Below are 72,089 nucleotides of genomic sequence, written 5' to 3'. Positions count from 1 at the left end.
GTGGGGGATCGGATCATCAGGCAGCATGTGGAGAGGACTGACAGTCCTTTCCCCTGAGTGTGCAGGATCCGCGTTGCCGGCGCGTGATGTCATGACGCATCACGTGCTGGCCCGGCACGGGAACACCCACAATGCACTCTTGGGAACGGGTGCTGGGCAGCGGAGAATGGTGCACCAATGGCTGCTTGACATCGAGCCCGGATCCAGGAGGAGGATTCTGGACATGGAATGCAGCATTGATTGACAGAAGCCAGATGGGTCCAATAAATCAGTACATTCGGTACTGACTTTATTTGCCGGTACAGACCGTTAAAAAACGGTACTGTCCGGATGAATCAGTACTGTTGGGGGTATGAGATCATGTAGAGTGCGAAGAGTAACGTCCATAAAGGTATCTTTTAGTGTTGAACCATATATCCTTGTATCACCATCCACCCACAATGGAAAGATGTAAATAAAGTTTACAGCACAGTATCCTGTGTAACACATATCAAGGTTTCTTTGGGGTGAGCCACAGTTTTTCTGGTTTGTTCTTAAAACTTTTTTGTTTATATTGGCTGTCCTAAAAAAAAAATTGTGTCTCTATGTTATATCTGAGAGCCACTAAAATGCTCTTAGTGTTTTGTAGCAGTCACCAAAATGCTCTCATTTTAATATGGTGGTCACTTAAATGTTCTAAGACATTGCGGTCTTGTAAGCAGGTTATTGTTATTATTTTGTATATGTATATAATTTATTTTATTTAATTTGGTAATAAATCTAAAAATGAATATAATAATACTTAAAGAAGTCAATTATGTATGTTTTTGGCTAGGCATTGGGGTATTAGGGTACAAAATGCCTTTGCCTAGGGTGTCTAAAAAACTTGCAATGGCCCTATCCATACCAGATGAAAAGTTTTTGGGACCCACAAGTGTTCTGCTGTTAAATTTTTACATTCAGGGATTTATTCTAGTTCACTCAAGGAGGCAAATTCCTTCTCAAACAGACAAAACCATGGCCCTTATTCTGATCGGTGCGGATATTCCCGCATTCTTACGGAGCGGTCCGCACGCCACGGTGTTTTGCCGCATGCGGCCATCGTCCGTAGAAACGCCCACGTGTCCTCCGCATTCGGACGGACTCACTCTTTAAGAACAGGGCGTGTTTACGGACGACATACAAACCATGCGTGTGCGGGAGAAACACTCCGATTCTGCACGGTATTACAGAGTATTACAGAGTATGCTCGGGAATACCGCATCCGAACGGGAGCCAAGCGGTGCTACCGCACGTAAGCGGAGTATTTACGCCAAACAACCCACTATTATGTATCTTCTGCAATACATCACATGACCCACTTATTCAATTACCTATCCTCATAAAAAACTTCTTATTTGGAATTGGAATCAATTAGATGCCAATATATCCTTACAAGCATGCCTAACACATGCATTGCACACATTAACCCTTACAGCAATTGAAGTGCAATGGTTTCAATTAAAGCACTGACAAGCGTCCTATTAGTGAGTAATGAGTAAAGGAGTCGATTCTATTGGGTTCAGGTGTTAATGCTTTTAGTCATTAGGCGTACGTTCGCCTACCGCATGAACGAGTGGTGTCCGCAAAGCAATAGTACACTTGTGGACACCGCACATTTCTTCCCTTTTTGATCGCGTGCATTCGGAGTGGTATCCCAATGTACGCCCCCCAACATAAGTGTACTCCCCCGTGTCCGCCCATGTTTCCGCCCCGTTTTGCCCACTTTGAAACTACGCCCATGTGTCATTCCGCATGACGCCCATAATACGCCCATATTTCCCGACTGATTGCGGGGAACAGTTTTGGACGGGATTTGGCCGAACAGGTACGGAGTCAAGGCGTGGCACATGCGCGTTGCGTTCTCCACGCATGCGCAGACGCCGTAAAGACGCGATCCGAAAGTATGCGGTAAAGTCCGCGTCAATCAGAATAAGGGCCCATGTGCAGAGAGAGTTAGATTTGGGTGGGGTTTTTCTTCAAAGTGAGATCTATATTGCAGTGTAAAAATAAAGCAGTCAGTATTTTCCCTGCACAGAAACAAAATAACTCACCCAAATCTAATTCTCTATGCACCTGTTAGATCTTCCCCCTTGCAGTGCACTTGGTTTTGTCCATCTGAGAAGGAATTTGCCTCTAAAAGTGAACTAGAATAAGGCCCTAAGTACCTAGGGCAACATTATTCTGTAAATTTACTTTAATTAATTTTAATTAAAACGGGAATATTGTGACAAACTGGGCACATATATCTTGTCACAACAGAAAATAAAGCAGAAGAAGATTCAGAACCATTTTTGAGTATTAGTGTATTGTTATACTGAGACACAGAAAACCTTCCCCTACAAATAAATTATTATATAGAAAAAGAAACTAATTTCTAAGAACTTTCATATATTTTATTACAGTTTTTGTAACATGAATTAGATTTTAAATAATGAAATAACCTTTTTCAGACATAAATATCTACTGTAGTTACCGCTGAACTTAAAAATTGGTAAATGTTAAAAAACACCTTAGGACAGCAACAGTCCAATCATAAAGTATATACTAGTTTGTCTAATCTAACGCGCCTTGTAGGGATTTCTGCTGATTTGATTCATGCACATAGAACATCCTTCTGGGAATTCACCTTTTGTATATCGTTTGACCCAAACATGACGTGCCCCAGAGAGATGATTAAATTATGTTAGCTCATCAGACATTCTTTACAATATGTACAGTCATTTGCTTGGGGCTGTAACTGTATTAATTACAAAGCATTTAATGCTATTGTCTTGAGCATATTGAAAAGTTACTGCCGCATACAGATATGACATAAATTAAAACTTTACCAAAAGTTTACTTAGAGTATTTTACATTGTTTTATTGTTTACTTTTTTATAGCTAAATATATATCCAAATATATAATACAGATACTGTACTTTGTGATTTATACCACATGACCATTTCATAAAACTGAATGAAAATTTATTAATTTATTAATATGACCATAAATAATATGAATTGATCCTGGTCCAACAACCCAAGGCACCCCTGCAAGTGTCCTGAGGCACCCCAGGGTGTCTAGGCACACAGTTTGGGAACCACTTCTTTATGGGACTTCCTGTTTGTCTCTACTCACTTACCCACATCATGTCTAAATAATGTAATCCATTAGTAGGTGCTGAATATCTTAGAATATGAGGGAGGGAGACTACCACAGTTTTGAGGCATCTCATGGACTCTGCAATACAGGTCAACCTCCCACATCATGACTACTTCCCAATGAAATGGATGTGATGGTGGAGACAGGGCTGCCACTAGAAATTGTGGGGCCAGGTACTGATTTTTAGGCTGGGCCCCCATGTCCCTGCCCCCCCTCCCCACCCCCTCTGCTGATGGCAGGCTATGCAGGACCACCCCTCCCACATACATACATAAACACACACAACACACTCTCCATACATAAATACAGTATTCTCTCTCACACATGCACATAGATATCATACATACACACATATAAACACACACACACACTACATACATACATACATACACAGCATACATAACACACACAAGACGCACTGCATAAATTCATACATACTGTACACAGAACATATAGATATACTGTACACACTTACTGTGTACGATACGGCAGCAGGGAGACCACAGCTGGTGGGATCCGGTGAGAGGCTGGCAGCACCGGGCGAGAGGCTGGCAGCTCCTGGAGACAGAGTGGATACTCCGGGTGATGCAGCTTCCGGCACAGGCCTGTGCGCGATCTTCCAGCTTCATTGCGCACATGACAGGAGCCATGCAGAGGAGGAGGAGGATGGGTGAACCTGGAGTGCCGGACATTACAAAGCGACTTCCGGGAGGGGGGGCTAATCCAGCTCTATCTAGTGAGGGCAGCTCTGTGGGGGTGCGGTGAGCAGGGCCCAGGACAGCTGTGCCCGCAGCACCCCCTCATCAAATCTTATCATCATAGCCCCATCTCCAATATGTGATGTTGAGACGTGTGTGTGTTGGTATTGTGCTGTTGGTGAGGGATGGGATTATAACAACACATACCTTTTTCCCCATTCTGGCCTCCTTCGTTACTCTTTCATGAACTCTACCTGTAGAAGAGACACACAAAGTAGCATTGGCATATCTATAATGGGTGCGCATTTCACATTGACACTGACCTCTAAGTTCAGGGGGCCTACATGGCACACTTTGAACCCCATTCGTTATACTTACGACTTTGTAGTCTTGTGGCAGGCAGCAATCACTGGGAAAATGGTGTGGTGGCCATATTTCCTGTAGATTCCACAAGTGCAATAGAGATATACCCAGGAACAAATCCATATTGCTGGAGACCTGTTCATGCATAGTAGTTCCTTGCACAATGATGTGTCTGTTGTCAAGGAGGAGGTGCAGGAATGTAGTTTCTGTCCTTGGGCCCCCGGTAATGAAAGGAGTGTGACATACTCCTGGAAGTGTTACTTTTAATAAACTTCATAGTGATGATGACCAGCATAGGAGTAAGTCATGTGCCACCCAGTCAGAGTCAGATCCAGGGAGGGGTCACTAAGCAGTAGACTCCTTTGGTCTACAGTACTACTAGATTCATTTTTGGAAGTAGATGCTGCAGGTGATAGGAAAGAGAAGTGTGTTTGTGTTTGGGTGTGTGTGTGTGTGTGTGTGGGGGGGGGTCATGTGGACATTGGGTCTCTTCAAGAAGCCTGCATAATTAGTACACCCCCCCCCCCTCTCTACAAGTCAAACTCTCTCCTATGTAAATCTGCCCCTGAAAAGTAGGTAAGTATGCTATAACAAACCACATCACTGAACACATAGCTATTTCCAACAAGACCAGTACCCTCATCTCCTGAATTTATCTATTCTGTTATAATAAGCAATCTCATACTCTCATACATAGGTGTGCGCACATTGAGTGTTAGGTGTGCACAGGAACACCCTAATGCTGTACACATCCTATTGAACACCTACCTCCTTGCCACTATGATGCTTCTTCTACAGGGCCTCCAGTGGCCCTCGGCCATGTGAAATGTGTGAATCAGAGCTTGCATGTGTGTTTTGCATTATTAAATGTATTAGACCATTGTCATATCACTACATACCTGTGTCATCCATACTGTATATGCTTTTTACTTTTTTGCATGTGCTGTTACACAGAGTAATTAGTCTAAAACTGAAATAGGCAGGAGAATATAGTGTGGCTGAGAGACGTTTTATATTGAAGTGAGTGCCAATAGATGATGGTAGACACGCCTAATTGGCGTTGTTAGACACACCCAATGAGAAGTGCTAGACAAGCTCAATAGGTGGTGCTAGACACACCCCTTTGATGGTGAACCCGGTGGTGCTAGACACACCCCTTTGATGGTGAACCCACTAATAATATGTGCTGCGCATGCCTATGCTCTCATACATGCATGCTATTGACATAGCCCAGTCCACTTTAAAATACAGTCAGAATATGTATATGAAAATAGTGCTGTCATGTGAGTCAATTTAACCATTCTTGATCTATTTCTTCATAAATAGTAAGTGATGTGGATATCAAGAAATATTAAATATAGTAGCAGTGGTTAAAATGTTTCTTTTGCCAAAAATATTGTACCTTTTTGGGCAATCCCAAGATTTCTGCCTAGATAATTGTTATCCAGATGTAATTCTGTACTGAATAGATATATATGGAGCAATAAGCGGGCTAAAATAGCAAAAAAATATTTGATGCTCCCAAAAGATAGAGGTGGGTTAGATTTCCCAAATTTGGAAATATATCAATCGGCTACCCTGATAGATCTGATTAGACAATGGAGAGAACACACAAAAGATAATTGGGGACTGGATCCTGAATATAATTGTGCCGGTGGCATTCCTTTAAGTGATATAATATGGCTCCCCCTTCAAACCTGGGAAAGGAGTAAGTCACAATTAAAATCTATAGTGGTCATTTTGAAAGAATGATATAAACACTTGGATAAACAAGGTTTACTGGGAGCCCCAATAGGGGATCTGACATTAGAGGCTATAACTAAGGTGATACCAAATTTGAATCTAGACAGATGGAGAAACCTAGCAATAAAAACATTAGCAGACCACTATGAAAATAGACAACTGATGTCATTTGAACAGATTGAAAGCAAATATGGGATTTCAAATACAGAATTTCACAAGTACCTTAAAATTAGGCATTGGCTACAATCTAATATCTACGGTACAAGGGAAATGGGTACGCTGCCAAAGGAAATGATGAACCAGATTTCTGGGTTGAGCAGGAAGGGAGGAATCATTTTCTGATACAAGAGCTTGCTACAAGTGAAAGAGGAAGTTAAAACAACGCCGTGGGCACAACTATTTGGGATGGTTCACCAAATGTCTAAATCTACAATACATACTGAAAGATATCTAAAAATCTTTTATCAGATGTTTTATACACCTGTAAAGATCAATATATATTTTTCCTCAACAACTAGACTTATGTTGGAGGTGCCGTGAAGAAAGCGGGGACTTAAAACATATCTTCTGAGCCTGTAGAAAATTATAGGGTTTTTGGCTGGAAATGGAAGATTTCCTTTCTGGGATCTTGGGATTCAGGACACAATTGGTGCAGATGGTGCTACTACATATAGTTCCACTTAGTTTGAATAACTCAAAGAAATATCTGCTAAATTAAATAATTAGTGCAATAATTACTGTGATTGCTCAATTGTGGAAACAAAAACAAGTTCCAACATCCCAGAAAGTAGTAAATAATATACATTTTAATTATACGATGGAAACCCTGGGAAAGAATGGTAATTCCAGGATAGTTAAATTATGGAGGGAGTGGGATGCCTATCGAGAAGGTATCCATAACGATAGAATGAACTAGAACATCGAAAAAGCGATCAAGTAATAAGAAGCGAAAAGTAGGTGACTCTCAGGAAATAGCCTTAACAGCACTTTTGCTCTCGCCCTTATCTATTAATCTATCCACCTATATAAATATAGAAGATTTGATTAAGATGGCAACATGCCTTGTCACTGTTGAGTCATTGTGAGTTTTTGAACTGTATCTTTATCTTTTTTTGTTATTTCTTTGTTTATTATTTGGGTATATTTGCGGAATGTTTTTTATGGGGATTGTCTATTCCCCTGGATTGTCATGTGAAAATTTGATATAATAAAGATCAATTAAAAAAAGAAAATAAATATGAAATATTTCTGCTTTATTTATATAATGTTATTCATGACATTGGGTTTTGTCTAAAACAAATAAGGACATGAAACAGACAAAAGTGTAGCTTTTTTATAGGTACAATATAATGCAAACAAATATAATGAAAATATGATATAAAATGTTCCTACTGTATTATGGACAAATATTGAGACTCGTACAACAGCAACTTAAATGTGTGAAGAGAAGTAGAAGAGTTTACTTAGACCATTTCAGTTTTGGTTGAATTTTTTTTATTTCCTAATGAGTCTGTTGGGTGATCAGATTGTCATATATACAAAATCCCTGGATAACACTATATGAACAGATTAAAATCTGTATGTAGCAAGAAAGATAGAAATTCTTGTAAAAATGCAAGGTTTAGACCTGAGGGAGAATAATCTACTGTAATATTAATCACAGGTGTAACACTAGACAGATGGATACATGATCAAAAGATGCATGCATTGTATTTGCTGAATTCTCATCATTATAGCATATTACCCTTATAAATATCAACTAGGTCATTATTGTGGCTCTGGGCTGCTGCTGAACAAATTAGAATATAGTAACAGTGCCTGTTGATTGCCAATGGAAAATTGGTTGTTATGAAAGATCATGTTTCTTACTTTAACAATGAAAAAAATATTCTTTAGAAACTCTTATACCCCTTTAACATCACAAATGCCAGGTCGCACATGGGATTTGGACACGGGTCCATCTTGGGAGCGACCGGGCACTTGCACAAAGCTTATTGCCGGGCCGCTGACATCATCCAGAGGGCGGATTGGTGTTGCTTTAGGTGGGGACGAGGGAGGAGGCAGCACTGAGGTGACACTGCTGCCTCCTCCATAAGTGTACTTGATGGGTCGCTCAACCCGGGTTACCGGGTTACCGGTCCACACTGCCCAGTAACCCGTTTCCGACCCCTTGTTGAAAAAGTCACATCAACCGTGATGAAACACATAAAGGGCTCCTGATTTCACCCCCACTTCTTCATCAGGTTGAAACGACAAGCAATTGCTATCCTCAAACTAAAGCTGGCCGCACATCTACAGATTGATTGTCAAATCTGGCTGGTTGGAACAAAAACTTGGTAGTATCTTAATAAAAGTTTTTGGCAGTTTTCCAGCATTTCAAAGCAAATGATCAACTGTTATCTGCTCTCATCCATTACCAGGTTTTTGTTCCAACAAGCCAGATTTGACAATACATATGAATATGTATGGCCAGCTTAACCCTGGGCACACGGACTGCAGTACGGACTCCCAACATTCGGAACCACCTATTGTTGCAGAGCCACCCTGTGAGCACAGCAAACACTGGACACTCTCCACACCTGTGCCCGATCACTCAGTACCACACTGCTGGCACCAGATGCTCTGATCAAAAAAACACATCAACACATGGAGATAAACACACTAGTAACTGGAGGGGCAAGGAATGAATACACTCTGCTGGTGATGTTGACGAGAAGCACATAAGGGAGGACATGGTGACATTACTGTATATAGAAGACTCAAGAGAACAAAGGGACACACATGACACTTTGTGGCTCACCTGCTTGCTGTGGCCCTGGATTACTGCTAAAGAGAGAGGTACAGTAGTTACAGCAAAATACTGACTGCTCCCCATCTATCTCCAGTCCCTAGGCTTGTGACAGACAGGCACAGGCACCAGCTCCTCATTTGTCTCACATGGCGTGATGCAATTACATCATAGTGGGGGCTTCCTGTAAGAGACTCCTGACTTCATGGACCAATCCAATGCATGATTGCCATCACCTGTGGTGAAACAACTTTCTTATCAATTAACTAGCTCACCAAAGGTGATGGCAATCATACATTACCAGGGAAGACCAGGAACAAAGTATGTTTTGCCTAAAAGAGAGGGTCAGGTAGGCAACTCTGTAATTACTACTCTAATTTTTTTGTTTATTTCTCTATTGGCTGACAGTGAAAACAAGCACAAGTTTCTTGCCTTGTAGTTTTAGCTAATTGAATCTCCCACCTAATGACATAATCCTCAGAGGACAATGGTTTGTAATAATTGGTAGCTTAAGAAACATGTTGACATTATATAAATTGGTACTCTTTACCTAGAACGGCGCCCGCGATCAGAATCGCGGGCGTCGGGGGTAAAAAATCGCGGTAATCGCGGGCATCGCGGGTAAATCGCGGGTACATCAAAATCGGGTACCCGCGATTACCGCGATTTTCCCATAGGGAACAATGTTAAAAAGTCAGATTGATCGCGATTTTGCATTCAATGCCTCAATGCCCGCGATTTTCCCATAGGAATCAATGTTAAATGGGCTACAGAGCCCAAATAGCCCCAATTAACCCTTAAATGTCCCCCAAATTTTTGTACGCCACCCCACGATCCACGCCAACCCGAAGCGTGGCGAGCGCAGCGAGCCCGCGAGGGGCGGCGGTACGCGTCCTCCGACCTTTTCATGCCCTACTATCCACGTCGGCGTGGAGTTGAGAATAGAATAGTGTGGCGAGCGCAGCGAGCCACCGAGCCCGAAGCGTGGCGAGCGCAGCGAGCCCCGCGAGGGGACGCGGATACCTTCACAGGTAAACGCGTCCCTTCGCGGGCTTCACAGGTGTCGGCGTCGCCACGGACACCTGTGAAGTCCGCGAGGGGACGCGTATAACTGTGAAGGTATCCGCGTCCCCTCGCGGGGCTCGCTGCGCTCGCCACGCTTCGGGCTCGGTGGCTCGCTGCGCTCGCCACACTATTCTATTCTCAACTCCACGCCGACGTGGATAGTAGGGCATGAAAAGGTCGGAGGACGCGTACCGCCGCCCCTCGCGGGCTCGCTGCGCTCGCCACGCTTCGGGTTGGCGTGGATCGTGGGGTGGCGTACAAAAATTTGGGGGACATTTAAGGGTTAATTGGGGCTATTTGGGCTCTGTAGCCCATTTAACATTGATTCCTATGGGAAAATCGCGGGCATTGAGGCATTGAATGCAAAATCGCGATCAATCTGACTTTTTAACATTGTTCCCTATGGGAAAATCGCGGTGATCGCGGGCATCGCGTCGCGGCCGTTTATGTGCTGCCCGCGATGTCGCGATCACCGCGATGGGCGCCGTTCTAGGTAAAGAGTACCTATAAATTTTATGTGGATCCCATAGTTTTGGTTTTAATTCATCATTATTCTTTGGGTTTGGCAAAACCATCTTCAAAGCTAAATATTAACCCCTTCCCGACATTTGACGTGTATATACGTCATGGCCGGGAAGTACTTCCCGACACATGACATATATATATCTCTTGGCTTCAAACTGTCACTGGGTCTAGAGACGCAGTGACAGAGGGACGATGTCTGCTGTCCCTGACAGCAGACATGTCCCTGCGTGCCCAGGGGGGGCTGCGATGCCGCCCCCCGTCGGCGATCGCTGTGATTGGCTGTTCAGTGTGAACAGCCATTCACAGCGTTTTCCTGTGTTACCAGCGAATCAGACGCTCGGTAACACAGGTGTCAATCACCGCCGGGCGTCAGGGGACATGAGGGGGTCATCGGTGACGACGACACCTCACCCCACCTGCCCCCAAGGCTGTGATTGGTCCGTGGGACCCACGGACCAATCACAGCCAAGGCGCGACATTTAAACTAACGGTGACTGCGCTGCAGACGCCATTCCGGTCTGGAATTGCGTGCAGAGCGGTCACCGTGCCTATCTGCCGTGATACTGACCTGATCCTTGCAAATACTTACCTGATCCTTGCAAATACCTTACCTGATCACCTGATCACTGCTTGTAGCGTGCTGGATGCTTCCTGGATCTGACTTCTTGTGACTTCCTGCTGCTGCTGCAGTGTGATAGAGAGATAGAGAGAGATAGAGAGAGAGATAGAGAGAGATAGAGAGAGATAGAGAGAGATAGAGAGATAGTGACAGAGAGTGTTATATTTTGTGTCTGCTACCCCCCCTTTTTGGGGGTGCAGGGTGTTTTTTTTTATATATATATAACTGTCAGTGCTGCTGCTGCAGTGTCATAGAGTGATAGATAGTGATAGATAGTGAGAGATAGAGAGATAGAGAGATAGTGATAGAGAGTGCTATATTTTGTGTCTGCTACCCCCCCTTTTTGGGGCTGCAGGTTTTTTTTTTATATATATATATATAACTGTCAGTGCTGCTGCTGCAGTGTCATAGAGTGATAGATAGTGAGAGATAGAGAGATAGATAGAGAGAGATAGATAGAGAGAGATAGTGACAGAGAGTGATAGAGAGTGCTATATTTTGTGTCTGCTACCCCCCCTTTTGTGCTGATCAGTATATCTGTGCTGATCAGCAAATTTTTGGGGGTGCAGGGTTTTTTTTTTATATATACCTGCCAGTTGCACTGTCAGTTGCACCAAAGGTTGTGCACCTGCTGCCCCTCACTGGTAATCAGTGTCGCATCACTGATCACCTTTTTTTTTTTTTTTGAGGGTGCTGTGGGGTCTTTTTTTAATTTTTTTTGATCAAATTTTTTTGATCAAATTCCTGTTGCCTTTGAGCGCTGTTCAGTGACGGACGTTACTGACCAACATCTGTGCTCAATTTTTGGCGCAGGACCTTTTTTTTTTTTGCACTACATACACACTACACACTACATACTACATTGAAATAAAGTTTGTACCCCCCCTACACTATACACGTGTTGAAACATTTCACTACCAGAAACACAAAAATAAAAATGGCATCCCAAATGTCATCCCAAATGTCATCCCAAATGTCATCCCAGTCATCCAGAAGAATGTATTCAGCGGAGGAGGCATATGCCATGCTTGCTTCTGACTCTGACACAGCCAGTGATGCAAGCGGGGAATTTGAAGGATTCGCCTTAAGCTCCTCTTCCTCCTCTGGTGATGAGGGACACCCTCAAAGACGCCCCCGTAGAGCAGCTGAGACCCCCCCCCCAATAATTGATCTCGTATGGACCCCACCACCAGACAATTTTGAGCCCCAGGTTCCTGAGTTTTTGGCCATGCCAGGAATCCAATTTGATTCCACAGGTCTCAGAGAAATTGACTTTTTCAAATTATTTTTCTCTGATGATTTTATAAATTTAATGGTGGACCAAACTAATTTATATGCCCAGCAGTTTATTGCTCAAAACCCCACGTCATCATTTGCTAGGTGGACCCCTGTAGATGCAGTAGAGATGATGACGTTTTGGGGTCTGGTGTTTCATATGGGCATAGTAAAAAAGCCAGAAATTAGGCAATATTGGAGTACAGATGTTCTGTACAGCACCCCATTTTACCGTATGGCCATGCCCCGGGCTCGATTTGAGACGATCCTTAAATTTTTGCATTACAACGATAATGCACAGTGCCCACCCAGAGATGATCCCACCTTTGACCGGCTATTCAAAGTCAGGCCGGTCATTGATCATTTCAGTGCCAAATTTGAAGAGATGTACATCCCAGATAAATTCATTTGCATAGACGAGTCCCTTATACATTTTAAAGGAAGGGTTAAATTCCGCCAGTACCTTCCCAGTAAGAGGGCAAGGTATGGCATAAAAATGTATAAGCTGTGTGAAAGCACCTCAGGGTACACTCACAGGTTTAGGGTATATGAAGGGAAGGATTCAAGAATTGAACCGCCAGAATGCCCCCCTCCCTCGTAGGTGTTAGTGGAAAAATTGTCTGGGATTTAGTGCACCCCTTCCTGGATAAAGGTTATCACCTCTATGTGGATAACTTTTACACTAGCATCCCCCTGTTTAAGGCCCTTGGTTCAAGAGGTACAGCAGCTTGCGGTACTGTGCGCAAGAACCAAAGAGGCCTCCCAAAAACGCACATTGCCCAAGTAATGAGAAGGGGTGAAAGCAGGGGAATATGCACCGAAAATATGTTGTTGGTCAAATATAAGGACAAGAGGGATGTCCTTATACTGACAACAATTCACGGAGACAGTACCACCTCCGTCCCTGTACGAGGTACCAGTACCCACACCTCAAAACCTAATTGTATCCTTGATTACAATAGGTACATGGGCAGAGTGTATCTTTCAGATCAGGTACTGAAGCCGTACAGTGCCCTGCGGAAAACAAAAATCTGGTACAAGAAGCTGGCCGTGTATATCATCCAGATGGCACTGTATAACGCTTACGTGCTATTCCGTTCTACCGGCCAGAGGGGGACATTTATGCACTTTCAAGAGGAAGTCATAAAGGGCCTAATATTTGGGAACCAGCAGGCAGAGGGCCCCAGTACTTCTAGTACTGGCCCCCGTATTGTACCAGGGCAGCATTTTCCCAACAAAATCCCCTCCACTGCAAGAAAGGGCAGGACACAAAAAAGGTGCAAAGTTTGCTATAAAAAGGGAATAAGAAAGGAAACTATTTTCCACTGTGAAACTTGCCCCGACAAACCCGGCCTATGTATAAAGGAGTGTTTTAAAATATACCACACATCTATGGATTATTAGGTTCATCATTTCACCGTGCTTCGGGGGTCTTGCTAATGCCACATAGCACCCACCAACATTCCACCAGAATCTGAGCTGCAAAATCCAAAAATCACTCCTTCCCTTCTGAGTCCTGCCATGCACCCAACTGGTATTTTTTGGTCACATATGAGGCATTGCCATACTCGGGAGAAATTGGGGCACAGATTTTGGGGTGCTTTTTCTCCTTCATACCTTCTGAAAATGAAAAATTTTAAACTAGAACTGCATTTTTGTGTAAAAAAATGTAATTTTTCATTTTCACTGCCCAGTTGTATCAAAATTGGTGAAACCCCTGGGGGTTTGAAATGTACACTATACCCCTAGATGAATTCCCTGAGGGGTGTAGTTTGCAAAATGGGGTCACTTGTGGGGGGGTTCCACTGTATTGGTGCTTTGGGGGTCTTGCTAATGCGACATAGCACCCACCAACATTCCACCAGAATTTGTGCTGCAAAATCCAAATATCACTCCTTCCCTTCTGAGTCCTGCCACTTTTTGGTCACACATGAGGCATTGCCGTACTCGGGAGAAATTGGGGCACAGATTTTGGGGTGCTTTTTCTCCTTCATACCTTCTGAAAATGAAAAATTTTGAGCCAGAACTGCATTTTTGTGTAAAAAAATGTAATTTTTCATTTTCACTGCCCAGTTGTATCAAAATTGGTGAAACCCCTGGGGGTTTGAAATGTACACTATACCCCTAGATGAATTCCCTGAGGGGTGTAGTTTGCAAAATGGGGTCACTTGTGGGGGGGTTCCACTGTATTGGTGCTTGGGGGGTCTTGGTAATGCGACATAGCACCCACCAAAATTCCACCAGAATCTGAGCTGCAAAATCCAAAAATCACTCCTTCCCTTCTGAGTCCTGCCATGCACCCTATTGGTATTTTTTGGTCACATGTGAGGCATTGCCGTACTCGGGAGAAATTGGGGCACAGATTTTGGGGTGCTTTTTCTCCTTCATACCTTCTGAAAATGAAAAATTTTGAGCCAGAACTGCATTTTTGTGTAAAAAATGTAATTTTTCATGTGCACAGCCCAGTTGTATCAAAATTGGTGAAACCCCTGGGGGTTTGAAATGTACACTATACCCCTAGATGAATTCCCTGAGGGGTGTAGTTTGCAAAATGGGGTCACTTGTGGGGGGTTCCACTGTATTGGTGCTTGGGGGGTCTTGGTAATGCGACATAGCACCCACCAAAATTCCACCAGAATCTGAGCTGCAAAATCCAAAAATCACTCCTTCCCTTCTGAGTCCTGCCATGCACCCAAATGGTATTTTTTGGTCACATGTGAGGCATTGCCGTACTCGGGAGAAATTGGGGCACAGATTTTGGGGTGCTTTGTCTCATTCATTCCTTGTGAAAATGAAAAATTTTGAGCCAGAACTGCATTTTTGTGTAAAAAATGTAATTTTTCAGTTGCACAGCCCAGTTGTATCACAATTGGTGAAACCCCTGGGGGTTTGAAATGTACACTATACCCCTAGATGAATTCCCTGAGGGGTGTAGTTTGCAAAATGGGGTCACTTGTGGGGGGGTTCCACTGTATTGGTGCTTCGGGGGTCTTGCTAATGCGACATAGCACCCACCAACATTCCACCAGAATCTGAGCTGCAAAATCCAAAAATCACTCCATCCCTTCTGAGTCCTGCTATGCACCCAACTGGTATTTTTTGGTCACATGTGAGGCATTGCCGTACTCGGGAGAAATTGGGGCACAGATTTTGGGGTGCTTTTTCTCCTTCATTCCTTGTTAAAATGACACATTTTGAGCCAGAACTGCATTTTTGTGTAAAAAAATGTAATTTTTCATTTTCACTGCCCAGTTGTATCAAAATTGGTGAAACCCCTGGGGGTTTGAAATGTACACTATACCCCTAGATGAATTCCCTGAGGGGTGTAGTTTGCAAAATGGGGTCACTTGTGGGGGGGTTCCACTGTATTGGTGCTTGGGGGGTCTTGCTAATGCGACATAGCACCCACCAACATTCCACCACCAAAAATCACTCCTTCCCTTCTGAGTCCTGCCATGCACCCAACTGGTATTTTTTGGTCACATATGAGGCATTGCCATACTCGGGAGAAATTGGGGCACAGATTTTGGGGTGCTTTTTCTCCTTCATACCTTATGAAAATGAAAAATTTTGAGCCAGAACTGCATTTTTGTGTAAAAAAATGTAATTTTTCATTTTCACTGCCCAGTTGTATCAAAATTGGTGAAACCCCTGGGGGTTTGAAATGTACACTATAGCCCTAGATAAATTCCCTGAGTGGTGTAGTTTGCAAAATGGGGTCACTTGTGGGGGGGTTCCTAACTTTTAGCATCTTATGGTGCCTAGAAACCTACATGGTGCCTAAAAAATAATCTCATAAAAAGGAGGCTCCAAAATCAAGTAGGTGCTCCTTCTATTATGAAGCCTGTGGTTTGGTCAACGTGCACACTAGGGCCACATATAGGATATTTATGAAAACAAAAGAATTGGGGGAATCAATTTTTAGTCACATTTCTCTAGTAAAATGTACTGTGTTCCTTAGAAAAATGTATTAAAATTGAAAATCTGCAAAAAAAATGAAATTTTGAAATTTCACCTACACTTTGTTTTAATTCCTGTGAAACACCTAAAGGGTTAACAAACTTCCAAAATGCTGTTTTGAATACTGTGAGGGGTGCAGTTTTTGAAATGGCATTATTTATGGGGGTGTCTCACATACAAGTCCCTCAAAGTCACATCAGAACTGAACTGGTCCCTAAAAAAATCAGTGTTTGAAATTTTCTTGAAAATTTGAGAATTTGCTATTCATATTGTAAGCCTCCTAGTGTCCAAAAAAATTAAAAGGAAGTTGAAATAATGATGGAAACATAAAGTAGACATATGGTCTATGTTAGTTATTAACTATTTTGAGTGGTATGATTATTTGTCTCACAAGCAGAAAATGTAACATTTTGCAAATTGCTAAATTTTCCATTTTTTTCCGACATTTTGGTATTTTTCACAAAAAAACACAGACTGTATCGACCCAAATTTACCACTAATTTGAAGTACAATGTGTCACGAAAAAACAATCTCATAATCACTGGGATAAGTAAAAGCAAAAAAAAGTTATCCCCACTTAAGTGATACATGTCAGATTTGAAAAAAAGGGCTCTGTCAGGAACGCAAAAACTGGCTCTGTCAGGAAGGGGTTAAAGAAAAAAAAGGACCATAATAAAATTTAAATCATGTGTGTTTTGCAATCCAAACAACCAAAATTTAGATTTCAAATCCAAATTAAAAACCACGTTTAGATTTAAACTAGCTTGGATTGTTTCTCTTCGGCAGATCCGGACAAGGTTTTGGTTCAGTTCAAATCCACAAAATTCATGTGGATTCAGATTTCTGGAGAACTGAACAGCTCTCTATTTGATATATAGAAGTAGCAAGTAATAGCAGAATATAAATAAACTGGGCAAACTTTGGGGTTTATTCTAGTTCATTCTTTCTGACAAAATCCTTCTTAGATGGACAAAACCATGTGCACTGCAGGGGGGCAGATGTAACATGTGCAGAGATAATTAGATTTGGGTGAGTTATTTTGTTTCTGTGCAGGGAAAATACTGACTGCATGATTTTACACTTCAATATAGATCTCACTTTGAAGAAAAACCCCACCCAAATCTAATTCTCTCTGCACAAATTACATCTGCCCCACCCGCAGTGCACATGGTTTTGTCCATCTAAGAAGGATTTTGTCAGAAAGAATGCAATAGAATAACCCCCAATATCTGGGGTCGATCAGTAAAAACATATTTCATATCTGTATTGTTTTGAGAACACTCAAATTTCAGTGTGTCTTTTATTCTAACTGAATTATATTACTGCTTTGTGAGGCATTCACCCTAGACCAACAACTAGCAAACAAAATACATCTATATATATATTTCACCAAAGTAAGGGAGTCATAGAAGTTCACATGCCAAAATAGAATTTACAGGCTACGGTAGCTATGGAGTCACAAGCACTTTAAAAACATAATATAAATATACTGTATTAAGCTACAGTACATTCAACTATAATACACATCCCTCTATTAAATGAAAGCTTCTGTTGTGCTTATTTTATGCTTTCAACTCCCCAGGGTTTAAGAAGACGTTGGGGGAAATTTACTAAGAAGGCCGGTTATGTCCGATCCAGTGTACGAACTGGTATAAACTAAATAAATATTTTTTTTGATTCAAAACTTATTCAGGTGCACATTGTGTTGGTCATTAGAATATATGTGATCTTGCGCAGAGTACACCCCCCCCTCCTTTCTTGTACATTATTAGCCAAGGTATCTTGTAGTATACCTTCTACTCAGCTGCAACCACATATACAGGGATAGCGCAGTCCTCAAAACCCCCCTCTTCCCATAGGTACGAACTGGTATGACTGGGATCGGCCGTAATCGGTGGAAAATACGATGAAGAAAACAGCAAATTTACTAGCTGCTGTATTCTCTGGATTCATGATTTTCGATGGCAAGTAATTTGTATTTGGCTGCCAAGTTTCCTGACAGCCACACACAGAGGAGGCTAAGGCATTGCACGGAGCAGTCAGATCCATGTGATGCTTCTCTGTGTAAAATAATAGAAAAGTAATTAAATAATTTAAAAAAAAATGGTGTGGAGTCCCCTTGCCTAGCTATAACCAGCCCCGGGATCATTGATCCTTTCCTAATTGCAGAAATATATAGTAGAGGGAAAAGTCAAATGGGGTACGCCTTTATTTCTATAACCAGCACCAGCCTCTTGGCCTGGTCCTGGTTTCCAAAATGCAGGGGACAAAGATATTTTGTATACTTGCATGGGCTTCAAAACAGCCAGCGATATCATGCCACAGCCGGAGGACATTTTTTTACATAAGGTTCCCCTGGCAATGTATAATCACTCTGGCCGGGACCCCATTTGATTTCCCCCTTGCATTTCTGTAACCAGAACCAGCTCAACGAGCTTGGGGCTGGTATAAACTGGCAGGGGGACACAGCAGTGTCCAGGAGCAGCCCACATCTTGTGGATGCCAAAAGCTACAGAAATATTACATTTTATTTACTAGAAATTGAAAGTAAAGTTGTGATACAGTAAATGGCTTGCCGTATATAAATACGGCAAATCAGATGAGTTCTGTTGATAGTAAATTAGCTGATGCTAATTTAACAGCCATATTTCATGCATTCGTACTCATTTGATCTTACTTGTAACCTGGGTTTTTAAGTTTGCTTTGAATGCTCTAGTGACTGATGAAGGTTGTAAACTAAACATAATAATATAATTAAAACATAACACTAAATAAAGACATATTGCGTACAGTGACATACAAATTGGTCAGTTTTTATTAAAAATCATCAACTAGTATGGTGCTGAAGAAAGAATGGGCAGCTATCAGTCAAGTCACTTATCACAACTTTACTTTCAATTTCTAATAAATAAAATAAAATATAATAATTCTGTAGTTTTTGGAATCCACAAGATGTTGGTTGCCCCCTTCTTGAACCCCTAGATTGCCTGGTGAGACCTCTGATATCAGCAGCACTGGCCACACTACTCAACCTCTATATTGCTTCAAGGGAAATGAACTTTGTTATGACAAATTATACTTGATAGACTAAAGTTCTGGGTCCCCTTTCTCTCTGGGTCCATCACTGGAGTCCCTGCAGATCCCCCCTCCCCCTTATGGCTGCACTGCCAGCTCCTACACTCTTATAGAAACCAGGGCAGCCATATTTCTGCCACAATTCATAGGGTTATACTCGGAACTGGTCTGCAACCCCCTTGTTATGCCACTGGTAAGTATCCGACTTGCATTTCAATGACACATCCCCAATCCACTCAGCAAGGTCGTGAGACTGATCTTAGTAGGGTGAACTCATCCCAAACCCTATATTGATGGGGAATGCATCTCCATGAAATACACCCAGATAAATAAATCCAAAATGACCAATTGGAGGGGTGATGAAAAACTCAGTAATAAAGAAACCAGTAAAATGCTTAAAATCTACAAGCCACATCCAAGACTCTAGACACTGTATTTAATCCTATAGGACAAAATCAAAATCTTATATGAACGATCAAACAAAGGGGCACTATCACTAACTACAGTAAAACTAACATTAAATTCAAAATGTGCCCTACAATTGGGGTTTAAAGCCATCAGACTTATTTTCAACAGTAGTATGTGGTCTGTTTCAACTATTGATCAGCAACCATAAATACTGGAACTCTCATTTCTTATCTCAATTTATGAGTAGTATTGTAAATTACTGTTAACCTATTCAAACCCATAATCTGAAAGGTTATATTTCTAAATATTTATTGAAACACTTACTCCGACAAACGGAATCGGGACATCTGTCAGAATGAACTTAGGTCTACAGTCATTAGGTCGACCCCACTAGGTCGACTGGCAGGAAGGTCGACCTGACTTAAGGTCGACATGGGCCAAGGTCGACATGACTAAAGGTCGAATTTGCATAAAGGTCGACATGAGGAAGGTCGACTGGTCATAAGTTCGACATGGGTTTTTCACTGTTTTTTTATCCGAATGTCGACATGGACACAGTTGGCAATGAGAATCGGACCCTTGCATCGCTCGCTTCGCTCGCAATGCTTCGGGCACGGTGCCTCGCTGCGCTCGGCACACTATTTTATTCTCCCACCACGCCCTAGTGGATGGTAGGGCATGAAATACCGCCTGTCGGCACATGTCGGCTCAAAAAAAAGTGAAAAACCCATGTCGACCTTATGACCAGTCGACCTTCCTCATGTCGACCTTTATGCAAATTCGACCTTAAGTCATGTCGACCTTGGCCCATGTCGACCTTAAGTCAGGTCAACCTTCCTGACAGTCGACCTAGTGGGGTCGACCTAATGACTGTAGACCTAAGTGCATTCTAATAGATGACCGCATCCCCGACAAACATACTAAACATGAGTTTGCCAAATTTGGTTTTACAGATCTTGCCCCAGTTAAAAAATACATAGGTGTCCAAAGTACAGTATATTGGGTCTATATGAATACATATGTATGAATATCATTTTATGCATTCTCTCCCCTATTCACTTTTAATTATTTCCATGTATCTCACTCACTGTCTCTCTCAATGTCTGTGATAAGGCTCAGAGCATTTCATACAGAGTTCTCTGTCACACATGTTGTGGTAGGTTTGCCCTTTGGGCTATATACACAACAAAGTTGTTTGCCAGTTTGATTTTTTTTTGGTATATGTGCCTAATGTTGTCAAGCCCAAGATCACTTTTTCTTTGACTGTGGCCCCATTTGTGGCCTAGGGGTAACACATGTTATTTGATTTGTGGCTTCCTTAACAATGTGACACTGGCTAGAAGTAAACAAGCGAGCATCAATATTGTTTTTTTCTTTGTTACAATCATAAAAGATTAGCGATGCATGTGGAATGATAACCATTGACATTTTATTCAAAGAGCACAAAGCAATACACTTTAAGTTATGCATAATTACATGCCCTTTTAATAGTACAATGGGTTTTAATAGGTTAATGTAATTTGATTTTACACAGGCTCCTGGTGTGTGTCATCTTTTAGCCAGTTTTGACCCATCCAATTTTAAGAGATACTGTAAAAGAAGTATATTGGTGCTATAAGTTATTTGGCAGTCTCTAAAGCTTTTTGTATATTAGAGCACTTCAGGCTTTTTTGAGTAAGGATCAAAAATTAACACTCCTTGTTCTATTTTCTTTGACTCCTTGTTTATTATGCACCTAAAATACCATATTCTATTTGGATTTTGTCATAATTGCTTTCAAGCTGTTTCATTACATTAAGTCCAGTCATTGCTTATCCCCACACCACCATATAGATGTTTTTTTTTTTCTTTCACAATTGGGCATCTATTATTAAGAAACATCCCTAAAATTCATCCCTCCACACTTGGAATTTCAACCATTTTGCTCAACTTACTCTACAAAGAACAATGCTTTGTTAATGAGCCCCTTACTCAGAGGTGGAACTACTATTGGTGCAACAAGGGTAGTGCACTGTGCCCCTTTGAAATAAGGGACCTACTGCTGGCCCTGTCACCCTTTTCCTGATGCCCACTCTTTCTCCCTGTCACACTCTGTCTCTCCCAGTACTTTCTGCCTCTCCTGTGTTGTATATTGTGAACTTGTGTTGGGGTGGAGGAGGTGGGCCCAAATTTTTGCATCTGAGCTCCCCACCCACAAATTCCACCAGTGCCCTTACTGCTTATTGTTCCATAATGTTTGTATTCATAATCTTCCATAATCTGTACGGTGTGTTCTATAGAAGAATTGTAATCTTACAACATTTAATTATTAGTACAAAATAATTACAGGACTTGTTTTAATGGTTACAAATACCCCAATGTGGTCAGGATGATAAATACCCCAATGTGGTCAGGATGATATCTATATTCACTTCACTTGTCCAAGTGCACTGTGCACACTAAAAAGAACAGTCCAGACATTTATTGACATTATTTTACCCTTTTGTGGCCATGGTTTGTCTTTACTGATCACTTTTATTACATTTGTGACTTGATAATAGGCTATAATTATTCTAGTGGCACTAATATGTCTGGTGTCATATTACTGGGTAGTGAACCTACTGGTGACCTATTATACTCAGTACTAGCATTGCTATTCTGGCATTTTTATGGGCAGAAATATTAGTGGTGTCATTTTGTTAAGCATTATGACTATAACATACATATTTCTTGACTTCCATGTTAGTAAATAAGCCCCTAGCTCTACTTATATCAGTGGTTCCCAAACTGTGTGCAGTGACACACCTGGAATGCCTCAGAAACCTTGCAGTGGTGCCTTGGGTTGGTGGTCCTGGACCAATTCAAATTAATTATTGTCAATGTAATATGCAAAACCAGTGCTTGTAGCTGCCGATCAAGAATTATGTTGACAAACAAATCTTCTCCCTCACTACATAAATAAGCCTAAATATGTCATTGTTCAGTCTCTCACTAAGCAGCTTGGCAAATTCGAAACTTACAGCATAACCCTCCTTTACTTTTCAATAATCGATCTTGATACAATGTCTGAAGAACGTTATTTATTATTCAGTAAAGGGATCATGTATATATATGTGATTATTGATTAGATGGTGTAATAAGCATAACATTGATATATTGCAACTTGTACAAGAAGTTTGAAAGAAGTATATGTAATATATTAACATATTATATGTCATGCCTGTACTATATGAATATATATATATATATATATATATATATATATAGATATAGATATATCTATATATATATATATATCTATATCTATATATATATATATATATAGTCTGGGGTGCATCCACACCTGCTGCGGCGTGGAAAGTCAGGCACTCGCCTAATAATAAAGTCCAATGGTCAGATAAAAGTCCAAAGTTAGTGCAGTTTAATTTCAACTATTACATATAGTCATGGTTTTTTTCATACTGTGCCCCGACGTTTCGGTCCAAATGGACCTTTTTCAAGGAGCCTATAACATTTATAATAAAGCATTTCAGTAAACAATATAGAACAGCACTAATTAACAAAAAATCAAATGGAAACATATGGTCAAAAAATCGTCTTACTTTGTAATGAAAAGAGACTGGCTATCAGCGAAGGGTAGAAAAACGCCCATGGTGCCTGGAGCTGCTGCTGAATAGCACTGCCCGGGCCCGGCTATTTATCCCCCCTGAGTTTGAATTAATCAGAGCGTGGGAGTCGCATCCACGCTCTGACAGCGCAGCTTCCGGTATTACCGGAAGTTCGGCGCCGGAAGAAGCGTCTATTTGACACGCAGGTGGAACGCAGGGCACTAGCCCTGCGTGCGCATCTCTACTGGAGACACGGAGCTGCGCATAGCAGGTTCCGTGTATTCTATGTGCACATCCTAGATGCTCAAGCGGTAATTTCGCTATTGAAAGGAGGGGAAGCCGGGGTTTCAGTATTAACGGCCAGTAGCATCTAACAATATCTGAAAAGGTCTACTGAATGCAACCTGGGTGCGTACGCAATGCTGCGATGTGTTTAATATATTAATATTTTAATGTATTAATGTATACGGTATAGTTACTTATTGGCTGGCCGTTAATTAGTTATGGATCTCAAAGTGGGTGAAGAAATAATGCTGAAAAATTGTATAAAGATGCGTGTGCATGCTAATCATTATACCAATTTATAAAGGAATTCATAGAAAATAAGATGAAAAAAGGATGAAAATTTTTTTTTTTTTTTTTTTTTTTAAATGGTCGACATTTGTGTCGACTTTTATCAGCAATAATTTTTTGGGGTTTTTCTTGATTATTTTATACTATTTTTATTATATTTATTATTATTATAGTAAAAGGGAGTGCAATTTATCCCTGGTATTATCCGTGAAAAGAAAAATTAGATAATGAAATAATGAATCGAGGGATGCCTGTATTTTAATGAATGGGAAGTGATCTTTTCAGAGGTTTTTAGGATGAGAGTTACCACATTAATCAAAGGTGCTAGGTATTATGCATATTAGGTGTTATACATATTAGGTATAAGAAAAAAGGGGGCCGATTTGTATATATAAAAATATAAATATAGAAAAAAAATTTTTTATATAGAAAAAATTTTTCATATATATAAACGAATTTTTCAAAACATGGAATATGGAATCCTTCCATATGTTTCCTTTCTAGACAAAGCAATACCCAAGAAGTTATGCAGAATTATCAAACAATTATAGAATATTGCAAGACATCCGGATGGCAGTATATGAATGAGTCCAATTGAATAAAAGTACTTATTTCAAAAAGATATTGTATGGGTTTTTTGGTTTTATTTAGGCCTCTCGGGGCCAAGGTTCCCAATTGGTGAATCCACCTGCTTTCCCTCTTTTTTAATAGAAGTCCCCGGTCTCCTCCCCGTGTGGGTGGGGGGATCCAATCTATCAAGCGGCATCGAAGAGATGACACTTGATGGCCTGCTAGTAGAAAATGGCGAGGAATTGGAAGTTCTGCTTTTCCTGTTTCCAGGGCGACTCTGACCGAGTTTCTGTGGTTTGCCATGCGCTCTCGGAATTTGCGGGAGGTCATCCCTACATAAGCAAGACCGCATGGGCAGACTAATAAATAGATCACATGATCCATCTGGCAGTGGAGCCGGTGTTTTATTTTGATCGCCTTGCCTGAGTGGGGGTGTGGGAAGGTGGACCCTTGGATCAGACCATTAAAAGTTGTGCACCCCGTGCACCGAAAGCAACCTGGTCTCCTGGAGTGCAACCAGGTTGTATTTTGTTCAACGTTTGGTGTTGCCATGGGTCTCATCAGGATTTCTTTCAAATTTGGCCCTTTCTTATATGCCATCATTGGTGGTCCAGTTCTCTGTAGTTTTAATGCATGATCAGAGGCTACAATAGGCCAGTGTCTTTTGATGCTTTTCTGAATTTCGGTTGAAGCATGGTTGAATGTGTTAATATAGATCATCCTTGAAGTTGTTTTTGGCCGTGTCGCTGCAGGAGTGGAACCAGCTTGCTTCCTTGATATGTTACGACGAGCTTTGGATAGACATCTACTAAGGGTGGAGTTCGTATAACCTCTTTGGATGAATCTATCTGTCATTTCGCGCAGTTGGTGTTCCATGGTTGAGGGCAGACTGTTGTTCCTCATTACCCTCATATATTGGGATATGGGGAGATTCTCTTTTAGAGACGGCGGGTGTTGGCTCTCAACCGAGAGTAAGGTGTTATGGTCTGTGACTTTTCGGTATACGCTAGTCTGTAGACTGCCGTTAGAGAGGGTCACTGTAATGTCAAGGAAGTTTATGGACTCCGGCTCTATGACATGTGTGAGTCTGATCGGGCTGGGCAGGTTGTTCAATTCTAGGATCATTTTATTAAATTCATCTGGTGTGCCAGACCAGATAAGAAAAATGTCATCTATGAATCTCTTGTAGTATCTGATGTGCTCTTGATGTTTAGCTAGTATGTTGGTAGATTCATAGTCGCACATGTATAGGCCAGCGTAAGCAGGGGCAAGGTTAGATCCCATTGCAGTCCCAGAAAGCTGCACATAGTATTTATTGTTGTAAAGAAAATGATTACAAGTTAGTATCAAATGTGCCAAATCCGTCAGAAAAGTTGTTGGGGGTGTACATACAGGTCTCTCATTCAGTTTCTCCTCTAGGACCCGAAGGCCGTCGCTGTGAGGGATGACGGTATATAGAGAGCTAACGTCCATAGTAGCCAAATACAATTCACCAGCTAGATCGATTTGTTTGAGCTTCTCTATGAAGTCTTCCGTATCTCGGATGTAGGTTTCACTTGCAGTAATCAGAGGTTGTAGATGATGATCGACAAATTTCGCTAGGGGTTGCAATAGGGAGGCTCTAGCAGAAATAATTGGCCTGCCCGGAGGTTGAATCAATGATTTATGTATTTTGGGTAGGGTGTAGATTATTGGACATACCGGAAAGTTGACTGTTAAAAACTCATGGTTCTCCTTTGATAGCCACCCAGCTGAAAGTCCTCTTTTGAGTAGATTGTCCACTTGTTTCTTAAATTCAGGGATCGGGTTCTGTGTCACTTGTTTATAGGTGTTGGTGTCGGCTAATTGCCGCATAATTTCATCATGGTATTGTTGCCAGTCTTGCAGGACTACGGCACCGCCCTTATCGGCCGGTCTTATAACTAAATTGGTATTCTTTTTCAGTTCATTTAAGGCAATCCGCTCCTCCATGTTGAGGTTAAAGAATCGAGGTTTCTCAGGGAGCCGTTGGGTGTCTAGGTCAACTAGTCTGCTAAAGGTTTTAATGCTCGGATTGGTTGAGCAGGGGTCAAAGGTGGAGGGTGGTCTAAACCTAGATCTATTAGTGGGGGTCTCTGAGTCTCCAAATTGCTCACGCAATCGGAGTTTGCGACTAAATTTGAACATATCTATAGTAGTCTCAAATTTGTCGTGAGTAGAGGTGGGGACGAATGACAGGCCCTTTGATAAAACCGATTCCATTGCAGGCGTTAGCGGAGTAGATGATAAATTATAAATCAGGTCAGAACTGGTTTTCTGATCCTTTTTCCGAGGACCTCCGCGCCGAGGGTGTGGTCTGCGCCCCTTCCTCTTGGGCGTCGGGGTGGTTTTCCCGTATTTCGGTTTCCTTCCTCTAAAAAATCGGATTGATGTTCTGAGAAATCTGTATCGGAGGCTGATGCTGATGTTGAAGAACCTTTATTGGATGAATAATGTTGTTGTTGCTGTCGTCTTTGTCTGTATGGGCGCTGAGTTCTTCTAGTACTGGTGTTAGGGCCTCCCGATAACCATCGGTAAACCGAATGGTTTTGGTAATCCGACGTGACAGTGGCCAATTTACTTCTTTTAAAGGAGATTAAATCACTTTTGTAGGTCTCAAGTTGAGTGCCGATTTTTTCTAACAGGTTATTGGTTTTGTCGTTTCTAATGGTAGGCAGATGTAGGGTGTTAAAGTCTTCAATATCCTTTTTGATCTTTTTTAGCTCGGTCCCTACTTCCTCTACAACCAGTATCATGAGGTCTAATGAACACTTATTAAGCACCCCACACCAGCGGCTGCAGAATGTGGGGTTATTTCTCCCAATTGTGGGAACATTAGCAACTCTGAAACCTCTAGGAATATGTCGTTTCCTATGGTACTCCGATAGGAAATGCCCGTGCATAGATAGGTCTAGCTCCCGTTTCCTAAGTTTTAACAGCCTCTGGTATAGGTCTGTTGCAGATTCCGTTGGTAGTGTCTCGAAATCGGATTGGTCAAAAAGGACCTTATCCGCATCGTCATCGGTTAATGAGATGATTCCCTGTTCTGCCTGAAACAACAGGTTATCGTTGAGAAAGCCCTGCCCGCCAACTGCCATATTTGGTCCGGTCTAGCTACTTAGGTTTGGAGGCTGATGTGTTTTGATCGTCGACAGGGAGAGTTTAGTTGACACGGAGATACTGGGAATGTTTTGTCCCAGATTTTCTTGAAGGATAATACAATAAAATAATACACTTATTTTCTGTAAATGTGGCATCCACTTTAAGATCCTGTATAGGCAGTGCTATTGCAGTGCTGATCCAAAGACCAATGTGGCGGCGTTTCCTTTGGTGTGGGTGTCCGGTCAGAGGAAGATCGGGGATGTATAAATCTCCGTTTCCCAAATGTAGGTACGTGTATGGACCGCACTCGCACTTATTTATTTGTAACTGCGGGGTGCCAGACAGAGGATAAACGGGGTAAGCAGATATCCCAATAATAGTCTGGGGTGCATCCACACCTGCTGCGGCGTGGAAAGTCAGGCACTCGCCTAATAATAAAGTCCAATGGTCAGATAAAAGTCCAAAGTTAGTGCAGTTTAATTTCAACTATTACATATAGTCATGGTTTTTTTCATACTGTGCCCCGACGTTTCGGTCCAAATGGACCTTTTTCAAGGAGCCTATAACATTTATAATAAAGCATTTCAGTAAACAATATAGAACAGCACTAATTAACAAAAAATCAAATGGAAACATATGGTCAAAAAATCGTCTTACTTTGTAATGAAAAGAGACTGGCTATCAGCGAAGATTAGGGTAGAAAAACGCCCATGGTGCCTGGAGCTGCTGCTGAATAGCACTGCCCGGGCCCGGCTATTTATCCCCCCTGAGTTTGAATTAATCAGAGCGTGGGAGTCGCATCCACGCTCTGACAGCGCAGCTTCCGGTATTACCGGAAGTTCGGCGCCGGAAGAAGCGTCTATTTGACACGCAGGTGGAACGCAGGGCACTAGCCCTGCGTGCGCATCTCTACTGGAGACACGGAGCTGCGCATAGCAGGTTCCGTGTATTCTATGTGCACATCCTAGATGCTCAAGCGGTAATTTCGCTATTGAAAGGAGGGGAAGCCGGGGTTTCAGTATTAACGGCCAGTAGCATCTAACAATATCTGAAAAGGTCTACTGAATGCAACCTGGGTGCGTACGCAATGCTGCGATGTGTTTAATATATTAATATTTTAATGTATTAATGTATACGGTATAGTTACTTATTGGCTGGCCGTTAATTAGTTATGGATCTCAAAGTGGGTGAAGAAATAATGCTGAAAAATTGTATAAAGATGCGTGTGCATGCTAATCATTATACCAATTTATAAAGGAATTCATAGAAAATAAGATGAAAAAAGGATGAAAAAAGTTTTTTTCTTAATGGTCGACATTTGTGTCGACTTTTATCAGCAATAATTTTTTGGGGTTTTTCTTGATTATTTTATACTATTTTTATTATATTTATTATTATTATAGTAAAAGGGAGTGCAATTTATCCCTGGTATTATCCGTGAAAAGAAAAATTAGATAATGAAATAATGAATCGAGGGATGCCTGTATTTTAATGAATGGGAAGTGATCTTTTCAGAGGTTTTTAGGATGAGAGTTACCACATTAATCAAAGGTGCTAGGTATTATGCATATTAGGTGTTATACCAATTGGGAACCTTGGCCCCGAGAGGCCTAAATGAAAACAACCCATACAATATCTTTTTGAAATAAGTACTTTTATTCAATTGGACTCATTCATATACTGCCATCCGGATGTCTTGCAATATTCTATAATTGTTTGATAATTCTGCATAACTTCTTGGGTATTGCTTTGTCTAGAAAGGAAACATATGGAAGGATTCCATATTCCATGTTTTGAAAAATTCGTTTATATATATGAAAAAAATTTTCTATATAAAAATTTTTTTTCTATATTTATATTTTTATATATACAAATCGGCCCCCTTTTTTCTTAAACCTAATATGTATAACACCTAATATGCATAATACCTAGCACCTTTGATTAATGTGGTAACTCTCATCCTAAAAACCTCTGAAAAGATCACTTCCCATTCATTAAAATACAGGCATCCCTCGATTCATTATTTCATTATCTAATTTTTCTTTTCACGGATAATACCAGGGATAAATTGCACTCCCTTTTACTATAATAATAATAAATATAATAAAAATAGTATAAAATAATCAAGAAAAACCCCAAAAAATTATTGCTGATAAAAGTCGACACAAATGTCGACCATTAAGAAAAAAACTTTTTTCATCCTTTTTTCATCTTATTTTCTATGAATTCCTTTATAAATTGGTATAATGATTAGCATGCACACGCATCTTTATACAATTTTTCAGCATTATTTCTTCACCCACTTTGAGATCCATAACTAATTAACGGCCAGCCAATAAGTAACTATACCGTATACATTAATACATTAAAATATTAATATATTAAACACATCGCAGCATTGCGTACGCACCCAGGTTGCATTCAGTAGACCTTTTCAGATATTGTTAGATGCTACTGGCCGTTAATACTGAAACCCCGGCTTCCCCTCCTTTCAATAGCGAAATTACTGCTTGAGCATCTAGGATGTGCACATAGAATACACGGAACCTGCTATGCGCAGCTCCGTGTCTCCAGTAGAGATGCGCACGCAGGGCTAGTGCCCTGCGTTCCACCTGCGTGTCAAATAGACGCTTCTTCCGGCGCCGAACTTCCGGTAATACCGGAAGCTGCGCTGTCAGAGCGTGGATGCGACTCCCACGCTCTGATTAATTCAAACTCAGGGGGGATAAATAGCCGGGCCCGGGCAGTGCTATTCAGCAGCAGCTCCAGGCACCATGGGCGTTTTTCTACCCTAATCTTCGCTGATAGCCAGTCTCTTTTCATTACAAAGTAAGACGATTTTTTGACCATATGTTTCCATTTGATTTTTTGTTAATTAGTGCTGTTCTATATTGTTTACTGAAATGCTTTATTATAAATGTTATAGGCTCCTTGAAAAAGGTCCATTTGGACCGAAACGTCGGGGCACAGTATGAAAAAAACCATGACTATATGTAATAGTTGAAATTAAACTGCACTAACTTTGGACTTTTATCTGACCATTGGACTTTATTATTAGGCGAGTGCCTGACTTTCCACGCCGCAGCAGGTGTGGATGCACCCCAGACTATTATTGGGATATCCGCTTACCCCGTTTATCCTCTGTCTGGCACCCCGCAGTTACAAATAAATAAGTGCGAGTGCGGTCCATACACGTACCTATATATATATATATATATATATATATATATATATTTGGCGCTATACCTTCAGACAATTGCATAAATAAATAGTGAAGTTGCATATACAAGTGAATTGGGTAACACTGTAAATAAAACATAAACATGCAATTACAATTTGCACATAGAAAAATGCAAGGCAAACATATGCAATACATGTAACATTGTGCATACAGACATAGCATTAAGAGTAAAGGACATGCTTCTATCTAACTAATACAGCTGGCATGCCTAACTGTCTAATTAGCTGAATGGTAACACGATTTAGAGTGATAAACTCACCATCGAATGCTGTATCAGGCTGGACCATGTGAGCTGCATCCATGTGAAACTTAATATAGCCACGATCATAATCTTTGTCCCAGAATGCATTGCTAGCTAGCTACAGAAGGCTAAGGGGGACAAACTACCTAGTAAAGCTCTGTGCTGACCACAGGAAGGAGTGGATTATGCAAAACAAAGAAACAATTGAACACAACAGAAACTGAAGGCATGACAGTCATATCAACACAATTTATTTAACATCTGCATAATAACCTTTTGGCCCAGGCATGCTGTGGATATAATTCTGATACTATTGGGTGCCGTGATTCTAAAAAGTTTGGGAACCACTGACTTCTATAACTTTTAATAATGGTGGAATACTTGATACTACTACCAGAAATTATTGATATTACTAGCATATACTATACCTGTAAGGACAAAAGTCATTTATGTAATGGAATTGCCTGCCTACGTCCTCAAAGCCCAGATGGGGCATCTGCAGCACTACCTGTGTACTCTAGATTACAGCAGGATCAAAGTGTGACCTCTGCAATTCCAAAGGTGATGTACTGCACAACTTCTTCTGTTCCAGGAGCCCTGTTAACACCTGCAATAGGGTGCAGGATGGCTCTGGCCGTCTACACTAACAATCAGTCTCTTAAAAAACCTGGCAACTGCTGATACATTAAAGCTAAATGAAGATGTGCTTGTTTCCTGGTTTAGAGCTCAACTAACAAAATTGTATGCCTTTTTAAGGCAAGACAATCACCAACAAAACTCTTGAATTAGCACGAAGGGAGCAGCTGTCACAGGTTTTGGATTAATTCGTTTATCTGGGGTGCATGAGAAAGCTATGATCACAGAATGGTTAATTAAAAATGAACCCAAATAATGGTTAATAATCTTAATACAGTTACTTTCACAAAGGAGCAACAAGAAGCAACATACTGGAAAAAAGTGACATTGCAGATGGAATCATCTTCTGTTAATGAAGTAACTGGCTTTTATCTAGGGAATATTACAATATTTTTCTATCTCTGTCCTCACTGCACTAGTCTATTGACAAATTGAACTATAGTGTATCTACTACAGAGGATGCATCATCCAATGTAGCCTGAAAGAGATTTCATGGTCAAGTAACTATCATAGAAAAGCTATCATTATTAATTTCAAGCGTACAATAAATGCATTCTCTCTAATGATAGTTTGATGATTATTTGTATTGGCATAATAAATCACCAACATAAAACAATATTAAGTAATCCTTTCCACAAGGGGTTGTCATTGGCAAGGGCTTTTCAACTGATATATTACTGCTATTCTGTGTGGCGCATTCAGGGTAACTGTCTTTAAAAATCTACTTTTAAATCAACTACTGAGAATAATTTGTTTTTAGAAGGTTTTTTGTTATTCTTCCATTGAGTTATAAACCATATTTTTTTTTCACTGATCATGATTGTACACAATATTATTAGCATTCTACACTGATCTGGTCAACAGTCATGACATTTATTAGCCATACAGATGAAGTAGATTTTATTGCAGTGTAATACACAAAACATTGCACAGATTTTTCTCAAATATGCAAATACATAACAGCAGTTCCATAATTGGAGCCACCCATACTCAAAACAGGGACAATGCATGCTGATGATGCGCATAAAAAATGTAGGGCATGGCTTTGTGGGGAAGGGGCATGGCCACATAATAGTACAAATTCACATTACACCACACAGTTGTGTTCATTATACACATTATACCACACAGTAGTGTCACTTGCGCACATTGCGCAAGCTACAGCCCCTTAGACACACTGCACAAGGAGTATGCCCCTCTTAATGCCCATTACACATTGTTACGTATCCACATCTCCTCGCGGGGCTCGCTGTGCTCGCCACACTTTATAAACTCAACTCCACACCGATGTGGATACTGAGGGTAGGACGTGGATATTGGGGGCACTACGTAAACTTCGTAACTACCACTGTGAAACTAAACAAGTACCTAAAAAAGTTTTATCAAAACAATGTCCAATCTAAGATATATATGGAAGCATCAGTTACCTATAACTGATTACCAAATACACGGTTTACAATTTGTATCTCTTTTACACCGCAAATGCTGAGTGGCACCCGGGATTTCGACACGGGTCCATCCCGCAAGCTGCCTGGCTTATTGCCTCATGATGGGGGTGAAACGGTGGTGCATCAATGGGGGTGGGGGAAGAGGCAGCGCATGGAGCTGCAGTAGTCTCCATAGTGTGGACTGAACATGGGTCACTCGACCCAGGTTATCCGTTCACACTGACACAGGATCAACCCTTCTATTAACCGGGTTGAAATGCCCAGTGCTGGACCCAGAAAATTTGAATAGCCCTTTCACATCGTACAGAGACTCAGGTCAACCCAGAAAAAAAAAAGAAATCGACCCAGGTTATTTTTAAGATGTGAGAGGGGTATAAGTGGTCTGATGTCAACAAGGGTGTAGTGAATATACCCTCATCTAGCAATTTATGATATGCAAAATAGGGTAGCCCTCATACTGGAGGTTATTCTGATCGGAGCGGCCAAACGTGCGTACGTTCACTATTAGCGTACGCGGCCGTTGGGGTTAAGTCCACCCACAAGTCAGCCGCATACGTACGGCCAGAAACAACGTCAAAGGGGAGTGGCGTACAATTGAGCGTACGCCAACGTACACGGACGGCCCAGCCCTTACACTCCGACAACTGGCGTACAACAGAGCGTCCGCCACCGTTTACGGACGTCTCTCGTCCGTCTTCCCACCGACTTCTTGCGAAAATCTGAGCGTACGCCAGCTTGCACGGACGGGTCCCTATTGTTTTCAATAGAAAACTCAGCTTATGTCACCGCTCGTGAGAGTGAGCGTACGTCCGTGCACGCTGGCATACCCTTCACATATATGGACCTACAAATCTTGCCTTTCAACTACAAATCAGACAATTAATTAATTATTCTAATTGTTATTCAATTATTGTTTTCTATTAACTCAATTGTCTACCTTAATAAAGACCCTAATAAAACAACATTTTAACCCTCATTACATGTATATTTGTTATGTTCTAATGTGGCATTTTAATCACTATCTATGTGTCCCCATATTGCTGTTACTTTTAAATCAAGTTATGTTGGTGTTTCTGTATATGTACTAAATTATGTCCATAATTAGTTTGTCCAAAATGTGTAACATGTATACCTACCCTGATGTTATGTGTGATGTTTTAATCTAACAACATTAAACATTCATGCATTTTCACTATGTGTTATTTTACTCAAAAACACGCACATTCACACATCAATCATTACCCCTCACCTCAAATTACAATTATAACTTACATTACACATCTGTATGTACCTACCCTTACAAGCCCTCTAACATATTTATTATTAAAAACACAGGCAACTTCTAACTGAACATAAACTTTTATTAAGAACAAACATAATAAGGGGGGGGGGGGGGATAAAAATAAATTAAATGAGGGCCTCCAAACGTAAAAAAAAGAAGATTTAAATAAAAAAGGGTAAGGAATATCTCCCGCAAGATGTTGTCCACCTCCTCCTGGTGCTGTTCAGTGTCTGTAGTGAAGGGATACAAAAAATAAAATAATATATGACATACACAAATGTTTGTTGTATTTGTACATAATAAAAAGTTGTGAGTTATGTGTGAAGGCCACATACATTTTTAAACTACATTGAAGATGGGTCTGCTGTAAACATAGTACTAAAAAATAATATGTTAACACACACATACTGTACATAGTAAATAACATTAATTAAATTACTCCTTCTTGGATGAATGTATGCTGTATCCCAATTGGTAGTTTGGTTTTGGGGAACTCTCCTCTAACCTCACAATTAGGCTGTGCTATTTAAGGGTTATGACATTGTTGCGGCTTAAGCACTCCTTACTATTTGAAATTTAGGACATTGCTGTACAAATTATAGGCCTAAAGCTATGTTTGTAAAGCATGCATCCGCATGGCCTCACACACTATGAACAAAACAATCTATAAATTTATGTTGCACATCATGCTGGGAAGTGGAGTTACCCAACACCTGGACCCACATAACTACAACACCACTAATGTCGGATATCTCATTGGATGTACTGTTATGTCAATTATTCAAGTGGTGAGGCATGGCCACACTCCAAAAAACCACCAAGGGGACCCTTTTTTCTGGAGAAGGACAGGCCTCACCTCATGGTCGCCCTGCAGTGATATGTTGCAACTAATGTTGATGTTGGATACACATATGTGGTTGTTGTGATTGTTTATGTGTAGAAATGTGTAGGTAAACATGAGACACATTATTTACTTAAGGCTAGTTGAGCCATCCTGCTCGCCGCTGGTTGGGTGTGCGGTGGTTGGGGGGGTCAGGAGCAAGGGGGATGGGATAGGACTTGGGATACGGGTAGTGGGTTGGAGTGGGGATTGGAGAGGTTTGGGGGTGGGTGGTGGAGAGGTGTAGGGGGGTTGGAAATGGGGTGGGGAGGGGGTGGGGGTAGGGGTGTGGGTGGGAGTTGGGGAGGGGGTGGGGGTTGGGGAGGGGGTGGGGGTAGGGGTGTGGGTGGGGGTTGGGGAGGGGGTGGGGGTAGGGGTGTGGGTGGGGGTAGGGGTGTGGGTGGGGGTTGGGGAGGGGGTGGGGGTTGGGGAGTGGCTGGTGGAAGGGGATGGTGAAATTTGGTGGGCCCCAGCTTGACCCATTGTCTCCTCCTCTTCCTCCTCCTCTTCCTCCTCCTCTTCCTCCTCCTCTTCCTCCTCCTCGTCTGGCTGCTCCTGGGCTGCCTGCTCCTGGGCTGCCTGCTCCCGGGCTGCCTGCTCCCGGGCTTCTATGCGTGCTCTTGCCGTGCTGAAATGTTCATGTTGATGGCATAGAAATCAAAGATTGGGTTTCATAAAAAAGGGGGAAAGAAAAATTCACATTAGTCATGCTCATAACCTTCCAAATTATCATTGCTGTTATATTTCAGACATTTATCATGCAAACTAATTGATATGCTACACCCAAAAACTGAGCAACTACTTAACCCCCCCCCTATACACCCCCTATACACCCCCTATACACCCCCTATACACCCCATATACACCCCCTATACACCCCCTATACCCCCATATACACCCATATACACCCCATATACACCCCCTATACACCCATATACACCCCATATACACCCCATATACACCCCCTATACCCCCATATACACCCATATACACCCCCTATACACCCCCTATACACCCCCTATACACCCCATATACCCCCCATATACACCCATATACACCCCATATACACCCCATATACACCCCCTATACCCCCCATATACACCCATATACACCCCATATACACCCCCTATACACCCCTATACACCCCATATACACCCCATATACACCCACATACTCAGGAACATATTTATAAAAAGTACAGAAAACATTGCAAAAAAACGCAGACATACTAGTAAATAAAAACTTACATTGGGCAATATGGCGGCGAAGTGTAGAAAGCAACACTGGCTGCCGCTGGCGCAGGTCAGACCAGCGCCGCTCAACTTGGGCCAGGCTTCTGCGGACGCCGGTCTGGGCGTAGATTAGCCGGCGGGCAGCATTATACGCCCGCCGCTTGTCCATGTTGGACACATATGGGCCCCTGGGCCCCAGGCGCCGGTCCATGACCTCAACCAAGGCCAACAGCTCCTGGGTAGAAAACGCCCTAGCCCTGGTTGAAGTCATAGTGGCAATGGCGCAGTTATTAATTGCAGGTACATATATCACTTTTGGTGCTTGCTGATTGGTGTAAAAAATTGTTTGTTTAGTATTAACTTTATTAATCCTTCTTACATGAACAAACTGGATGCGAATAGAAACTTACGCGGACCGTTCCGATATACACACACCATAACCAACAGCATGCATTCAATGTATAGAGAGGAACTGTATATACAGTGTGCGTAAAAGAATACACGCAACCGTCTACTAATAAATACGCTGCTAAAAGGGGCACAATGCAACATGTTGGTGTATGACAATTTCATACTCATTACATATGTAAGGAAAGCATTATAACTTGATGTTTTGAAATGTGACTCACAAAGCATACACGAACTCCAACAGATACCAGCTGACAACACTCATCATTGGAATGACAGGTGCACACATTTCACGATGTAGCACACAATGCTCCACAACCTGTGTATGTGCATATACAGGTGATTGATCAGGTGCGTTGAGACCTGCGTAATTTAAGCGGCAATTATCGGCGGGAAATATCGGCATAAATTAGCAACTACATTGCGGGGAAAAATATACGCCCCCTTGTTTATGGCGGGAGATTAACATATAAATATTCAGTCAGATGCAGGCCAGAATTGCTGCAAACATGTCTAACTCAGATGATTCCGCAGCTGAGGACGCTCTACAGAGAGCTACAGCAGAATCCCTGCTTGAAGCTTTACAGAAGAGGGAACAGGAGCGGAGAAGGAGGGCTCAAGAGAGAAGTAGCCTGCAAGACCAAGCGGGCCCCTCACTAACAGGCCCTGTTCAACCTCCACCAGCTCCACAAGGGCCAAGCAACCAGCCAGAACAAGAGGTTGCATCTCTCCAAACAGGTGTGACCCAGCAGGTGCATGGTGAGACGAAAACGAGCTGCAACATCTAGGGTGAGGACTGAGCAGGATACCACCACCAAAAAGAGAAACCCTGCATTTGTAGAGGCAGAATTAAGAATTTTAGTGCCCAGAGCACGCGAATGGATCGAATTGCCAACCAGGAAGCCGGGTGCCAGTGCAAGGAGAAACCTTTGGGACAAGATCACAGAGGAAGTGAACCAGGTGTCACCAGTGGTCAGAGATTGGCTAGCGGTGAAGAAAAGGCAAGTGTGTTTGTCCCCCTGATAATGTCATATATGTGTACATATGTTACATGTATGTTTGGAGAATAATAGAAAGGTGTGTTTGTAGATAGTGCTACACTTCAATGTCACATGTGAACACAACCATGTCTAATAACCCACATTGATATATGAAACATGCACCATTGGTGTGATGTGAGGTTATGGGCACAGTTCTGCTCATGTGAAGTATGTGAAGTATGTGATGGGACAAGAGAAAGTGTGTTTTTGAAAGAGTTGTTGTAACATGTTCCATATGATGCTACTGAAACAAGAATGACCAAACTGTGCACATGTAGCTGGTGAGAAACTACACATCCCAGTATGCCATCCCATAGTTAAATTACTCCATAATAACCACACTGTCAAGCTATGGTGGAATGTGTAGTTTCACAACAGGTGGAGGTGCATAATTTGGCCATGGATGATGTCATTTCTGCATAGTGATCTATGTATGTGCATTTAGTGGCCTAATGAATGAGATGAGACACTGAAATGCCTCCTAATGGAGACATTAATGTGTGTGTGGGACACATATGGCTAAAAAACATAAGATCACCCACACTAGGAAATGTCACGTAGCACAGTGGTGCACATATCTCATGGTGATATTTGTATTTTTAAACTTGTAGGTGGACAGACTTCAAAACGACACTGAAGAGGAAGATGACTGACCGGTACAACCACAGCATGTCCACCGGGAGAGGTCCTATGCCTGATAATTTGGAGTATACCCCCCTGGAGCAGGACGCCTTGGACGTCATTGATGTGGCCGAGGTCAGGGGGATATCCAATATGGATAGTGAGCTCCCGGCGGAGGTCTTTGCTGCTGCTTTTGCTGGTAAGTCACAGTAATGCATTGTATTTTGAAAGATATTTTTTTGTGCGTATGTGATGGTGACATTGTTTTCAATTATAATCCTAGAAGAAGCAGAAACCCAGGATGAACCGGCAGCATCTTCCTCTGCAGAGCCACAGGTGGAGCAAGTGGTCCAGCCTCCACCAAGACGACACCCCCAGCCCCAGCCACAGGAGACATGGGATGAGAGCGTGATGGTGATGCTGGAGAGGATCGAGCAGCAAGGGGTGGATGCTGCGATCCGTCAGCAGCAGGTTGGGGAATTTCTGGTGGAGTGGAAGGCCACAAACAGGCAGCAGTGTGAGGCCTTCAACCGCATGAATGACACTCTGGCGGCTGGCATGCAAAGCATTGGCCAACACCTCAGCCGCCAGAATGATATTCTTGCGGAGCTGCTGACCACCGCCAGGTCCCTAAGGGACAATCCCCCATCTGCTGGCCCACCCCAAGCTGCTCCCCAACCTTCCACCTCTGCTGACCCTCCTGTGTCCACTAGGGGAAGACGCCGCAAGCCATCTGAGCCAAAGGCCCCTGTCCCCAAGGCCCCATCTAAAAGGGGGAAAAAAGGGCCCAAATAATGAGACCTGGTTCACTTCCTCTGTGGTTGGACCCCAAATGTTTAAATTGCACTGGACATCCACTTCCTGAGTTGGCCATCGATCCATTTTCGTGCCATGGGCATTAAAGTTCTTATTTTGACCTCTACAAATGCAGGATAAATTTTTGGTGGTGTGTATCTTGCTTAGTATTCACCCTGGTTGTTGCAGTACGTATTCTGGTGTCCCCATTTCTTTCACCATTGCATTTGCAGGGTAACACATGTTTGGAGATATGCAACCTCTTGTTCTGGCTGTTTTTTTTATTTTTGTGTCTATTTTATTTGTTTATTTGATTTATGACATTAAAGTGTCAAATAAGCTGTGATGCTGAACAGCAAATAAATTTATTTTACCAATTAAAACAAAATTGTTGTATGTGTAATTTCTTGTGTGAAACAAATACTACATTTATGTGTACTTACTGACCAGGGTATTTTTGAACATTTGTTGAAGTGTGGTAGAAGTTTCCCATGTGTAACCCTCTCCACGGCCATTCCCATGTTCCTATCCAACTTTTCCCTGCTAATTAGTTTGTGTCAGCACATGTGCAGAGCAACTTAATAGGTGAGAAAGCAGTTTGTGTGCAGGTGAGGTAGCTCCTACAGTAGTAGGTAAAAGCAGGTCCAGAACAATGCTTTCCTCATGGAGTGGGTGAGGCAGACAAACAAGGGTCAAAAGGTACATTTGTGTAGGAATGCATATGTGTCCTCCCTAAAAAAAGATGTGTGAATCGGCCAAACATGAGAAAATTGCTTGTGAACAAACATGTATAACTTTTTAAATATATATGATTTTACAGTGTCATAAGCAGATGTAGGAATCCTTTGTTAGAGAGATGTGAGTGCAATAATGTGATTGGTGGCATCTTACATCCAGAGTGTAGTAAAATCCAATTCATAGCAGATCAGATAGTGGTACAGTTCTGTATTTTGGGTACTATACAAAGATTGTGTGCAAAATAGTGGGCATGGGCTTAAAACATTGCTGAAACATCCTTTGTAGGTGTTAGATGTGGTTTATGTTATTGTATCATAAATACAAAACCTATGTTTGTATTAGAGTGAACACGTTGACACATGTCGACTTGTGTAGATTGAGTGTGCTACTGTGTAAAGTCTATGAAAGCACGTAGTGAATGTGTCTAACTGTTTAACAAATACCTACCTTAGCATATATAAGCAGGTCTTAAAAAGATTCTTACCTTAAATTAAACAAACCTTTAAATGTAGAGAAGTATAGAAAGATAAGCTTCCAATGTGTTTGAGTGCTGTGTGTGGCTTGCAGGTAGTGAAATCATGGTTTGGACTTAATAGACTGCAGCATTGCTTATTACATTCAGGTGTATGTGTTTGAGTAGTAATCAGCGTAAATTAGCAAACCCAGGCGCACGCAGGCATGCGGTATCTGTAGGTGTGGTCTGAGCTGGCGGTTGGCGGCCGCCTGTTTTGTGTCCGAAATGAACGGTGCTTTAGGCGATCGTGCGGTAGTAGCACCGCTCATTTTTGGTGCACACCCCCGTGTACGCCCATATTTACGCCCATTTTCCCTCATTATTTCGGCCGCTCCCCTCAACACGCCCCTATGCCGCCCCCAATGCCCGTACACTCGCGTACAGGTTTTTTCGCACGTAGAGACCCGTCCGTAAGCATTGTGGAGTGTTCGCGCCTGCGCATTAGCGAATGTACGCATGCGCAGATCATTGAAAACCCCGGCACGTACGCGTACGGCCCGGCCGCACCAACCAGAATAAGGCCCTCTGTGCCAGCTCCTAAGAGAAAGATTAAAAGATTCTTCATGTTTTAGTTTCCAAAGACTTGACATTGTAGTTTGTGAATTTTGTAAAAGATGTATACACCATGCTGCGCACCTCAGAACACATGGCGCTGTGTTAAGTATTGAGCTAGTTCATTAATTACACAACAAACCAAGACATAGTTATTCATTTTATTATTTCAGGCCATGTTATTAAGCAGAGACATGATTATTATTTTGTTGCAAAAATATTTTTGTATCACATGAAATAATCTTATCAACAATGTTTTTGCTTTTGATCTGTGTAAGGACATATGCACAGTACACAGATGGAGTTATATTTTATAATTAGTATCCTTTAAGGTAGACTTTTCTTCAGACTGTTTTATGTTTCACCAGTTTATTATCTGGCCGGCTAGCTGAAAGAAAGTTCAAGCCCCAACGAATCATTGTTCTTTCTGCTACTCTTTGAAAATGGTTTTTAAAAAAGATAATGTTATATGGTCTAAATTTAATGATATGATATTTCTTTGAATTGTGATTATTCTGTATGTATTTTCCTTTCCTTTCTGTGGTAGTGAGTGTTCAGAGACAAGTGACCTCATGTCAGAACCACTTTGTGAAATGTATTTCATTCTATCCCTGCCTTACATTCTGTTTTTGTTTCTGTGCTACATCTTTCTTTTCGGTTATGTTTTGTTTTTACTGGAAGTACACTATAATTTCAGTAAATGATCATACTAATTAACCATGATGCTAGATTGATGTACACTGCATTGTTTGGCTCTGTTGAATTTCTTTGAAATGTGTAACTTATATTTATATGTTAGCAAAACATAAATAAAATAATAAAATTATTGAGATATATATATATATATATATATATATATATATATATGTATATATATATATATATATATATAAATAAATAAATATATATATACACTTTATCTTACAATAAACAAAGTAAAGTGCCAAAGACTGCAATATAAACATGCCTTTAATCATCTACCAATCAAATCAGGATACGGATACATATCTTTGCCAGGGGTATCATTTACCCCAATGACATCTGGTGTGGTGGTGTACAAACTATGTGAACTTTGTAGGCATGTGCGGTGAGAGGGGTGTGTGGCTTCATTAAAAGGGTGTGGCTTCGTGGATAAGTGTGGCTTTGCATCCCATAGAAAAACCATAGAGTACTGTATACCCCATATACAACACAATAGCAGACTTACTTATACTTGGCCCTTACACATGGAATGAGCCAAAATTCACATTCTGCCACATGGAATAAGCTAAAATTTACACGGATTGAGCCAAATTTCACATGGAATGAGTCAAAATTGACATTATGACACACATAGAATAAGCCAAAATTCACACGGATTGAACCAAAATTCACAGCTATTGCTTCAGACATAATTCAGGGACAGAGAAAAGGACAGTGGAGACAGAGATTGCGGCGATTCAGGAGCAGAAGGGGTGGGAATGCAGGGGCAGAAGGGGCGGGAACGCAGGGGCAGAGAGGGTGGTGGTGCAGTGGCATAGAGGGCCGAATGCACTTCAGTCTCAGAGGAGATGGCAGCCGGATGCACTGGCAAAGCAAAAGTGGCGTCCTATCAGTGCAGCAGGCTGGCCACTGACCCCGCCTCCTGCTGCACAAAACAGCATTGCCTCTGCGCACTTTTATGCAATTGAAAAAACCATCAGTGGGAAAGGAGTGCAGGGAATGCCATACCACTGCATAGCGGCCCACTTCAATCACTGCTGTGTATATAATATCACCCATGTTCCTTTCTATATGGTATCCCCCCATGTCACAGTGTATATATTTTTCCGCCATGTCACTTCGCAACCAGAATGCATTCTCAGGGGGGCCAATGGTGGCACTGTGCGCATGCACATTCCTGCACATGTGCATATGCAGGATGCGTGCACCCACGGCAAACAGACTGTTTGCTGAGTGCACGCACCCAGGACAACAGGAGGGGGCTGAGAGGGGCGCGGGGCAGGGGGCGGCACCATTAGCATATGGGAACGCCAAGCATTTCATGGGCATTCCAATGCTGGGCGTTCTCATGCTAATGAGGCCATGATGCGGATTCGGGGGACGGGCAGCTGACATCATTGGATGTCAGCTGCCTGCCCCTTTCCTTGAAAGTCACTTTAATATGTGTGCACCTTCCACATGGTAGGCAACCATCAAAAAATATGGGAGGTTCCCCCTGCCCTGCGAATGGATGTTACTGTGTAACATCCATTTGCAAGCCCATGCAAGCGAGTAACCAACCCAAGGGGGGGTTTGGTGAAGGCAATGTAACAAAGGTAGGCAATGTAACAAAGCAATGAAGAAGGCAAGTCAGATGCTTGGTTGCATAGGGAGAGGTATCAGCAGTAGAAAGAAAGAAGTAATAATTCCACTGTATAGATCATTGGTACGACCTCACCTAGAGTATTGTGTTCAGTTCTGGAGGCCATATCTCCAGAAGGATATCAATACATTAGAGACTGTACAAAGAAGGGCAACTAAAATGGTGCGTGACCTACATCACAAAACGTACCAGGAAAGACCAAAATATCTTAATATGTATACTTTAGAGCAGAGAAGGGAAAGGGGGGATATGATAGAAACTTTCAAATATATCAAGGGTTTTAACAAGGTACAGGTGGTAGACATTCTTCCCAGGAAGAGGAGCAACGGAACACGAGGACATGCACTAAAACTAGAGGGAGGAAGATTCAGGGGAAATGTGAGGAAGAATTACTTCACAGAAAGAGTAGTAGATAAGTGGAATAGCCTACCATCAGAGGTGGTAGACGCAAATACAGTAGTACAGTTTAACATGCTTGGGATAAGCATATTGATATCCTTACAAAAAAATAAGGATCAAATATGGTTTGAGGTAACATGTTTAAAAAAAGGGGCCGACTAGATCGGCCAAGTGGTTCTTATCTGCCGTCAAATTCTATAACCAGAATAACCTGCGAATCAACCAGAATAACCCACTTTGTTTGAGGCCAAAACTAAGATTTCTGTCACCCAGGTCAAGGCAGTAAACCATGTCACTATATAGCTAGGGCTACAGTGGGTTGCTTTCTATTTGTGAAGTTGACGGCTGCTCCTGCCTGTGAAAGCAAATATTCCATGTATAAACAAAGGTCATCCTCATCTGATCCAGGTCAGTATCACAGAAAAATTTAAATGCAGAATTAACAACTTTAAAAACTTTGACTGTAAGTAAATTGAAACTTTAAGTACTTCAGGATTCTCCTAACTAGCATCCAGTGTTGCTTCCCAGCGTTAATTTCAAATTGGTTCACACTGATCACAGCATATGAGATATCTGGGGATTTCCTCTACTTGCATACATTAAACCTACATTAAAGGGCTTAATTCAGGTTGGCTCACAACAGGGACGTGTGGTGAGGTAAATAGCGAAGGAGTCCCTGACAAGTACCAGAGCCAGATTTGCAAAAAATATACAGTATGAGCCATGGGGTACATGCCAGCATTATACACATGTGCAGCAGTATACACTGCGGGTGATTCGCTGAGTTTTGATGAGATGTGCAGAAAAGGTACCCAGGTGAGGCACTGCCTCCCCTGCCATAGACTTTTTATTCCAAAGTTTTGACTATAAGAAAGATAAGATTTTTTAATATATATTCTTTGTATTTTTGACATACTTTATGAATACAAGACTCCAGCATACACCTTAGTATGACAGGAAAGGCTGTGCCTCACCTGCCCTACCCCACCGCACCTCACACCACTGGCTAACAAAATCTCTTTCTAATGGGAAAAACCATGGGGACATTATATACATTAGTGCTGTGAACACAGTCACACCAGGGTGCAAGTGTTGGTGACAATTATTATAGACTATTATAGACTATTCTATTCTATATACTGTAAGTACCACATTTCATATAGAGGAGAATGTGTTAGCTCATATCATGGCTTTTGTAATGCAACTCCAACTTATTTATTCGATCTAGTTGATCTATTTACTGTCAACCTAGTTTGCTTCACCCTATCTGGATACCGTATGAAGCGGCACACTGAAGCAGTACATAGAGTAGTAGTGGTGTATTCTGAAGAACACATTCAAGTGAAGTTGCAGGTCAAGACTTGGGATAAGTTGGAAATAGTTTATTTAAAAGCTGAATTCTGGTCTTGAGGAGAGATATTATTGAGAACCAAAACTGCTACAGTGGCCAGATGGAATGCTGAAGCCATGTTAAAAACTCATGGTGACAGGATGAGGAGGGACTTCAGCAGTGCAAGGTCTGCATTACATATCGAAACACTAGACCAGAGATGCCAATATACTTAGATTCCATTGGATACCCTCAACGTGGTGTACAGTCTGTAATGCTTGAGCTTATTAAAGCTGAATTATTAGATGCTTCTTTTGAGTGTATTGCCATCATACTATAAATACATATACAGGTTGAGTATCCCTTATCCAAAATGCTAGGGACCAGAAGAATTTTGGATAACAGATTATTATGTATTTTGGAATATTTTTATATTGGTATCTTGAGGCATCTTGCATTTATGCTGTATAAGCACATGAAACACACATAAAAAATATATATAAAATAATAATATTTTAGTTGGACATGAAACAAGGTTTTAAAACATAAAACAAGTTTACTTAAAATCAGACACTGAATTTGAATGCCAAGCAATCATGTCCTTGCACATATTTAGTGCCAGTTACGTTATTTCCCCATTAGTGCCAGTTACAGATGTAGCCAGTAGGTTTTTTTTTTTTTTTTTTTAATAAACAATTTTATTGATTTTCAATAAAAGTAATACAATAAGTAGTACAATGAATTGTAGTACAATAAATTGGTAGTGAAGAATGAATTAATTCCTTAAGTCATACACGGTGGGGGTTCACTAAATACAACCAATGGAAAGTGTGAGGACTGTTCAGGTCATGAACCTTCGGATGTGTTTGGGAATGTTCCTGGAAAAAGAAGAGCTCACTCCTAGAGCTAGATTCCGGAGGGCTATCATGACCATTTCTTCGTGATTTTAACATTTCGCTTTCCACATGTGAATATATTAACCGTGCTTGCCCTTCTACCTATCTACCTGTCAGTGACTACTAACTTAACAACTAAGTATAGAGAAGAGAGAAAGTAAAGTGGTTAGGGAGAAAAAGAAAGAAAGAAGGGGAGGCGGGGTAGGTGGTCAGGTGGGGGGGGGGGAGGGTATAAGATATCTAGTGTGTTTGTTATATCGGGCTTGATACTGTGTCTATCAATTTTCCCCTGTGGGGGGGGGGGGGGGGGGTCAACGAGCGTAACCTAGTCTCCACTGTGATGAAGATTACATCGAAGGACAATTACCAACAGTGCTATTCCAGATGTGATTTATGAACTCTTCTAATCATTTAACTACCCTGCCTGAACTATCTGAAATTCAATAGTTGCTGTGTGGTGTGTCTAAGCAGGGACCATTCCTGGTGGTCGGAGAATTGGTAGATTTTTGTTTGTGTGTCCGTATCTAGAGTGGAGATGTAATATCCCCACTTCTTGCGAAATCTTAAGTCTCCTTTGCTATAGGTTGAATAGAGGTATTTGCGGTCATAGTACATTTGCTGCAGGGTCATTCTGTGCAAATCGCTTATTAGCGGGCCAGACCTGACCGTCCAATGCTTGAGGATTAGTTTTTTCGAAATAGTGAAAAGTATAGTGAGTAGCGGGCCAAGGTCCTCTAGTTGAGACTCATCTAACCACCCCGTAAACCTCAGACATATACAAGCCGCGGGTGTAGGAGCTAAGCTAAGATTTAGTTTTAATTTTAGGAATGCGAATATTTTGTTCCAAAATCTCCTGATCTTGGGGCAGTCCCAAAAGCAGTGCATAAGGGAAGCCGATACTTTTCCGCATTTTGTACATCTCCCTTCGTCACCCGATATGAAATGAGCCCTGACGCTGGGAGGCATGTAGGCCCTGTGAATCGTTCGTAAGTGGACCTCTTGCAGATATGCTGAGTGAAGAGACTTCATGGTGGTGGTGAAGCCCTCCATCAGTGCGTCCCCAGTGATGTTGCCCCCAATATCCTGTTGCCATCTGTCTGCAAGCTTGACCATGTGTGGGGTGGCTGGAATGTCGACTATGAGGGAATATACATGTTTGAGTCTGTAGGGCTGCCTCTCCCATCTTTTTAGAACTCTCAAAATAGTGTTTGTTCTTGTTTGCGCGGGGGGGGGGGGGGGTAGGTTTAATGCTTGTAAATAGTGTCTGACTTGCAGGTACATAAAGAAGTTAGAGTTGTGTAGTGAGTATTTGTCTTTTAGATCCTGGAATGAGAGCAGTGAACCGCCACCTGGGTCAAACACCTGGTTTGCTGAAGATAGACCTTTTTCCCTCCACTGCAGGAATCTGGTGTTTTGTAAGGATGGGGTGAATGATGGATTTCCCCACAAAGCTATATATGGGGTCGCTGTGTGGGATTCCTTTAGCTTCTTGTTGAGTGTTATCCAGGCAATGTATGTGTCATGGAACAGGGGATGGTGGAAGATATCTGGTGGGATTAGGCTTTTCTTAATATGCAACAGTGCACCTGGCGAATATGGGCGAAAGACACACCAGTCAAAGTCTAAGTCAGTATATTGACTCTGTCCTAGCAGCCAATCTGCTGCATGTCTCATAAGGACAGCTATCGAGTAGGAGTGGATGTCTGGTAGTCCCGTGCCCCCCTCCTCTCTGGACATTGCGAGTTTGGAAAACGCAATCTTTGGTTTTTTTCCCTGCCAAACAAATTTTGTCATCGCTTTTCTTAATGACTGGTTATCTTTTTTGGATATCAAGAATGGGAGGAGCTGCATTATGTAGAATATTTTGGGGAAGACGATAGCCTTCACCACTGCAATTCGGCCTAATAATGATAATGGGAGGTCCGCCCAACCCTCTAGTTTGGTTGTAAGACCACTAATGATCCTAGAGAAGTTTAGGGCGTAGATGTTGGAATGTTTTGGGGGGACTTGTATGCCCAGGTATTTAAAATGGGTTTGCGTTATTTTGAGTTGAGTGGAAGTTTCTATATTTAGGGTGACATCAGGTGGAAGATTGAGGGGGAGAAGTTCTTATTTAGTAACATTGATTTTGTAGCCTGCTCTGGCCCCGAATATTCCTATAAGTCTCAGAATCTCTGGTATTGAGTTTATAGGGTTAGCTATAAAAAGAAGCATGTCATCGGCAAACAGTGCTATCTTTAGCTCTGCACTGCCGATTTGCATGCCTTTGTACTCTGTGGACGCTCTCAACATCATTGCCAATGGTTCGAGGGCTATGGCGAACAACATTGGTGACAGCGGGCAACCCTGTCTTGTCCCTTTTTCTATTTCAAATGGTTCTGAGAGGTGCCCATTGCAGGCAATTTGTGTTTGCGGTTTGTGATAGAGCAGTTGTATAAGCCTAATGAACTGGGTAGGGAATTGGAATTTGCAGAGGGATTCGTATAGGTGTGGCCATTCTATAAGGTCAAATGCCTTTTCGGCGTCGAGGGAAAGTATTGCTCCTTGTGTGGGGTGAGTCGGGGAGTCATGCGATGCCAGTGCAGCTATTACCTTCCTTACGTTCACTACTGAGTGACGTCCTGCTATGAATCCCGTTTGATCGGGGTGAATTATCGAGGGGAGGATAATTTTGAGTCTCATGGCAATTATTTTAGCTAGTAATTTATAATCCAGGTTTAGGAGCGATATAGGCCTGTAGGAGCTGGGAAGTGATAGATCTCTATCGGGTTTCGGGAGGATTTTTAAAATTGCCGAATTAAAGTGTAGTGGGGGGGTGGGGTCTTTGAGCATGGCATTTAAAAATTTTGTCAGTATTGGGGTGAGCAGTGGGGACAGTATTTTATAGAATTCTCCACTGAACCCATCTGGGCCTGGGGCTTTATTGGCTTTCAAGCCTTTAATCGCTGCTTCTACTTCTCCTTCTGATATGTTCGCAGTTAGAGAGTTGGACATTGATTCTGTTAGTGTGGGATATGTGAGAGAATCCCAGTCTTGTGAGGGGAGGCGAGGTGCACTGGTTAAGGATGAGCACGACGTTTCCTCATGGGACAGGGAGGATGTATATAGTTTTTTATAAAATTGATGCATCGTTTGGGCTATTTGTTCATTGGTCTGTGTCAAGGAGCCATTGTCCGTGCGTAGGGGTTGTACTACTGCGGGTTTGTGTGTGCCTTTTAGCAGATTGGATAGCAGGGTGCCTGTCTTATTTCCGAACCGGTGGAATTTGTAATTCACCGTGAATAAATATCTGTCGCCCACATCCGCCAGGTATTCCTCAAAGTGAGTTTTAGCCAGTAGGTATGCCTGTTTCAGACTGGAGGAAGGAGAGGATTTATAGCTTTGAAAGGCTGCAGTCAGCTCAATCTGCAGTGTGCGATATCGTGTGGAATAATGTTTGTTTGTGGCAGCCGTGTAGGAAATGATAAAGCCTCTTATTACTGGTTTCAGAGCCATCCAGAAAAGGGTAGGGTTATGTTCAGCTGTCTCAGCGTTCTGAGTGGTATATTGCTGAATTTCCTTAAGCAGTAAATCTCTGAATTTTGCTGACTTGCCAAATCTGGTTGGGAATCTCCAGACTCTGTTTGACCCAGGGCCGTCTGGTATATGGAGGTGTGTGGTGACCATTCCATGATCTGAAATTGTTATTGGGCCTATGTCCGATCTGGTAGAATAGGGGAAGATGGTGTGAGACAAGAAGATATAGTCTATACGGGATAGGGTCCCATGGGCAGCCGATAAACAGGTATAATCCCTATCCAGCGGATGATGTGCCCTCCATACATCTATGATCTGTAAGGAGTCTTGTAAGAGTTGTATGCCTATCTTGGGTAAGGGAGGGGGTTTGGCCTTTGTATTTGACCTGTCTAGTATGGGAGAGGCGACTATGTTAAGGTCTCCGCCTATTATGAGGTTTTGGTTCATGTACGGGGAAAGTATAGCTATTATGGATTTCATAAAGGATTTAGAATAAGGAGTGGGGGCGTAAATGTTTGTCAGTGTGTAAGTCTTACCCGCAATGCAGACAGATGCCAACACATACCTTCCTTCAGCGTCAGTGACTGTCTTCACAATTTCCATGGGGAGGGATCTTTTAGCTAATATTACCACACCGCGTGCTTTAGATGTGAATGGTGATGCCGCCACCACCGTCCATCCCAGCATCTGTAGCTTTTGAGTCTCAGGGGCCGTCAGATGAGTCTCCTGTAATAAGGCCAAATCAACATTATTTTTAGTCAAATACATTAAAATTTTCCTGCGTTTCACAGGGGAATTTATTCCCCCTACATTCCACGTGCATATGGACAGATCAGGCATGGTCAAACTGCGTTGTATAGCGACATCTCGTGACCCGCCATCGTAGCGGATTTTGTTTAGAAGGACCCAGTATCAAGGTAATTAGTGATCCTAACGACTGTAACACACTTTCCATGGGTAAGTGGCTGTTTTGAGGTGGGGAGGGGGGGGGGCGTTGGGAAGGGAGAGAGAATAGACAGAAAAGAGAAAGAGGTGAGAAGAAAAATAGAAAAAGAAAAAGACAAAGACAATACACAACTTAACCTTACAATTTTAGGTAAACTAGACCTAAAGACATAATGCCTCGAGGGAAAAATTCCCCAGGCTAGACTTCCGTCATACTTTAACATTCCTAATACAATTTCTATAACCGGCAATTGGCTCCTTCCACCCGCCCTTAGCCGAATCAAGGGGGATGGGGGTGGGGGGGGGGGGGGGGGGGAAAGAGGGTAGGTGAGGGGGGGGGGGAAGGAGGTGGAGGGGGGTAAAGGGGGGGGGGATGGGAGGAAGAGTCAGCTTCAGATGGGAACATATCTCAGATAGTTCTCACATTCCTGTGTAAGTATCAAAAATCGATTGGTCTGTTCCAAGTGAGAGAGATAGGATGCAAGTCCAGGCTGGAGTATGTCCTGCACTTTCATCATGAGGTGTGTCTTGGTCAAATTTTTCACTCAGCCGGGAGCTTCACGGAGTTCGTCTCTAAATGTGGCAGTGAAGTTCAGATATATAACCTTGTCTTGGCAAAGTCTATATCCGCTACTGAGTATAGAAAGATTTCCTGAGGAGGTGGGGGGGGGGGGGGGGGGGGAGGGAAGTGGAGCCGTGGTTAAGTGTGGGAGATGGTGCTGTCGATGCTTTGTTCCTAAAACTCCTGGAGAGGATTAGCTGTCATTTCAAGGCACCGCATCCGTTATGTCTGCAGCTGCAGCATGAGCCAGTTCCTTCAGGTATGCTGCGGCATCGTTGGGGTTGGTGAAGTCCTTAAATGAGGTCCCATCATATACGCGGAGTTTAGCAGGGTACAAAAGTCCAAATTTTCGACCTTCAGTCGCCAGTTGCGAACATATCGGTGAGAAGGCTTTGCGAGCTTTGGACAACTCCGCAGAGTAGTCCTGGAAGATGTGCAACTTATGGCCTTCCCAGATCAGGTCTTTAATTCTCCTAGAGGCTGACCAAATTTCCACTTTGTGGAGGTAATTTAAACATTTAAAAAGCACAACTCTGGGGCGTGGCCTGGAAGGGGTGGGCGGTGGTCCTACCCTGTGTGCTCTTTCTACCACCATGTCTTTGCAAGCTGCGTCGATCTGCAGGATATTAGGCAGCGTATTTCTTATGAAGTTGTCCAGGGCTGGGCCCTTCACAGATTCGGGCAGGCCCACCAGCCTGACGTTGTTCCTGCGGGATCTGTTTTCCAGATCCTCCACTCTGTTCCATAACTGATAGTTTTCAGTATTCAGCCTTTTCATGTCCCTCTGCATGTCAGAGATATCATGTGTAACTGCCCCCAGTTGTTGCTCGTTCACTGTGACTCTGTGTGATAGCTGCTGTATCTGCTGTGTTATGTCTGCGACAGCCTTAGTGAGCAAGGGGGTCATAGCAGCGTGTATTGCCTCCACCACCTCCCTGTATGTAACAGGGGCTTCAGAGCCCTGACTTACGTGGCCCCTGGGCTCCTTATCTCCCCCTGCGACTTTCTTCTGTGCAGGGAGCTCTCTCTCCCCATTATCTGCGGGCGCCATGTCCCCCGCCGTCCTCCTCCTGTCTGCGCGGGCTTGCTGGGGTGGCTGGGACGCATAGTGCGCCGGCTGTCCTCCGTGCTGCGGAGATTTCTCCATCCTCCCTGGTGTTAGCGGAGGGAATCAGAGGTGAGCTGGTGGGGTATTAGAGGCTCTGGGAGCCGATTAACTGCGTCTTAGGGCGGCGGTGAACGGAGCCAGGAGAAGGAGCTCCTTACTCCATAACGCCGGAACCGGAAGTCTCAGCCAGTAGGTTTTTAGCAAAAAATTAAAAGTACATTTAGGAGACTATGGTTTTCTGAATAATTTGGATAACCAGTAGCGCACGCAAGGGGGGTTTCTGAGTATCCAGAACCCCCCCCAGGAGTCTAAGAGACCGAGGCTGAAAGCTGAGGGTCCCCTCTTTCCATGGGTATAAGAATTTTTAAAATCGGCCCTTGGGAACCGGAGATATCTGACTTCAAAACAGTGGTCCCCATCCAAGCCTGTTAATTGCTCTTCCCAGTCGGGAGCCGGCAGCACCGTCGAAAGGAACCGCGCGCACGCGTCCCCTTCCGGCATACAGATGGCGCGGGGCAGGGGATGGTGGCTGGCGTCGCCATCGCCATCCCCTGGATAGATAAGTCCCGCTCCATCTCATTGGGAGATTGCTCTGCCTCCTGAATTCCCATCCCCTAGTCCCCAATACCATTTGGTAGGTGGGATTCTCTAGTTTTTAATTCCATTAAAATCTAAGAAATCTGTTTCTGCAAACTGGAGATATCTGCAGTCAAGCAAGCTGACCTCCCACCAGAAAATTATGAATAATAAGCCCACTCCACTATACACCCCTCCTCTGCATATTAAACATCCTCTACCACCCTGGAAGTTATGTATCAGGGCCCCTTCATTCAGTCCAATGCCCCCTTCTCCCACCATCTGTGCAGTAAAGGGGAAATTAGTGGAAATTACTGATCCAGGCCCTACATGCTGAGTGGTTGATATAATACCCCCTACCACCCGCAGGACATCAAAGCTTCCCCCACCCCTACCGCTGGAGCATCGGTAGGGGCCCCAATATATTGTTATGCCCAGGGGTCTACACTGCTGTTATGTATGTATGTATGTATATATATGTGTGTGTGTGTATTGTTATTAATATTATTTATATACATTTGTTTTATCTATAATACTTTAACTGACCCGGCATATACTGGGTCACCTAAGTGTCCATCTCCGTGCTTTGCTCCGCCCCTATGGAAACCCCCTTCTGAAAATCCTGCGTTTGCCACTGATAACGGATACTCAAGATAGATAGATAGATAAATAGATAGATAGATAGATAGATAGATAGATAGATAGATAGATATATAGATAGATAGATAGATAGATAGATAGATAGATAGATAGATAGATAGATAGATAGAATTCAGTATACTGTATACTTTTTTTAAGTAGGGAAACTATTTTTTCTAATCCCTGTTAAATAAATCAACTGGTATGCTATAGCAATCAATAATGAGTTAACGGAATGATTCTTCATAAATGTAGCTAGAAATTACAGATACGGAAGCGGTGGCAAAGACTCCACAGTTAATAAAGAAACTAATGAATAAAAATGCTATTTAAAAGGTAACTCATCTGCTTTAAAAAGTCCATAAAAGCACATCCACAAACTAATAAAAACTGTGTTTATTCTGCAATTAGTGAGATGATCATGTCAAGATTACCTGCAGTCAGACATTAGTGTTAAAATTGTGTCTCTCTATCTAATGTTGAGGAAGACAAATGATCCCACGTAATTGATGGAAAAGCTTCAAACAAAGGCATATGATAAAGTGTGCATATTATAAAAATATGATCTTGAGATAATATTAATGAAATTAGATTAATATTACCGTACCTTTGTTTCACATTGTGAATATACTGATGACAAGCATGGTGTATAAGTTTGATGTCCGGCAGATCTACACTACTGTACATTCAGAATGTTGACACAAGATGTGAGCTTATGTAATAGCCTGCAAACTGCATGCTTTAGACTGAAATTCTGGTCATTCTGCCTACTGTATATATTCACAACAGCAATCTTTTAAAAAGTTAAACCAGGTTGGGTTCCATGTAAATGATTGCCATTTTACGGGGACACAAATTACGGGGACACTGTGACTCAAGGACTCAAGGACTTCCACAGGTCATGCAGCTTACAGGATATTGCATATGTTACAATTATAAAGCGCAACAGAATCTGCTGCACTATATAAGAAACTGTAAATAAATAAATAGTGGTTCCGCTACAGTTTTACCATGTACTGTATAGCAGCTTGCTGTAGCAATATTGCAATGTGAAGATATGATGGCATGCCACGTGCATGTTCGTCGCTGCCAGCACATGGTAAACTCAATAGGTGGCAGGCATAAGTGCATGCTGGCTCTCCTTGAAGTGAATGCATTGCGGTAGCTTGCACATAGTGTATGCACCATAGCTGCCTACCTCCCTGCATTCTGCAGGAGACTCCCTGAAATAACAGCAATCTCCCTCTCTCTCCCTCGTTAGTCTAGCAATCTCCCTCATTTCACCTAGCCCAGATTACACTGTTACATTTTTGGGGAAAAAAGGAATGACAGATAGATACATTTACATTGAATCATCTGCACCATTTTCCAGCACTTTACCAAGTATAGTAGCTCTTACTAACTGCTCTGGGGCTCATCTACATTTGGCTATAAGTCATTTTAAAAGATTCCTCTCAGATATAGCAGTACACACCCACGCTTCTAGGTGCCACGTTCACAATCTCTTTTCACAACCGCTCCATATATGGAACTATGCTCACCCTTTGGGAGGAGCTTGACACGCTCTCTCAATGGGGTGCTGTAAAAAATTCTGCTACCAACTATAATCTCCATGAAACTAGTTTTCAAAAGTAGGCAAGTATGGTATGGTATACCCTCCTATCCCCTGGGTACAACTTTCTGTGCTAAATAGGCACCGGCAACTGTGATGTAGCTACAATGAGCATGGCTACTTTTCAAAGATCTCAAAGCTGACTTTTGACACATCGACATTCACAATACTGTCACTGTCGACATGAGTGTTGACTGTACAATAACCGCCGCTCAACCCTAACCGCAGCCTGACCTTAAACACAGCCGTACCTTAACCACAACCTAGCCCTAACCACATGCCTTATTGTAGTTTAACACGAAATGCAGCATAACCCTGACTCTACAACTCATACTGTGGGGGGAATTTAATAAGAATCGACGGGCAATGGCCGTATTTTTTCCGAAATACATTTCATAAATAGGGCAGATTTACTAATCTACCATATTTATGGATTCATATTTGGATGATGGTGTAGCCAGTCCTGCCTGATACGTATTCGTATTTATTGACCGAATATATGGCTGCTAACTACAAATAGGAGTCGGCAGTCAGATCCGTGCAGGCTGTAGTGTAAAAAAATCGAAAAAATAAATAATTTTAGCAACTAGCGCTATTGGCCGCCTCGTGACTCCAGATTGGCCAATAGGTGGCCAATAGCAATAGTCGGGGGGGGGGGGGGGAGTAGATGCAGGATGTAAACAGACATTCTGCGGCTTCTACCCAAATTTTTGTTTTTCCAAGTACGCTAGATGCCTACAGGGACAGAATAGGACATGATCTACGCCCTTGGACCCTGTTAAGAATAGTTTCCTTCCACAGGTACCCCATATAGATTTTCTTCAGGGCCAGTGGACGGGGGATACCTACCTACGTGTCAAGGTAGGTAAGTATAAGTATGTATGGGCTATGGATGTAATAACGTTTTACTTTAATGGTGGTGTGTGTGTGTTTATTTCACTATTTGTACTGTTGTGGAACTACAAGTTCCAGCGGGCACTTTATTGCCCCACATGCTAGGACTTGTGGCTCTCCAAGTCCCTGCATGCGGTGCAGGTTTGCTTGGACTCATAGTTCCACAGCAATACACAATAGTTGAATCTATATTTTACACAAACATCAGCCCAGTGCCTTATACTGAGGGGCACAGGGGACAGCCCCAGGTTTCAGCCTGGGCAGGTAAATTCTGGAGTGGGGACCCCTTCATTGGGGGGTCGCCACTTCCCTAAGATCCCTGCCCAGGCTGACCAGTCAGGGGGTAACCTGGACTCTGATTTATTTATTTTCTTTTTACACTGAAAAAAAAAATGTAGATACTCATAATGCTGACAATTGGAACAATTCAACATTTTGCATGTCAACAGTTTAAACATGTCAACATTTTGAACCATATGACATTATAGTATAAACATACTGAATGTTGACATAGTTACTATATAACCTGTAAATGTCTATGGGGTCTTTGTACAGGATACGGTCAGTAGGTTGACCTCTAAAGGTCAAAAGGGCTTAGATCAACATATGAAATAGTTTGACATGGCTAAGGTCAACAGAATCAAAAGATCGACACAAGCATTAGGTTAACAATGGGAAGGCCGACAGTCAAAAGGTCGACATGTGTTTTTCGAATTTTTTGGAGCCGGTATATCATACCCTAGCATCCACTAGGGTGTGGAGGGAGAATATAATAGTGTGCTGAGCGCAGTAAGGCACCATGCCCGAAACATGGCGAGCGCAGCGAGCCATGAGACGGGAACGCGATACACTAATACGATGTCAACTTACAGTATGTAAAAAATTCAGGACAATTTTTTTTGACCTTCCCATTGTCAACATAATGCTTGTGTCGACCTTCCAACCTTAGCCATGTCAACCTATTTCATGTATCAACCTAAGCAGTGTCAACCTTTAGTGGTCGATCTAATGTGTGTCAACCATCATAGTGTCGACCCTACGACCCGTACCCCTATGTACTAAGCCTTGGAGAGAGCTATAATGAACATGTATATGTATAAAAAATATAAATTGATGGTGGTATGAGCTTCCAACTCTTCTGAAACATTTATTTTGGTGCAAAAATCAAATATGTTTCAATTCTGCTTACTTTTATATTTATACACTATTACATTGTATGTCTGGGATAACAGGTTTATTATTGTCTGCAGATCTATTTGCAAGATCTTTCCTTTGGGGTTCAAACACTGCTGGGTTTACCAGTTGAAAACTTTAATTATTTATGGTTATGATCAGAGATTCCGACTAGTGTCAGAAATCAAAGTATAATATATCAAAGAGATACGTACAGTGAATCAAACATGATTCGAGGTATTCAGTTGAAATCAATAACTCGCATGCATTTATGCTAGGACTTAAGTTTTCTGAAGTCACTGTATATACCCGCAAAGTCAAGAATGGATTAAAGTAATAGAATACATTGATTACATAAACATTTAGAAGCTATGTATCGTATAAAATTCACATTGATTGACATATTGTAATCAAGAGGTAACAGATTCTAACGGTAGATATTCATTTCTGAGCAGCAGAAATGGGCATTAAACTTGCCCCCCCTACTTTCAGACTTTAATAATTAATATACACTTATTTGAAAAAAATAAATGTTTATTGTAATGATAGTCCCAAAAGAATATTGGCTTAAAAAATGCAGTTGTTTTATGGCAAATTCTTAATGGAATGAAGATGCAGAAACTTTAATATTTGTACGATAGAGCAAAGAATAAAAAGTACTCTCTTTTTTGGGGGCACCCTAAGCAATATGGAGCGAAAATGTAACTTTTATTAATATTTATTGAAAAAAACTTTTGATAACGGAATAAGTAAAGTGATATACTGTATCTATCAGCAGACCTAAGTGAAAATATATTTAAACTGTGATCATACAGTTTATGGACATCCAGGTGAGAGAGAGATTTGGTAAGTTTTTTTTAAAGTTGCAATCATTTAATCAAATCAAACTGGTTTGCAGTGTAAATGATTGCTGCTTTAAAAATACTGGAGATTTCTTACCAAGTCTCTCACTTTCTGAATCTCTCATCCTATTAAATTTCACCCCCAGAATCAGAGAAGCCTTGATGAGGCCTATCATATTTTTTGCTATATATATATATATATATATATATATAATATATATATATATATATATATATATATATATATATATATATATATATATATATATATATATATATATATATATATATACATACATATATATCTATATACAAACACAGGGGGCCCAGCACTCACTACAACAAACATACTAATTTTGGTGCTGTGTTTGGGATTGTCTCACCTTATAAAAGCCATAAGTTACTTGGCAGTTGAGCATTAACCCAGGAGAAAAAAAAAAACACATGTTCATTTTAGCTGTGATGTGTAAGCAGGTGCCAGGTTCCCAAGAAAAGCAGTTGTTAGTGTAGGACTTGCAGTGAAATGGGGTCCCTTGGCGATGGGCTGCAAGCTTAAATGCATTGATCAATTCATGAACTAAAACCCCATTATTTATTTATTGATTATTTGAAAGTTAAGGTGAGTCAGTTTGTTGTAGTGAGTGCTGGGCCCCCTGTGTTTGTATTTACTAGAGTGGGTGGTCACAGGCCACCGCACCCCACCCTGGGATGTGGGTGCTGTTTGCACCCCATTCCTAGGAATGGCGAGTGTGTTGGTACTTCTGTATCTATATATATATATATATATATATATATATATATATATATATATATATGTGCCCATACACGTACCGATTACACAGTGCGTTTTGTGCTAAAATAGCATCGCATTGCATTGCATGCGTTGTGCATGTGATGCGATCAAAAGACAGTACAAAAAGTATGTGCAGCACATACTTTTTGTACTGTGCGACGAGGTGCCGCGGGAGCACGCATCTCATAGCATTCATCGCACCGGGAAAATCGGTGCGTGCATGGGCACCTTAAGATCTCTGAATTACCTTCTATTATGTTGGTTTTCCAACTCTTAATATAGTGTGCTGGGGATCAACACACCCTCCCTTTCAGCACCTTAAGTACAGTACATTACTAATTTGATTGAGTAGCTTTCACACTTTTTCCCTGAGTTTAATTTTAATCAGGGCCAAAACTAGGATTTCTGGTGCCTGGGGTAAACAAAAAACATATATACATTAGAGATGTGCGGGCTCGGATTCCCCAGATCCGAGCCAGCACAGGCGTCATAAATCCGGGCCCGGATATGAGCAGTGCTCGGCGCATCCCGCCTGACTGGAATCCGGGCTCACGGGCAAAACGTCATCGCCCGGCGTCGGATTCTCCCAAGATCACGGAACCCTTAAATTCCGCAACCTCGTGCCGCCATCTTCACTCCAATCTCGGAGAAGGGTATGGAAGGGTGTGCTGCTGCTGTGTGTGGTCTCTGCTGGGGCCCGTGCTGCTGTGTACTGTGTCTCTGCTCAGTGATCAAGACATCACCATTGCAAGGATGACTGGTGCTGTGTTCTGTCTCTCCTTTGTGCTGGGGCCTGCCTCTGCTGAGTCTGCTCCTGTATAGTCAGTCACAGTGTGATAGTCCACTGGTGCTGCTAGTGCCACTGCCTGCCCTGCACTGCCTAGTGTCTGCTGCAGTCTGCTCTCTGCTGTTGCCACTGGCTAGTGCCTATCAGTACCTATTGCAGTATATAATTCCAGTGTGCTGTTGCCCTTGGCTACCAGTACCTATCACAGTATATAATTCCAGTTTGCTGTTGCCACTGGCAGTGGCTACCAGTATTTTATTTATTGCAGTATATAATTCTAGTCTGCTGTTGCCACTGGCTACCAGTATTTATCGCAGTATATAATTCCAGTCTGCTGTTGCCGCTGGCTACCAGTATTATTTATCACAGTATATAAAAATCCAGTCTGCTGTTTCCACTGGCTACCAGTATTTATCGCAGTATATAATTCCAGTCTGTTGCCACTGGCTACCAGTATTTATTGCAGTATATAATTCTAATCTGCTGTTTCCACTGGCTACCAGTACTATCAGTCCAGGGGTGCCCACATGTGTGCTGTATTTGTCCAGGGATGCCCCCATGTGTCCTGTATCAGTCCTGGGGTGCCCGCATGTGTGCCGTATAATTCCAGGGGTGCCCCATGTGTCCCATATCAGACCAGGGGAGCTGCCCTTTTTTTTAATGAAAATAAATTTAAGGTGTTTTTTTTTTTTTACTGCAAGGGCTGTTAAATGCGCTGTAGTCCAGGGGTGAGCCAAGAGTGCTGTATAATTCATGGGGTGTTGCTAAGTAAGGTGTGCTGCTCTTTTTTATAATTAAAAGAATACACATTTTTATTTTTACTGCAGGAATTTGTCTGCCGTATAATTCCATGCCTGCCGCCATGTGTGCCGTAACAGTCCAGGGGTGCCGCCATCTGTGCCGTATAATTCCATGTGTGCTGTATCAGGTCAGGGGTGCCACCATCTGTGCCGTATAATTCCTGGTGTAAGACAAGTCTGCCATATAATTCATGGGGTGCTGCCAAGTGTGCTGTATTAGTCCAGGGGTGATGCTAAGCGTGCCATATCAGTCCAGGGGAGATGCTAGGTGTGCCGTATCAGTCCAGGGTGATGCTAGGTGTGCCGTATCAGACTAGGGGGATGCTAAGTGTGCCATATCAGTCCAGGGGTGATGCTGTGTGCCGTATTAGTCAAGGGGTGCTATTAAGTGTGCCATATCAGTCCAGGGGTGATGCTAAATGTGCTGTATCAGTCCAGGGGTGATGCTACCTGTGCCAAATCAGTCCAGGGGTAATTCTAGGTGTGCAGTATCAGCCTAGAGGGTATGCTAAGTGTGCCATATCAGTCTAGTGTTTGTGCCGCACACTTGTGTGGCTTATCACAGTTAACCAGCTACCTCGGTGCAACCTTTTGCCCTAAAAACAATATTGTAAGGTGTGAGCTGTTCAGAATAGACTGTAAATGAGTGGAAATGAATGTTATTGAGGTTAATATAGCGTAGGAGCAAAACAAATAAAAAATTCTGCGATTTTAGCAGTTTTTATGCTTTTTTAACAAAAAAATCAGAACCCAAAACCCAAGAAATCCAAACACAAAACACTTAGGAGGTGTTTTGGCAAAACCCATTAGAACCCAAAACCTCAAGGTAATCAGAACCCAAAACCCAAAACCCGAAAAGTGGCCGGTGCACATCTCTAATATACATACACTTATGTTGAGGATGCCAGGACCCAGGATGGACTCATCACAGCCAGGGTGTCTCCAGTGACAGCAGGGTGCTGCAAGCTGCTGCTGCTGTCTGTCTGCAGCTGCCAGTACCTGCTCAGAGCTCCTTGGCAGCAGAAAGGAAAGATGGATCCAGTGCAGTGCCGCACAGTGGGTCCCTACAAAGTGACAGGTGATAGAAGGGGGGGCGGCAAGTGGAAGGGGGCAATTCCCGGCATATGTTTGCTGTCTGCTTCAACCCGATGATGGAACAGGCAGCATAAGAATAAAACACTTTGCGGCTGGCATTGCCCTCCTCCCCCCTTGTCCACCGCCCGGGTCGCATGACCCCCTAGCACCCATGTAAGGCCATGTTTTAGTGTGATATTGCCATGCTTATAATTCTGATTGATACAATAGGACTTGTACAAAAATTAGTTCCCTTGATGGATGCTGCAATCTTAAATATTTTTTATCAAAATATAAAGTAAATACTAATGCATTATTACAGTAATTGCAGAGTCTCTGTGATTCTTATTTAAACAATGTGGTCAGATACAACAATGCAACATGCGTCCCAGATCTAGGAATGGTGAGTACAGTGGATCAATACCTTCTGTTGTTGAGATTATATATATATATATATATATATATATATATATATATATATATAAAATAGTAAGCCCGCTCAAAGCAAAAGCTTCACAAGCTAGTCTGCTACCTTCTGTGTTTGTGCATGTGTGAGAATGTATGTGAACAGATTGGTGTAAAGCACACGGACACTGGACTGTGGATCAGTGGAAACTTGTTCTGTGGAATGGTGAATCACTCTTCTCTGTTTGGTAGTCAGATGGGCGAGCCTGGATTTGGTAAATGTTGGATGAACGTTACCTGCCTAAACTGATAATGCCAAATGTGAAGTTCCGTGAAGGAGGCATAATGGTATGGGGCTGTCTTTAGACTTTGGGCTAGGCCCTTTATCTCCATTGAAGGGCAGATTTAATGTTCCAGTGTACCAAGACATTTTGAACAATGCTATTCTTCAAAATGTGGGTACTTATATGTTAGTTGGGTGCCCACTATACTTAGTACGCTCATACCCCCACTGTCCATGTCGGCATGGAGTTGATTTTATATAATGTGGCAAGCACAGAGAGCCACTGAGCCCGAAGCCTTGGCGAGCGTAGCATGCCCCGCGAAGGGACGCGGAAAACTAAGCAAATAGCTTAGTGGGAGCCCAACTAACATATAAGTACCAAAATTTGTGGCAACAGTTTGGGGAAGGCACTTCTCTATTGCAACATGACTGTGCCCCTGTTCACAAAGCAAGAACTATAAAGACATGGTTTGATGAGTGCAATTTAATTGGTCCACACAGAGACCTGCAATAAGCAGTCATTGGGGAGGGACAGTACATCATCAGGGGGCCGGGGAGGAGGCAGTGCTTGTAACTGATGCTGACTCCTCCCTATAGTGTGAATGGGACCCGGGTTGCTCAACCCAGGTTACCCGTTCACACTGCACAGCAACCCGGGTCCCACCTGGGATAAACCCTTCCTTGAACCCTGGTCGGATTGCTGGACCCAGGATTTTTCAAAAGGCCCTTTCACACGGCACAGTGACTCTGGTCCACCTGGCAACAACCCGGGTTGGACCTAGCTTATTTATGTGCTGTGAAAGGGGTATAGTAGGGTTATACAGTATCTATCTTATATGGTTCCTGATATTACAAAACAGCTCTATATGGAAATAATGTAGGGTGAAACAGATGTTTGGTAAGCAGTTGTTAAGGGAAAATATCTTAACATTTTTGGAGTGGCTCATCAGTGTACAAGTCATGTTTGATGAGGTCTGATGCAAAGTAATTTGAGGTACAGTATGTGGTAATTTGACAAGTTAGGACATTTTTCTGTCAGAAATATCCTTCATAGTGAGGCAGTGATGTGCTGTTTCCTTGTGAGCAGTGTCTCTGTGAGAGCTTTTAGTGTTTAAACCTGTGGAGTGATAGGGTGCCCACACACGGTGCGTTTTGGGCTTTGGATGCGTTTCGTGCTCCCAAAAACATCACATCGTCAGGTCAAAAATGTACGCGCCCCACGTAATTTTTTAACTAGATTGCATCACATCTAGTTCAAAATGCCCACTGCTTTAGCATATCACATGCGTTTTGAACTAGATGCGATGCACGGTGCGCATCTCTCTGTGTGGGCACCCATACAGCTGATGCTTTATGATTAGATTCAAATTACAGTTGGAAGTAGATCAGGCCTGAGGTGTAAATAAATAAATAATGCATAATGTGATCAAATGTGTTCAATCATGTTGGTGATAGCTCTCTCAGGGGTAGAAGTATTAATCAGTGATAAGGGAGAAGCAGTGATAAAGTGGTGGGTACTTTATCACTGGCCAAACAACTCCTTACTGTTAAGTTACAGACTGGATTTAAAAATGGACAGTTAAGAGCTGATTGGCCGGTAATAAAGTACCAGCCACTTTATCACTTCTCCTTCCTTATCAGTGGCAGTTTTTACCTATGGGCAGCCCCCCCCCCCCCCCCAGGTAAAATACACCACTGTAGTGAAGCCAGATGCAGTCTGTGAGACTGCACTGGCTTCATTGTGACTGGCAGTGACTTCCAATTGGAAGTCCGACCTGCCAGTCACAAAGGCAGTCCCAGTGGGAGGTGTTCCCTCCCTCTTTGACACCTATGTGCGGGCTGCCGTGCAAAAACGGCAGATGCACATGCGCAGTACCTATATATGTACTGCGCACGCACTGGTCCCCATGCCTGTAACTTACATTGTACAGGCGCCGGGACCAAGATTGCATTTATGGGCTATTGCCCAAGCAGCCCATAGAAGTTGGCTGCATGCGCGGTACACATTTGTACGGCGCATGCGCCAGTCCTGGTGCCTGTCTATCATCAAAGCATGCCACAGGCACCAGGACGGGAGAGGAGGCAGCAGCAGCGGCGGTGACAGGGGGAGAGGGGTGCCTGAATCGCGGCACCCCCACTGCGGCCAGAGGCAGCCCCCCTCCCCCAATAAGGTACGAGCCTCCTGTGTTCCTTATCGATGTTCCTCAGCATACCACACCATTTTAAAAATATAGATATATTGTATACTGTATATACAATCTAGTAACTCTTAACCCTGGTCCATCATGAATTCATTGCTTATTTAATATTAATTTTGTCTTGTACTCTTTCTTAGACAGATGGCTACTTTTTCTATAATGGATAACACTAGGAAGTATTGTTGTCTTGCACAGGTTAAAATCCTGCATACTAAACAGTGAACTCAGTGTGCACCTGTTCCTTCTTCTTAATGAGATTTCTAATTGATTAAAATAAAAAAAAGAAATAAAAACATTGCAGCTGTCACAAAACATATTGTAGTTTCTATAGTAACAGATGCTTCAACATGATTGGTTACAGCATGAAACTCAAAGGTCAAAGAAACAGCTAAGTCAGAATTCCCAAAATTATAGTTACTGATTTAGCATAGTTAGTCACGAGAGAAGGAACAAAAACTAACAGTGCCATTATAATGACAGACAGTTCCCAACCAGTTAGCACTAATGTTTGCATAAAGGTGACTGATTCTCTTTAACTTGATAGGGAAAATACTCAGTCCAGGATATTTGTAGCATTATGTTAAAATGGATGATAAACCATAGTGGGCACTACAATGTGCCAATATGGTTACATAGTTACATAGTAGATAAGGCTGAATAAAGACTTGCGTCCATCGAGTTCAACCTACGTTTTAATAGCTTATCCCTTGTTAAAGACAGAATATGATTCTTATAGTACCCTTGGATGTTTTTATCCAATAAATGATTGTCCAACCTTATTTTGAACGTATTTATTGTATCTGCCGACACCACTCTACAGTTTGACTGCTCTGACCGTAAAGAATTTTTTTCTTTTGAGGGAACTAAATCTTCTTTCTTCTAATCTAAATTCATGCCCTCGTGTCCTAGATTCCTTTCTTTAAGTAAAAAGGGTGCTTGAGAGTTCCTTATATTGGCCCCTGATATATGTGTCAGGGGCCAATATAAGGAACTCTCAATCACCCTTTTTACTGCAAGAAAGGAATCTAGGACACAAGGGCAACAATACTGTAAAAGGCTGTATGAAGAAGTGGTCCTAATAAACTATGTGGTATACTGTTCATTAAGGGTCCAACTGAATTGGTCTCTGATTCCGATTCTGAGTAATTATGCACTGCTTTCCATCTTTGGTTCTTCCCCTCCAGTGTCAGTGCATGTCCTCATGTTCTAATACTTCACTTCATTTGAAGAAAGTTTACCTTCAGGACCTTGTTAAAACTTTTACTATATTTGAATGTTTCTATCATTTCCCCTTTCCCTTCTCTCTTCCAAACTATACATACAGTACTGAAATTTTTAGTAATAAAATATACAGCTAATATATATATATATATATATATATATATATATATATATATACACACACACACACACACACATACATATACGCCACCCTGCTTCCCCCTCCCTACCTGAATCCTCCGCAAACCCACATCCTATGCCACTCTGTGTCTCCCCTCTGTCACCCTACATCCTATGCCACCCTGCGTCCCCCCTCCCTGTATCCTCTGCCACCATGCAACCAACGCCACTCTGCGTCTCCCCTCCCTGTATCCTCCACCACTTTGCGACTCCCCTCCCTGCATCCTCTGTCACCTAAAAATCTGCATCCTATGCCACCCTGCGTACCTCCTCCCTCTCTTCGTCCTAAGCCACGCTTCATCTCCCCTCCCAGCATTCTACGCCACCCTGCGTCCCCCCCTCCCATGCGCCTATTCTGCAGCCTGAGGGACTGGAGACATAGCCAGCAGCTTGGAGAGCAACTAGCCACCCCCCACAGCAGCGAAAATGGGGCGTGACCTTGTTGAAATAGGCCAAACCCCCATAATGCTACTACACCCCCCCCCCCCCCCCCCCCATTAGGGCTGCTTCAAGATATTTCCCGGGCTGGTTTTAATTCCCAATCTGCCCCTGAACCCCACCCAAATCTAACTCTGCACAAGTAACATCTACCCCACTTGTAGTGCACATGGTTTTGTCCATCTAAGAAGGAATTTGCAAGAAGGAGTGAACCAGAATAACCCCCTTTGTCTTCATTATTTTGCATCTGCCTATCTCCTAGAAGCCATCTTTTTTGCTTCTTTTATTTCTTTTGCAAAGCACAATGGCTTCCTTTTTGAATGACTTTGATACAAAGTTCTGTTACCTTTAATTTTGTACTTTATCATGTTTCACATCACAGGCAAAAAAATAGCTGAGGCTTAGAGATTTTTTATTTTGTAATAGTTGAGTCAAAGTATACAAAGTAGACCAATAAGGCCCTAAATAAACCCCAAAATATAGTTTAGTCATTTTTTTAAGCAAATAAAACATTATATAACTTAAACAACAAAAAATTGCATTTCAGTCTAAATTAATACAGTATTTTAATACGCTGGTATCAGCTAGAAAATGTTCACAGTATTGTTGTACATTTAAATAGACAAAGTGATTTGACTGGCAATTGTCATCACAGTACAGTGTACGCCATCATTTTTTTAAAAATAATGTCCATTTAAATGGACAATGGGTCATAAAGGGTTATTCTAATAGATACAGTATGTTGCAGTATGATTTAAAGCAGGGAATGCATGTAACAAAAACCTATCAATATATGAAGCAACTTTACATGGAGAAATGGTACAACATTATTTCACGTCTAAAGCCATATTGATAAATAATGAAAGTAAATGACTGAACTCAATGCTGCTCAAGGGGGTCCCACCATTTTCTCCAACCATAGATCCATGTACTTTATTAACAAAAAATACAAGATAGTCTTTGGGGGAGGGTAGTCCAGCATCTGTTGGATCCCCGGAGTGATGACAACAGGGGTCAGGCATGTGCATGGCACCTTCTAACTGTGGTAAATGACACCCCTGCATATACTGTATGCGTGTGCACTGCACACCCTACATCTGATACAGATACATGACCAGTGGTGTAACCATAGAGGGTGCAATGGTTGCAACTACTATGGCGCCCGGCCACTTGGTCCAGCATGCATTTCCACACAGTTTTGATTTTATTATAATTGTGCTTAAATTAACAGTGCCCTCTCATCTGTCCCATATGGTGTTCTGTAGATCTATGCCCCTCAGGCTATGCCCCCCGTCCACCTTATGTCCATCTATGCCCACCCCTTTCCCACCCTGTGCTGCAGTCAGATAATGTCTGTACTGTTTGCTCCCTCTCTCTTTATCTCCCCTCTCCCTGATACTCTCTCCCTCACTGACACTATCCCCTCACTGACACTATCCCCCTCTCCCTATTACACCATCTCACTCTCTATCTCTCTGAGACTCTCTCTCACTGATTTTTTTTTCTTCATTAATGCAAGGGCATTTTTTGGGCAGTATTTACGTTGTTTTTATTAAATGTCTTTATGTCATTATATGTGCACCATTAAATGCAATTTAATTTTAACATTGGTTTAGCGCTACTTCCTTTCCTCCTCTTATTTTTGCTTATCATGGATCTACTCAATCCCTTTTGTAGCTGCTTGGCAAACCATCCCCTGACAGCACCTATTGGGCTACCAAGGTAGCTTCTGCTTTATGTCTCTGTGCTTACCTAGTCTCTTGCAACTACACACAGCTTGGTTGATTCACAGTTAGCAAAGATAACTTAAGAAGTCCCGGGGGGGTATGCAATCTGGGATCATGGCTGTCGATCCCCGCCGACAGCCTTGATCCTGGCCCATTTGTGCTGAGATTGACGACATAATGACAGATGGGATGTCTTGCCGGCCGCTGAGCGCAAAGGGGGCGTACCCATGTAAACGGCCATGGATTGTCGATCTGCGGCCGGGATTGCGACAATTCACGGCCGTTATCGTCAGCTTCTGAAGTCGGGCTGCCGTGATCCTGCATCAATGCTGTCGTTAAAGAATGCAGTCACATCACGTGTGCCAGTTCCACTTGAAAATTGTGTTCATATTAGTATATATATATATATATATATATATATATATATATATATATATATAAATTTGTAGGGGCGGCACTCCACTGTGGAAGTAATCAAGATGAACGTCTGTGGGCAGTCTGGTGCCCTCCGTGTCAGGGATGCTGACCATATGCAGGGTATGGGGGGACTGTGGCACTCAGCAAGAAAATACACCAGGCGGTTTAAAGCCGGCTTTAAACCGCCTGGTGTATTTTCTTGCTGAGTGCCACCGTCCCCCCATACCATATATATATATATATTATTACTTAACTATGTACTGCACCTAGAAATTTTTATTTAATTTAATTACCTGTATAAACTTTTTTTTTATCATTAAGCACATTTTTTGGTACCAATATATAGGCCGATCCGATGCGAGTTTTTGCCTGTTCATACCCCCACTATCCACTACGGATGGAGTTGATTTTATATAGTGTGGCGAGCCCGAAGCATAGCGAGCCCCGCGATATATAAAATCAACTCCATGCGTAGTGGATAATGGGGTTATGAACAGGTAAAAAATCACACCGGAACGCATCAGATCGGCCGTTATATCGGCCGATATCGCATCCAATATATCGGCCACTGTGAAACTAAACTAATACCCATTCTTTTTACTCCATTCCATAAATATACATTTTAAGATTATGTAAAATTAAACATTGTTACAATTGATTAATGAATGAACAGCTGCAGCAAGCCAAGGCAAACCATGCTTTTCACATTCTGACACAGTCATACTCGGTGATTGAATTCAGGAAATGGGAATTGGTACAGTACTGTATATACCAGTATCCACATTACACATTTCTATGGTACTGTATTTATCTGTACTGTGTTCACCTGTCTCCAGACTCTACTTATAGTCTAAATCATCTGCTAAGAGTCTGCAGTTTCAGCTGCTCATATCACTTTTACTAAATGGTGGCGTGACCCTATTACCTATTCCTTGATTTAAGGCTACCACTCATTATGTGTATTCTATATTTGTAGCCTTAAAGAATAAATCACATTTGAAGCATTGAATGTAATGTGTAACATGTATATAGAACTTTATATTTGCATGATACATAAAATGTATATAAAGTATATAGTAATATTACAATATTACCAAAATAATACACAATAGGAGCTTTAAGTACAAAACATAAAGGTTTAACCCCTTCCCGACATTTGACGTACATTTACGTCATGGCCGGGATGTACTTCCCGACACATGGCGTAAATGTACGTCATGGCTTTAAACTGTCACCGCGTCTATAGACGCGGTGACAGTTTAAACATGTCTGCTGTCCCTGACAGCAGACATGTCCCTGCATGCCCAGGGGGGGCTGCGATGCCGCCCCCCCGTAGGCGATCGCTGTGATTGGCTGTTCAGTGTGAACAGCCAATTACAGCGTTTTCTGTGTCACCGGCGAATAACGTTCGCCAGTGACACAGGGATCGGTGGTGATTGGTGCTGTAAAGTACAGCACCAATCACCACGGGGTGTAAGGGTGACACTGGTGTCACCCCACCTCACCCCACCCGGCCCCCAAAGGCCGTGATTGGTTCGTCGGACCGACGAACCAATCAAGCCATGGAGGGTGATTTAAACTAACGGTGACTGCACTGCAGACGCCATTCCGGTCTGGAATTGCGTGCAGTGCGGTCACCGTGCCTATCTGCCGCGATATACTGACCTGATCCTTGCAAACACTTACCTGATCACTGCTTGTAGCGTTCCTGGATCTTGTTACTTCTTGTAACTTCCTGTGTTGTGCTGTGCTGTGTTGTGCTGCTGCAGTGTGTTCGAGTTATAGATAGAGAGATAGAGAGAGAGAGATAGAGAGGGATAGAGAGGGCTAGTGACAGAGAGTGCTATATTTTGTGCTGCTGCAGTGTGATAGAGTTATAGATAGAGAGATAGAGAGAGATAGAGAGAGATAGAGAGATAGTGACAGATTGTGCTATATATTTTTTATATATATACAGCTGTACTGCGTGTGCAACTGACTGCTGCCCCCCCCCCCTTTTGTGCTGATCAGGATAAATTAACTGATCAGCAACTTTTTGGGGGCGCAGGTTTTTTTTTTTATATATATACCTGTCAGTGCTGCTGCTGCAGTGTCATAGAGTGATAGATAGTGAGAGATAGAGAGATAGTGATAGAAAGTGCTATATTTTGTGTCTGCTGCCCCCCTTTTGTGCACCCCCAGCAACTTTTTGGGGGTGCAGGGGTTATTTTTTATATATATAACTGTCAGTGCTGCTGCTGCAGTGTCATAGAGTGATAGATAGAGAGAGATAGAGAGAGATAGAGAGAGATAGTGACAGAGAGTGATAGAGAGTGATAGAGAGTGCTATATTTTGTGTCGGCTGCCCCCCTTTTGTGCACCCCCAGCAACTTTTTGGGGGTGCAGGGGTTATTTTTTATATATATAACTGTCAGTGCTGCTGCTGCAGTGTCATAGAGTGATAGATAGAGAGAGATAGAGAGAGATAGTGACAGAGAGTGCTATATTTTGTGTCTGCTGCCCCCCTTTTGTGCACCCCCAGCAACTTTTTGGGGGTGCAGGGGTTATTTTTTATATATATAACTGTCAGTGCTGCTGCTGCAGTGTCATAGAGTGATAGATAGTGATAGATAGTGAGAGATAGAGAGAGATAGAGATAGATAGAGAGAGATAGAGAGAGTTAGAGAGAGAGAGTGACAGAGAGTGATAGAGAGTGCTATATTTTGTGTCTGCTGCCCCCCCCTTTTGTGCTGATCACTATATCTGAGGTGATCAGCAACTTTTTGGGGGTGCAGAGGTTTTTTTTTTATATATACCTGCCAGTTGCACTGTCAGTTGCACCAAAGGTTGTGCACCTGCTGCCCCTCACTGGTAATCAGTGTCGCATCACTGATCACCTTTTTTTTTGAGGGTGCTGTGGGGTCTTTTTTAAATTTTTTTGATCAAATTTTTTTGATCAAATTCCTGTTGCCTTTGAGCGCTGTTCAGTGATGGACGTTACTGACCAACATCTGTGCTCAATTTTTGGCGCAGGACCTTTTTTTTTTTTTTCTGCACTAAATACACACTACACACTACATACTACATTGAAATAAAGTTTGTACCCCCCCGACACTATACACGTGTTGAAACATTTCACTACCAGAAACACAAAAATAAAAATGGCATCCCAAATGTCATCCCAAATGTCATCCCAGTCATCCAGAAGAATGTATTCAGCGGAGGAGGCATATGCCATGCTTGCCTCTGACTCTGACACAGCCAGTGAGGCAAGCGGGGAATTTGAAGGATTCATCTTAAGCTCCTCTTCCTCCTCTAGTGATGAGGGACCCCCTCAAAGACGCCCCCGTAGAGCAGCTGAGACCCCCCCCCAATAATTGTTCTCGTATGCACCCCACCACCAGACAATTTTGAGCCCCAGGTTCCTGAGTTTTTGGCCATCCCAGGAATCCAATTTGATTCCACAGGTCTCAGAGAAATTGACTTTTTCAAATTATTTTTCTCTGATGATTTTATAAATTTAATGGTGGACCAAACTAATTTATATGCCCAGCAGTTTATTGCTCAAAACCCCACGTCATCATTTGCTAAGTGGACCCCTGTAGATGCAGTAGAGATGATGACGTTTTGGGGTCTGGTGTTTCATATGGGCATAGTAAAAAAGCCAGAAATTAGGCAATATTGGAGTACAGATGTTCTGTACAGCACCCCACTTTACCGTATGGCCATGATCCGGACTCGTTTTGAGTTAATCCTTAAATTTTTGCATTACAACGATAATGCACAGTGCC

The sequence above is a fragment of the Crinia signifera genome, chromosome 3 (genome assembly GCF_055691185.1).
Source record: "Crinia signifera chromosome 3, ASM5569118v1, whole genome shotgun sequence".
In the NCBI taxonomy this organism is placed as follows: Eukaryota; Metazoa; Chordata; class Amphibia; order Anura; family Myobatrachidae; genus Crinia; species Crinia signifera.
Note: the sequence above shows the minus strand (reverse complement) of the source record.